The sequence below is a fragment of the Xyrauchen texanus genome, chromosome 2 (assembly GCF_025860055.1).
Source record: "Xyrauchen texanus isolate HMW12.3.18 chromosome 2, RBS_HiC_50CHRs, whole genome shotgun sequence".
NCBI lineage: Eukaryota > Metazoa > Chordata > Actinopteri > Cypriniformes > Catostomidae > Xyrauchen > Xyrauchen texanus.
Genome location: NC_068277.1, coordinates 32,586,820 through 32,651,093, shown reverse-complemented (window position 1 = coordinate 32,651,093; position 64,274 = coordinate 32,586,820). Strand labels below are relative to the sequence as shown.

Sequence of the window (64,274 nt, the reverse complement as noted above, 5' to 3'; positions counted from 1 at the left end):
ATCTTCTCACCACAATTGTTCAGAGTGGTTATCTCAGTTACATAGACATTGTCATTCGAACCAATCTGGCCATTCTCTGCTGACCTCTCTTATCAACAAGGTGTTTCCGTCACTGCCCCTCACTGGATTTTTTTTGTTTTTGGCACCATTCGGTATAAATTCTAGAGACTGTTGTGTGTGAAAACATCAGCAGAAACAGAAATACTCAAACCAACAATCACGCCATGCTCCAAATCATTGTGATAATATTTTTTTCCCCATTCTGATGGTTGATGTGAAAATTTACTGAAGCTCCTGACCCATATCTGCATGATTTTCTGACCTGCTGCCACATGATTGGTTGATAAGATAATCGCGTGGACCATGGTTGGTGCCAGATGGGCTGGTTTGAATATTTCTGATCTCCTGGGATTTTCACTCACAACAGTCTCTAGAGTTAACTCTGAATGGTGCCTAAAACAAAAAACATCCAGTGAGCGACAGTGCTGTGAACGGAAACGCCTCGTTGATGAGAGAGGTCAATAGAGAATGGCCAGACTGGTTCAACAAACAAAATCTACGGTAATTCAGATAACCGCTCTTGCAATTGTGGTGAGAAGAATAGCTGTTCTGGCGGCATGACTGGGAACTACACAATATTAGGCAGTTGGCTGATCGGTGTATAGAGTGTGCTTACATGCGTACTGAGATGAACTCCCTTGAACTCTGTTAATTCATTGTTAGCTTAAAATATGTTGGTGTTTAACCATCATCTGATTAATTTTCTGAGTGGTACATCTTTGCTTCTAACCTTCTAACACTTTCTTTGCTTTCTGCTCTGCGGACATGTCCTTTTCCTTCTCCTCCTTTCTTTTTCTCCTTCCCCCATTTTAATGCCGCAAAGGGCGAGATAAGAGCTCTGTTTGGGACCAACTGGAAGATGCTGCCATGGAAACCTTTTCTCTGAGTATGGTTGAACTCTGACCTTTGACCCTTGGGATGTGTGTTTGTGTGTGTGTGTGTGTTTTGGGGATGTGGAGTGTGTATTAGATACTACATGCCTTCTCACACATACATACTATGCTTCAAGTATTGTATGGGGTGTGTAGGTTGCCCCCCTTACCCAAACTGTCAGAAAAAGGAAACCGATATATTTGTATGTATTGGTATGTATTGGTATGTGCATGATACATTTGCATGAATGTATTGTCCAGTGCAACAACCTGAAGTTTGATTATAAAATTATACAAAATACATAAACAATATATACCAGATATTGTTAGCCAGTTTTTCTTTAGACATGTTTGTGTGAAATTTAGGGGTGATATAAAGCCTGCTTGAGGGAATGTGAATGGTAAATTAATAATCTGGAGTATGGAGGCGTGTGTTATCTCTGTGTAAAAATGCATTTCATAAGGTTCGGTAACAAGCTCTATTTTTTGCTGCATGCTGTGGAATAGGTGTGGGCGCTTGTGTTAGTTCATGTAGGGAGGTGTATTAGTAAAGAAATTTAGTGAGCCTTTAAGTAAAAAGTTTACCTTAAAAATACTGATGTTATGAATCAATCAAGTATTGAGTGGAAATGTGTGTGCCGTTAGGCAAGGAGCGCTCTACTCTGTGGGACCAGGTGCAGTTCTGGGAGGATGCCTTCCTGGATGCAGTAATGTTGGAAAGGGAAGGAATGGGGATGGATCAGGGACCACAAGAAATGATTGACAGGTAAGTGTGTTATTTATGCAAGTGGATGTGGCTGTGTGTGTGTGTGTGCGTGTGTGTGCGTGTGTGTGCGTGTGTGTGTGCGTGTGTGTGTGTGCTGTGTGTGTATGTGTGCTGTGTTCACACCGAATCCAATGCAAAAAAAAAAAGACGTGAAACGCAAACCTAGTTTTCTTACTAAAACTATTAACACCTACAGTAGTCCAATGTGAATCATGTGATAAAGTTTGCTGTGCTGTGGTGTCCCAGGTACCTGTCTTTGGGAGACCATGACCGCAAGAGACTAGAGGACGATGAAGACAGATTACTGGCCACTCTCCTGCACAACATGATTGCCTACATGCTTATGATGAAGGTATATGCTCACATATACACTCAATGAGCACTTTATATTAAACACTATGGTCCCAATAAAGTGGCCAATGTGGTCTACTGATGTTGTAGCCCATCTGCTTCAAAGTTGTGCATTCTGAGATGTTATTCTGCTCACTACAATTGTACAGAGTGATTATCTGAGTTACCGCAGACTTTCTGTCAGTTCGAACCAGTCTGGCCATTCTCCGTTGACCTCTCTTATCAACAAGGCGTTTCCGTCGGCAGTACTGCCACTCACTGGATGTTTTTTTTGTTTTTGGCACCATTAAACTGTAAACTCCCAGAGACTGTTTTATGTGAAAATCCCAGGAAATCAGCAGTCACAGAAATTCTCAAAACAGCCCATCTGGCACCAACAATCATGCCACGTCCCAAATCACTGAGATCCAATTTTTCCCCCTTTTTCTCCCAATTTGGAATGCCCAATTCACAATGCGCTTGTAAGACCTCGTGGTCGCATAGTGATTCGGCTGAATCCCAGTTGACTCCACGTCTGAGACCTTCAAGCTTCACGCCATTCACCGCAGCATCCACACTCAAGCCACCACGCGCCCCACAGAGAACGAACCACATTATAGTGAACACAAGGAGGTTACCCCATGTGACTCTACCCTTTTTATTTCAAATTTGGTTGCTTAGGAGACCTGGCTGGAGTCACTCAGCATGCCCTGGGATTTGAACTAGCATACCCCAGGGGTGGTAGCCAGTGTCTTTTACCACTGAGCTACCCAGGCCCCTCATTTTTCTTATCTGCATGGTTTTATGCATTGCACTGCTGCCACATGATTGGCTGATTAGATAATTACATGAATATGTAGGTGTGCAGCTGTTCCTTATAAAGTGCTCAGTGAGTGTATATTCTATATACAGTAAATGAAAAGGATGTGACAAATGTGATATATTCAGTCAGTTATTGCTGCTGAATGATTCAATTGTTATAACATAAGGAATTCTGCAAGTTACAAAATAAACATTTTGTTCTAACTTCCTTGCTGGTAATTATTTGTCTAGGTCAATAAGAATGACATCAGGAAGAAAGTCCGGCGTCTTATGGGGAAATCTCACATCGGCCTCACACACAGCCAGGAGGTCAATGAAGTCCTGGACCGCCTCACACATTTGGTAAGAACTTGTTAGGTTCCAATCGGCTCCTAGACAAATTGAACAGACAACAGTAGCAGGTTCAAGTAATGAGTGATTTAACAGATTCTGTGTTTTGGTGCAGAGTGGCCGGGAACTTCCCACCAGGCCAAGCGGCAGCCGGCACATTAAGAAGCAGACGTTTGTTGTGCATGCTGGGACTGATACCACTGGAGACATATTTTTTATGGAGGTACAGTTTTTGTTTGTGTGTTCTGTTGAACTAGTCTGCATGAAAATATTTTGTACATATTTTGTGTTCAATCCTATCTTTGTTTGTGTGTAGGTATGTGATGACTGCATCGTCTTGCGCAGTAACATTGGCACAGTATATGAGCGTTGGTGGTATGAGAAGCTCATAAATATGACCTACTGCCCCAAGACCAAAGTATTGTGTCTGTGGAGGAGGAACGGCCAGGAGACACAGCTTAACAAGTTCTACACCAAGAAGGTAAAAATAGCATACCAGCATCAAGACACTGTAACAAACAGAAACCATTTTAATTTGGTTTCGTTATGGTCAATGTTTACACGTTTCATTTTAAATTTTTCTGTGTGTTAGTGTCGGGAACTTTACTATTGTGTCAAAGACAGCATGGAGCGTGCTGCTGCACGACAACAAAGCATCAAACCAGGTACAGTGCATGTCCCAATTTTGGTAAAATGGCCCACTTTATGACAGTCATCGCCATTAAAAAAGAAAAGTGGCTCAATATACTTGAATTTGCCCTTTTAGTTTTCAAAATATCTAGTCTTTGAGTATTAAAATATATTCTTGTTTGGAGGAACAAAATGGTTTTTATGTCTCACGTGGGTTTGCTTTTTCCATATGTAGGTCCAGAGCTGGGAGGGGAGTTTCCAGTTCAGGATATGAAGACAGGAGAGGGTGGTCTCCTTCAGGTCACACTGGAAGGCATCAACCTCAAATTCATGCACAGCCAGGTAGGAGGTCTTGCCTTTAGCGTAACCATAACAACAAGCTTGCCAGAATTCAACACCACCCTTCCTCTCATTCTCAATCCATCCAATCCCCACATTTCTGCTTTCTTCTATTTCTCCTCTTTATTAATCTCATCATCTCTCTCCATGTCTCTTTTCCTTCCTCTACCTCATTCTTTCTATTTGTGCCTTTCTTCCTCTGAGAATTCTCTGGAACAACTGACAAATCAATAAGAACATCCTATATCAAACAAATGAAACTTCATATCTAATATCAACCATTTCTTTTGAATTTAAACTCTTAAATATAAGTGTTGTTCTTGAAGAAATTCTAAAAGGAAAAGCTGTTTTGTCTTTTTGTTGTCGTTGTTATTTGGCTTTATTTGCTGTATGTTTGTTTTTAGGTTGCATAATCACTTGCAGAGATTTATTTTGTCAAATGCCAGAACATTCCACCTGCTGTGTGTGTGTTAGTGCAAAGTGTTAATGGTCATGGCGCCAATCCCGGTCCTTTACGGTTTGTGAGTGTTGCTGTGATGATATCAGTTTGTTGTGGTTTGCCAGAGGTAAGATGTTAAACCTTGTGCAAACCATTTAAGCAGTAGGCTTAATATAAATATAATTGTTGGGTCTGAAGAAGAAATTTCTCATTTAATATTATCATATTGAGCTTAAACTTTATACTACACCAAGTATATATAAAATATGCATTTAATTGGTCCTTATGGGAGGTACTCCTGTAGTAGTTCTTAATAAGACTGTTTAGAAGATACTTTTAGTGTATGAAGACCATAAGGCAGCCTTCTGTGATCTAATTCCACTCTTTTGTTTTTTATAGTCCAGCAATTGGACTCCTTATACTTCACTGTAAATAAAACGCAAATGTAAAGGCCATTCACACAGAACGTGTTCAAGATGCAGCGGAATGAATGGAACAGAATGCAAATTTCTCTTGTGACAAGTTTTTTGACTCTGCATCTTAAAATGCTGGCACTAAATGCTGTAAAAGCAATGAGACGTGTTGTAATGGTTTACGTAGAAGAAGAAAAAAAGCCCTCTGTGAATGGCCTCCTGAAAAAAAGACAATTGTAAAGAGGAGGGAAACTCTGACTCCAAGTCTCGAAAAAAAGTAGCCTATTGATTGGAGCAAATAAAAATGCCAAAATGCATTAGTAAACTCTCTCAAGTAATATTACCTTAAAGGGATAGTTCACCCAAAAACAAAATTATCTCATTATTCACTCATCTTTATGTCATCCCAGATGTGTATGTCTTTCTTCTGCTGAACACAAAGATTTTTAGAAGAATATGTCAGCTCTCTAGGTCCTCCTGGTGGCCAGACCTTTGAAGCTCCAAAAATCACAAAGGCAGCATAAAAGTAATCCATAAGACTCCAGTGGTTAAATAAATATTTTCAGGAGTGATATAATAAGTGTGGGTGAGAAACAGATGAATATGTATGTCCTTTTTTACTATATATCTCCACATTCAAATTTTGAAAGTCTGAGTGAAAGTGGAGATTTATAAAAAAAAAAAAAGGATTTATATATTTATCTGTTTCTCACCCAAATTGACCCCGTTTCCTCCTGGTATTAAGATACACCTCAGGTGATTCAATCACATGTGGTAATGTAAGACACATCACTGTTTACACCTGTCTCCTGTGACCACTTGTGTTCGGATTTGGAGGGGAGGGTCTCTGTTCCATGATGACATCAATCACTATGTCAGTGTGTTACTGCATGATAATAAAGTGCAGCAAAGTCATTTAAGACATTTAATCTAAGCACAAATGCAACAGGTCAAGCAGAATTATCCATTATTTTAGGTGATTACCTGTATTAAAGGAGCTTCAGGTGTTCGTGCTTGTCATCTGTGTTGATATCAGAAACACTAAAGAAGAGCCGTGAAGCTCTCGTGATTATGTATGTATCCGCTTTTTACATTTTCTGATCGGCGTTTTAAAGCCAATCGTAAATGCCATGTTTTGTTTAAACTCTTGTTTTAGCGCAACAGTTGATTGACAGGTGAGGGGTGGCACTTCACTGCTGCCGGGACACATACAGGACAGATTAGCGTTTACACCTTAGATGCCATGTGATCACATGCGTTTTTGACCACATTCGTATGTGGTTTCTGTGATCAGATTACCAGAAACCCATCTTAATACCTGGCGAAATGGGGTCATGGATTGCATTGCTTCAGAAGACATATATTTAACCACAGAAGACATATAGATACATTTTATGCTGCCTTTATGTGATTTTTGGAGATTTTGGACCAAATTTCTGGTCACCATCCACTTCCATTGTATGGACCTACAGATCTGAAATATTCTTCTAATAATCTTTGTTTGTGTTCAGCAAAAAAATTCATACACATCTGAGATGGAATGAGGTGAGTTTATGATGAGAGAATTTTCATTTTTGGGTGAACTGTACCTTTAAGGAGGAATGTTGTCACAGAACACTGATGGGAAAGACTGTAATGACTAGGAAACTATGCTAATTGAATTCCTGAATTCAATCCTTAATGCCGCTCTAAATGACATACACATGTTTGGGACATCTTAGGGCATCAGCTGTTTTTAAAGCTTGAACCTAATCTTCTTGTTATTGTAACGACATCATACATCACTATCATAGGTTGGCTCTTGCCTCACTGTGATTACTAATCAATTACTTGAGCTTTAATAGGGCTAATAAGTAAAAGGTCACCGTTGCGCGTTGTTGTAAATTTTACAAACTCAGAGTGAGTGTACCTATCAGTGTTTGTGTTGGAAAATAGTTTTTTGATTGTCTACGTAGTGTAGTTGTAATGGTTTTGACACTGTTCTGTTTTGGCTGTAGGCATGTGTGAGGGAGCTGGTCTTCATTGCTGGTGGAGGAGGCATGGAGGGTAATGGGGTGGGATCACAACAGGGCTTTAAATATAACGTAATGAAAAAGTAATGGCAGATATTAACAGTTAATGTACTGTACAAAACATTTGTTCTTCCTGGATTTAATCAGTGGTGGTAGTATAAACCCAAAGGGGTGGGCTCGTAGCACCTCAGGGTGTTATATGCTCTTTTTTTTTTTTTTCCAATAATAATCCAAACCGTTTCTCTCCCATGCTCTCTCCCCCTGCAAGGAGCGGAAGGTACACACAACCTCTGCAGTCTTTGCTTTTATCATAACATTTTTATTTACTTTTCTTTCTTTTAATCTGTAGCTTTGTTGGCAGATGTGCTTATTCTTTTGATATCTTTTGTATTCTTTCTCTTTTTATTTTATTGTTTTATTTTTTTGTCATTGTGTCTGTCTTTTTTCCCTGATGATGGAATTTTCCATGGATGTCTTTGCATGGGCCCTTTCAGTGAATAGTGCAAATCAGTAGGGTGACTCATTCCCTTTCTAGGTGCCACAGGTCACAGCTCATGCTCATATTAGCTTTATTCAATATACCACTTGCTTTGCCACTGGTTCCAATGAGATTTCAAGTCATTATCTTCAAAAATACATCTTTTTATGCTTCCTCTTGCCTCTATACAGAATATTCTAGCATCAAATATAATTTCCTCTTAGCTTGATAACTATTGTAACATACAAGGATTTGAGTTTAAAGTGAGACTATTTAAGAAAAGATTTGTGATATGTTGACTGATTAGTACAAGTTCAGTAAGTGCAAACTGTCAAAGCTCAGTCTCTCCATTTGCATCACTTGCCCATGTAATCCTCTCAACATGGAAACTTCTCTCTCTGTGCAGTCATATTTGAGTTCTGATAGCTTTTCAACAGCTTGCTTATCATGTTCTTTCTTTGTTTCTCCCTAGTTTACAGTTACTGATTGTCATCTCTTCAGAAAAAAAATACTTTTTTTGTTTTCCCACAAGTGTGTGATTGTGTTGGTAACAGTGTGTCTTGTTGTTTTTTGTTTGTTTTTGTTTGTTTTTAGGTTTTCATAGAGCTGAGTCACATTAAAAAGTGCAATACAGTGAAAGGAGTCTTTGTCCTGGAGGAGTTTGGTAATTACCCCCGTTTTGATTCTAGGCCTGTACGCAACACAGCAGTAACTTAGTCATAGAAACATGTTAGATTTGGTTGTTGGATGGACTGTAAGAGCTATATCAAGAGCAGCGGTTATAAGATGGGAATATGACCATGGTTTTAGCTGTCACTGGGATGATGCACAGCCTGGGGGTGGGATTTATGGAGATGCGAGTGAACGTGAAGTTAACATGAAATCAAAATTGACCCTATTTACTTTCTTAATTTTTTATTTTGATCTTTTAATCAAAATTGAAGTAACTTGCTGCCTCTGAATCACCTTTTTGGTTGACGTCCCTATAGACCATTTCAAGAATGTAAACAAAAACAAAGGGATTAGAATGGTCCAGACGTATTTCCGGGTCCTTTCAACAAAGTCTCTTTTTCAAGGTATGTCCACTCGGCGGCCATTTTTGAAACGTTCTTGGGCAGTTTTGGCAGCTATTTTTCTATGCAAACAAGTGGCATGAAAGTGCAGCTCTTATTTACTTGAATGGGGCAAGACAAAATCTCCAAAACAGTTAAAGAACAGATAAAAGAAAATATTTCAAATAAACAGTAAAATCTGACAACACTTTGCGGCTTCACTTGAGCGGTCCAGCTTCCCTGGGCGTCGGCACTTGAGGGGAATAGTGGCCCGGCATCCTGGCCTGTCGGCCCAACACGTGCTCCAACTTGCGCTGGGGTCCGGATCTGGTCACGCATCAAACTCACACCAGACCCTCCCCGCTCCATTCCTGGATAGACACCAGCAAGTAAAGACCGGTCTCCCAAGGAGAGGCGCGCTTGGTGTTTTTAGGCAGCGATGATGAGTAATGATGGACAGGTAGATCCTAAAGTATGTATACTTCCGATACTGATGTTGTATCAAAAATATTGATCCTCACACAAAAATATTGATCCTCACACAAAAATATTGATTAAAAAAAATAAAAATAAGTAGGGATGTTATTATTTGGTTATCATGAACAATAATCATAAGCTTCAAAGTGAAATAAAGATTGGGTTGTATTAGCAAATACTTGGTGCAGGATGGGAACTATTTTTTCTTCCACTCATCTTAACATGCATTAATGCTGAAATACAAACAGACAAGCGCTTGCACCGTCACAAGGCTCATACAATCAACAGGGATCAGTGCCTTCAAGAGGTAATGTTAGAAAATCGGAGAAACGGCTTCTGGGGTAAATTCACACTAAATTAACAACATATCTAAAGGTGATATTTCTTATAATGAGTTTCTGGGTGATTGTTGTTAATAAATAATTAAATAAAATAGTTAACCATGGTTTTAGTGGTTTTACTACATAGTAGTAACCATGTTTGTTTGTTTGTTTGTTTTGGGGGCTGAAACCGTGGTTTTACTGCAGTAATATTGTAGTAGTAAATGGTTAATTGTGTGGTAACTATGGTTTAACTATATACCATGGTTAAACTATAGTTACTGTAGTGAATCCTTGGTTCATTTTTGTAAGGGTAAACAAAATAGAAGTCTAATAATTTTCTGTTTAGGCTCACAAATGTAAAAAAAAACAAAATAACTTGAATTATGACTAAAATAAATATTTAAAATTACCCATTTTATCCCAAAACATCGCAAAAAAATCAATTTAATAGAAGTATCGTTAGTATTAGATAGATAGTATTGATATCGGTATCAACGATATTGGACTTGAAATTATTTGTATTAGATTGAAAGGAAAATTAGTGGTATCGCCCATCCCTAGTGATGAGGCTTTTCATTGGGATTACACGAGCTGACGATGATCCACGAAGAGGACGTGTAGTTCCGTCACAACTGGTTTAATAAATTGTGTTTCTTTACCTCAGATTATGCTATAAACGCAATTATACCATCTTGTATAGCTAATGCACATCCTTGTTCTCAAGTTAATTGACAGGCAAATTCTGTATCTAAAAGATGATTGGCTGTTTTACCTGTAAGGCGGGTTGACCATTGGCTGCCATTGGGCATTCCATTTTCTCCCATTTATTTTAATAGAATTGGCCCATTTCTGCTATAAATACTATAAACTATAAATAGTCTATTTTTTGACAAGCAGGAAATGTTCATGGAACAATGTCCCTTGACATCACTGACAAACAGTCCTTGAAATGGTCTATATTGTCCCTCCCCTCCAAGCACCTGCCATGTTGAGACCCCTTTTCCCAATCCATTTTAATTCCCAGTGAATTAAATTAAGTCCCTCCTACATCTCTTTTTCATTGAATCGGTAAATTGTCATATTATGAAAGTAAAACCGGTTGTGAGTTTTAAAATAAATAAAAATCTGTGTTATGGTGAGATGGGGAAAAAGACGTACTGAAAGTCACACTTTTCGTTTGCGAAGGAATTACAAGTTTTGCTTTGATGGAATTGTTTCCTTGTTGGTATCTTTTAGTCACTTTCATTTATCAAGACAAGTGCTCTAAGTGATAGTTCAACATACACCTTTGAATTCTTCAGAATAGAGCGTGCATAATAGCTAAACTCTACAGACATTATTTTACCTCCTCTTTGGGGAAGAAAGATGCTGTAAAGGAAGTTCTATTCTAATATACTCCTAGAGTCAGCTCTAGACTGAGTTACTGCTGTGTCTAAGTGCTTCCTTTTTGTAATCCGCCCCCTCATCTTTGCTGCTATGAAAACCTTCATTCTCCAGCAGGTAAAGTGTTGCCACCTTTATCTTTCCTTCTTCTACTACCTGACCTGTCCTCCTCATCTGTCATCATCTTTCATACACCCTCTTTCACCACTGATGGCCGTCTACACCTCATCTGCACACTGCACTGCCTTGATGTCAGATGTTGCTTCTCCTAATATACTCATGCCTGTTATAAAAGTCATTCCATAAGTGATGGAAAAACCCCGGATTGCTACTTGCAATGATTCTCTCTCTCTCTCTCTCTCTCTCTCTCTCTCTCTCTCTCTCTCTATCTCTCATGTTCTTGTTCTCTCTTAATTTCTATTTCTTGAGCCTCCTTTTATTCTGTAACCCACTACATAAGAGTTTTTCAGCCTTGTGGGAAATGTATACTGATGATGAATCTTGTTGACTGCTCATTATCTGTTGAAGCCTTGTTTTACTGGTCAGTGGTTTGAAATCAGACCACTGAACTGTAGCTCTCTGTTTGAAATGCTGTGCGTATATAATGAATGACAGGGGGCCAGACAGAGAATATTAAAACTCCTTACTTCATTTGCCATGGGCTTTATGTCTCTCCCTCTCTCTTTCTCTTTCTCTCTTGCGCTCTCTCTCTCTCTCTCTCTCTCAGTTTAAGTTTTAAGGTGCTTTATTGGCATGACAAACATTTTTACATTCGTATTGCCAAAGGGTTTACAGCTGAGCTGCATACAAATAAAGCAGTGCAAAAAAAGACTGTGCATAACATTGTACATATTATAAGAAAATTTAAAAATAAACTGAATATACAATGTATTCTTGACAAATAAGGTAACTAAAGGTAATTAAAGTAGCACATAAAGGAAAAATAAAATATTGCAAAAAATCTAGAATGAGACAAAGTATGATGGAGATGCAGACTCCGTTCAGACAGACATATTTTGTGCTGCTATCACACAGCACTCATTGTGTTCTCCTAATAATAAGGGTCGTTTTTTATTGTTTGTTAAATGGTCAGATGTGCTGTGAAAATGTTTAATGTCTTCATTGCTGGTGGAAGAGGCATCGAGGGTAATGGGGTGGGATCACATCAGGGCTGTGTAAAAATTTTCCCGGATGGCGCTCGCTCTCTCTCTCTTTCTTTCTCTCTCTCGCTCTCTCTCTCTCTCTCTCTCTCTCTTTGTTTAAGCCCCCCCTGCCCTTACATTTTTTTTAATTTTATTTGTTATTCCACTGCTGTTTAACTTTTTATTTTTTGTCTTGCACTGGGGTTTGCAGTTCCTGAAACTAAAGAAGTGGTGATCCATAAGTACAAGACTCCTATGGTAAGAGTTCAGTATTTATACAAACAAAATACTACAGAAAACGATAATCGGTTTGGCTAATATTTGTATCAGTTCTATAATATCGGCTTTAATGATAAAGTTACACAAAAAAGGACAAAAATACTTTAAATCTTAAATATATATAACTATATTAACTATCTTAAATGGATAGTTCACCCAAAACTGAAAATGTTCTCATCATTTACTCTCATACCATCCCAGAATGGTGACAAGAAATCTAAAGGTCCAAAAACAATCCATATGACTCCAATGGTTAAATCTATGTTTTGAGAAGTGGTATGATAGGTGTGGGTGAGAAACAGATCAATATTTAAGTAATGTTTTACTATAAACCTCCGCATTCTTTCACACTCTGAAAGTGAAAGTTAAAGTGGAGATTACTAGTAAAAAGGGTTTAAATATTGATCTGTTTCATAATTTCAGAAGACATACATATTAAACCACTGGAGTTAAATGAATTACGTTTAAGGTTTCTTTATGTGATTTTTGGACCTTCCGATATTTGGCATCCACTTGCATTGTGAGGACCTACAGAGCTGAAATATTATGTGATAAATATATGAAATATATCTAAAAATCGTCATTCGTGTTCTGCCGAAGAAAGAATGTCATAAACATCTGGGATGGTGTGAAAGTGAGTAAATGATGAGAGAATTTAAATTTTTGTGTGAATTATCCCTTTAATATTAAATATTAACAAGTGCATACTGCAACTAAAACTAGTTCAATGAATTCTTTGTAGAAACAACATTATCATCGTTGGTTTTTGCAGAAAACTACGGTAATAGTTTCAAAGCAACTGTCTGCAATGAAAAACAACATATCGGTCTAATTTTACCAAATGCTTTACAATACAGTTTTATTGCATATTTGTTTGCTTGAAATTACATGTTGTTTACTGTTCTCTTTCTGTCAGGCACATCAGATCTGTTACTCGGTGCTCTGTCTCTTCTCCTACATGGCGGCAGTCAAAGGGAAAGAGGCAGACGGCAAGCCCAAGATGCTGTCCCCTCGACCACTACCAAGCTAGTAGAGCACACTTCTCTCCTACAAATACTACAGCCTGCTCCTGAAATCTCTGCAATACACCTGTTCTGTGCAACCCGAACCTCCGGCCAAGCTGCTTTTTGAAGACCTCTGCTTCTGTATTGATTCTCAAATGTAGATGTATTTGCGTATTCTAAACATTTGTCCTTAAAGAATCGCCTTGCCGTATAAATATCTGATCCACATACCTGATATAATGCTCCATCTCAGTCTGTGGACCTTGACCCCAAAATGGTGGTGTCCTCATAATATGGACACCAACCAGGACAAGAACACTATTGGTTGATGTCCCCACATTTACACACTTTTCTTTTTTTTCACCTTATTTTGATCAGAGGCATTTGGCTGCATGCAGGTCACAGGCACAGCTCTTGTGAGTTGGCAATCTCACTCACCTCTATCTCCCTCTACATCATCTCGGATATCAGTCCACAGACTGTGTAATTTAATATTTATGTGCTTAGTTGTACTGTAAATTGCAGTCTGTTCTGTCTGTGGTTGCTGAAATGTTACAAAGTCTTGGCGATCTAGCGCTGCCACGTATGAGGGGTTTGCCTTAACCGTCCGCGACGGAGAAGCTGTCCCATTCGTAAATGTTCCATTGGCCCTTCACCTGCTGTAAGTGGTGTATGTATCTCTTTAGCTCTGCCACGTGAGGCTCAAACTACTGTAATACTTCTGCTGTAAAGTTCCCTGTCTGTGAACTGCTGTTAAATTGCATGTCACTATAAGAAACAAAAAAAATATATAATATTAAAAATAAATACTGTACATCTCTAAAGCAATGTTGAAAATTTACAAAAATGTTAAAAACTGTAGTTTGTTTTCTAGATGTGCAATATTTTCTCTGGTGGGTCCTAAGAACAAGTCCAGTAGTCATTTCCATAGTGTTCATCCACTGTTCTCCAGTGTTCATAATGAGGAGACCAGAGTAAGGCAATGGATCAGGCATCAATACCATTATTTCAGTTTGTTTGTTATTGTTTTTGATTTTTTTTTTTTTTTACACTATCAAAAAATGGATCTAGAAAACGGCTGCATTTGGAGATTGTTCATTTATGATGGAAAAGTATACTGAACACTTGATCATGTTGTCTGTTCCAAAATGTCCTATTCCTGCTTGTGTATGTGTTAGAAACAGAAAGATGGCAAAAATGTGTCTGTTTATTGAGGTGCATATTGTCTCAGATCATCTTTCTTAATGACTACTAGATGGGAAATACAGCTGTCATTTACATATTTTAACATCCTTTTATGTTTAGCTCACATTTTTAATAGATTTACTTGTATGAATGTGCACACAACAACAGAGCGGGATGTTTTGCATCTCAATTCAATTCAGTTGTTGTATGCAGACTTTAAATGAACTTTAAAAGCCTACTCTGTTGGTTTAGAGATGTAAATAGCAAAAAACTGATTTCCCATGGTCCAAGTCACCAAGTGCAGATTATTTGTGTCTGACAGCAGATCAGGTCTATAGTTTGAAAGTGTGAGTTGCACACAGTTGCACATGTTTATCTAGGCTTTCCTTTTTGTCTGCGTGTTGTTAAGAACAATAGGAAAAGGACAAATAAAGACAGTGGATGTAAATATTTCAGCATTAAAGAAAATATTTATAGAACCTGTACAGCTTTGGCAATATGAAAATAAAATATGTCCAACCCAAATGTGTGACTCTAGGTCATCTTGGATCAGTTAAACGTGGCACAGTCCATTTATGTTAAATAATTTAATTGAATCACTTAATAGAACTACATTTTCTGTCTAAACAATTATGGCTGTTACCTAAAAATCAAAGCAACATCAAATACAAAAGGAGCTTTAGATACTGCATAATGATATTGATATTGTATAATAAATGCTTTGCTACAATAATAGCCTACCAATGCTATATTATTCCACCTGCTACTTTGTTCGCACAGTATAGATTTTGATTTGATTGTGGTTTCAAGTTTTGAAATTGTGTTTTATTCAGTTTTGTTCAGAGTAAAAGTTCATATTAGCTACACATTCAAGAACACTTGCCTGTAAAATAGAATGCGCTATAATAGCTGTAGAGGTATGCTACTAAACCCAAAACTAGATTGGTTTCAAATAGAATGTAATGTAAGATATCAAATAGACCTTATTCACAGTAGCGCCATCTTTGATTTTTGATGGGAATGTAAACGAGGCTGTGAGGGATGGAGACATACAATTTTTTCAGTGGGTTGTACTGTTGTTCAGGGGCATAACTACAGGGTGGGCAGTCAACCTAGTGCCCATGATGATTGACCAAAAGGAACCATAAAAACAACCTGTGGCCTGAAGGGTGATGAAAAATGACCTTGGGGGGCCTCACAGATTCTTTGCACTTTTGAGGCCTGTAAGACCCAATGCCACTACTGTTTAAAGTGGATCGATTCCATTGAAAAAATATCTTTGTTATATATCTATATATCTTTTTATATATATTCACTGGGGGCCAAAAGTTTGGAATAATGTACAGATTTTGCTGTTTCAGAAGGAAATTTGTACTTTAATTCACCAAAGTGGCATTCAACTGATCACAAAGTACAGTCAGGACATTACTGATGTAAAAAACTGCACCATCACTATTTGAAAAGTCATTTTTGATCAAATCTATACAGGCCCCATTTCCAGCAGCCATCACTCCAACACCTTATCCTTGAGTAATCATGCTAAATTGTTAATTTGGTAATAGAAAATCACTTGCCATTATATCAAACACTGCTGAAAGCTATTTGGTTCGTTAAATGAAGCTTAACATTGTTGTTGTGTTTGTTTTGACTTGCCATAGTATGCAATAGACTGGCATGTCTTAAGGTCAATATTAGGACAAAAATGGCAAAAAAGAAACGTCTTTCTCTAGAAACTCATCAGTCAATCAATGTTTTGATGAATGAAGGCTATACAATGCTTGAAATTGACAAAAAACTGATTTCATACAACGGTGTACACTATAGTCTTCAAAGACAAAGGACAACTGGATCTAACAAGGACAGAACGAGACATGGAAGTTCAGATGTACAACTAAACACGAGGATAAGTACATCAGAGTCTCTAGTTTGAGAAATAGATGTCTCACATGTCCTCAGCTGACAGCTTCATTGAATTCTACCTGCTCAACACCAGTTTCATGTACAACAGTAAAGAGAAGAATCAGGGGTGCAGGCCTTATGGGAAGAATTACAAAGAAAAAGACACTTTTGAAACAGAAAAAGAAAAAGTTTAGAGTGGGCAAAGAAACACAGACACAACAGATTATTGGAAAAGAGTGTTATGGATCTTAACCCCATTGAGCTTTTGTGGGATCAGCTAGACTGTACAGTGTGTGAGAAGTGCCCAACAAGACCGTCACATCTATGGCAAGTGCTACAGGAAGTGTGGGGTGAAATGTCAGCTGAGTATCTAGACAAAATGACATCTAGAATGCCAAGGATCTGTAAAACTGTCATTGCTGCACATGGGGGATTTTTTTGATGAGCTCTCTGAATTAGTTTAATTTTTCATGTCCTGACTATACATTGTGATCAATTGAATGCCATAAGAGCAAAATCTGCACATTATTCCAAACATTTGGCCACCAGTGTGTGTGTGTATATATATATATATATATATATACACTGATCAGCCACAACATTAAAACCACCTGCCTAATATTGTGTAGGTCCCCTTGTGCCACCAAAACAGCGCCAACCCGCATCTCAGACTAGCATTTTCTCACCACAATTGTACCGTGTGGTTATCTGAGTTACCATAGACTTTGCCAGTCTGGCATTTCCATCCACAGAATTGCCACTCACTGAATGTTTTTTTTTTTTTTTTATGGCACCATTCTGAGTAAATTCTAGAGACTGTTGTATGTGAAAATCCCAGGATATTAGGAGAAACAGAAATACTCAAACCGTCTGGCACCAACAATCATCCATGCGATTATCTAACCAGCAAATCATGTGGCAGCAGTGCATAAAATCATGCATATATGGGTCAGGAGCTTCAGTTAAAATTCATATCAACCATCAGAATGGGGAAAAATGTGATCTCAGTGATTTTGACTGTGGCATGATTGTTTGTGCCAGATGGGCTGGTTTGAGTATTTCTGTAACTGCTGATCTTCTGGGATTTTCACTTTCAGAACCACATAAGCACTAGGTAGATGTTTATGTTATAATCAGTATTGTGTTGTGTCATTTTCAAACCACTTCCATTACATCCGTGACAATAATAAAATTGCTTTGATGCCTGAGGTGGGGAAATATGATTTGTTGGAGGTTAATATTTGTAAAGTGTGGTGTATTCAGACAATTAATCAAATGTAGTTGAAATTTTGTTTTCCAAGTTGAAATATTACCAAATTCCAGGAAACACCCAAAAATAAAGTCATCTGAGTATATTATTAATGTATTTTATTGTCATTTTGAAAAAGCAAAATCATGTCAGAATCCTGCCAATACATTAAAACACATACAAGGCATTTTTATAAACAATGACAATATTATAGCATCTTTAAGTGCAAGCCCAGTGAAAGACGACTCATGGTCATAATCCTGTGCTGTTTACATATCAATATTATCAGTTGTCCATACAAAAATATGAAGCTATATTAGGTTTGTATCTTACAGTATATACTTGATATAGGCTAAAGCTACATGGTTAGCTACAACTTTAGCTACATGTGCTATATTTGCATTGTTATTGTATTTGTACAAATTGGCAATTGCTCACTTTCTTCTTTTAAAATAGTGAGTAATGTCTGCACCACTAGCATTACTAAAAGGAATTGCAAAAATAAACAGTTTTTAAACAGTTTTCTGAATATGGGGTTAATCAAACACACAGATAGTCCTGCCCCAACTCACACCATTGGTCGAGTCAGTGTTGTTGTGTAAGACTAGACAGGTTGCAAAAAACTAATAATTCTTAGCACCACAGAGACAGAGTTTACTCTTTTCAAGAAAATTAATCTACGAATAGCTTAAGCTGGGATAGGAGGATGCATTTTAAAGAAGAAGTTGCACACATTTGCTTTAAAGCTGAAGTATGTCTATGACTAGCGTCATCGAACGGAATTGCAGAAATATGTTTTTTTTCTTCAAAAAAGCTTTCTGAATATGCCCCTCACCTGCAGTTGTTCAAACAGTCAGATAGGCCCACCCTCAATTAATGCCATTGGTTGAGTATTGTTGTTGGGGCAAGTCTAAGCGGGTTGCATAAAACAAACAGGAATTTTTATAGAGACACAGAGACACAGTGTTTACAGTCTTTGAGAAAATTAACCTATGAATGGCTAACTTGTAGTTGTCTCTGCATAATAAGCGTGGATAGAAGAAAGTACTTCAACACTTTAGTGGTAGTGGTCTAATGCACATAACTGGTAAACTGGTAATCAGAAAGTCACAGGTTCGATCCCCACAGCCACCACCATTGTGTCCTTGAGCAAGGCACTTAACTCCAGGTTGCTCCGGGGGGATTGTCCCTGTAATAATTGCACTGTAAGTCGCTTTGGATAAAAGCGTCTGCTAAATGTATAAAAAAATAAAATAAAAAAAACACTGAAAAAGTTACATCCAGCTTTAAAGCCTTCAGTTTGAAAGAGCTTGATGTCTACTAGTATCCTAGTAGTATACTATCTCTCTATATCAAAATAGAGATGTTATTAAATGAAAAAATTTATGAGTTTTTGAGCTTAATGTTAGCTCAAAAACATCTACTTTATGTTTAAGACATCAGCTCATAACTTTTGTTTGCCACAATAAGCTCCTGTTTGGAAGACTTAGTTTCCCCTTCTGTCGCTCTCTCCACGTTGTGTCGGAGAAGCGACACTAGGGGTCTCTCTTGAGCGCCGATATTCACCTCTGACCTATTGAAAAGGGCCAATGAGAGTTGGCAGTCAGTATTTGCATACCCGCCCCGCATACGGGTATTTAAGCAGGGCAAATACGGAAGTTTAGTCAGAAAATTTCTTCGGAGCCGATGGTCTGTCTGCAGTTTGCTGCGAGTTACACGCCATTAAAACGTTCCTGTTTCCTCTGACGATCTGCATGCTGTTGGATCTTGACGGCGCACAACAGCGGCTTTCTCCTTTACATTGCACGGCGTGCATTGTTGCCCCTGAGCGCTTCGACAGCGCAGACACACACACACACTGTGTATTAAAAGAGTAAATTCCTATTAAAAGAGTAATTTCTCTAAAAGAGCAAAACACAGCGGCGTTGAACGTTCTTTTAAGAACGCGTCTTTTTCAAGATGCCCTTCTGCCCCTGTGTTGTTCCTGGATGCTCTCCGCTTCAGACGGCCACAGGCGCTGTCTCGTGTGTTTGGGCCGCGATCACACCGAGACTGCGTTTGTGGATGGTTCATGTTCTCACTGCGAGAACATGACCATGACCACGTTGCGGTCGCGGCTTGCCTTCAACAGAAAGCAAGCCACCCCAGCTGCACCCCGCATTGCTCCTTCTTCCCACGGGATTGAGGACGATGCGGTTGGCGCTGGGGGCGATTTGGGGGCGGCAGCGGGTGCAGTTTCGCCGGGTAGCCCCCCGCGAACCTCCCGTTCCCCGCCACGCTCGCTAGTCCCCGTCCACGCTAGCGGCGATAGCGGCTCGCCTCACGGCCCGGCTGTCTATCCTCCCGAGCCCGAAGCAGATGAGCTCGCCGCTGCATCGGAGAGTGTGATGTCTGATGCCGAGGACTCCCCTGGACTGCCGCCTTCGGGCCAGCAGGCCCAGGCTGAGGCCGACGCTCAGATGTCTGACATGCTTTCCCGGGCCGCCGTAAGCGTGGGGTTGGATTGGAACCCTCCATCCTCCCCACAGCCTTCACGGTTGGATGACTGGTTCCTGGGGGCAGCGCGCCGTTCGCGGCCTCGCATCCCCCCGGTCCCATTTTTCCCGGAGGTGCATGAGCTGACGTCTACGTGGAGAGCCCTGCTCTCCACCCGTCTAGGTGCCACCCGCTCCACTCTCACCACCCTCGACGGCGGAGAGCGCCACGGATACGGGGCGATTCCCCAGGTCGATAGGGCAGTTGCGTACCATCTATGCCCCGGTAGCCCTACCTCCTGGCGTGGCCGCCCCGTACTCCCATCCAAGCCCTGTAGGACAACATCCTCGCTCAACGCGAAGGCCTACAGTGCGGCTGGACGCGCTGCCTTCGCCCTGCATGCGATGGCCCTCCTGCAAGTCCACCAGGCCAAAGCACTCAGAAACATGCACGGGGGTGGACCTGATCCTGATGTGCTGCAGGAACTGCACTCAGTGACCGACCTCGCCCTGAGAGCGACGAAGGCCACAGCGCAGGCACTCGGACAGGCGATGGCCACCCTAGTGGTCCAGGAATGCCATCTTTGGCTCAATCTGGTCGAGATGCGTGAGGCCGTCAAGAACCGCCTCCTGGACGCACCTGTCTCTCAGACTGGCCTTTTCGGCGACACCGTCGAGGACTTCGCCCAACAGTTCTCCGCGGTGAAGAAGCAGACGGAGGCCATCTCTCAAGCATCATGCCCCGCCGCAGACCTGCCGCTACGGGCCCTGCGCCGTCTGACCGCCGTGGGCGTCCCCCTGCGAAGAAACCAGCTCCTGCTCCGCCTCAACCCGGGCCCAGCTCTCAGCCCCAGCGTCGAGCACCCCGCAGGCGGCGCACACCCCTGTCTCACGAACCCCCTCTAGGACCCGGAAGGCTCCCAAGCGTTCCTGAGACTGCCGACCCAGAGCCGAAGACGTTAGCTCCGGAGGTGGTAAGACCGCTCCGTCCCGCGGTCGAAGGCCGGGAGGAGAATCCTTTGTTTTTTCATTTGCCACACCCCCTGACGCGTGGCTTTCGCTTCCCAACGCATCACGCTGGCTGCACCGGACCATTCGACTCAGTTACGCAATTCAGTTTGCCCGGCTTCCGCCCCCCTTCAGGGGCGTCCACTTTTCCGCAGTACACGGCAAGCATGCCAGTTCCCTGCGCACAGAAATTGCGACCCCCATAGCCAAGGGCGCGGTAGAGCTTGTCCCTCCAACCGAAATGAGGAAGGGTTTCTACAGCCCTTACTTCATTGTACCCAAGAAAGGCGGCGGCTTACGACCAATCCTGGACCTACGAGTTTTCAATCGGGCCTTGTTAAAACTCCCATTCAAAATGCTCACGCAGAGAAATATTCTGGCTGGCATTCAGCATCTAGATTGGTTCGCAGCGGTAGACCTGAAGGACGCGTACTTCCACGTCTCAATTCTGCCACGACACCGACCCTTCTTACGGTTCGCGTTCGACGGCCAGGCGTTTCAGTACAAAGTCCTCCCCTTCGGCCTGTCTCTATCCCCTCGCGCCTTCACGAAGTTCGCAGAGGCAGCCCTTGCCCCGCTACGAGTAGCCGGCATCCGCATTCTCAACTACCTCGACGACTGGCTCATCCTAGCACACTCTCGAGAGTTACTATGCACACACAGAGACCAGGTGCTCCGGCACCTCAGCCGCTTGGGGCTTCAGGTCAACTGGGAAAAGAGCAAGCTCACTCCGGTTCAGAGCATCTCTTTTCTCGGGTTGGAGTTAGACTCAGTCTCAATGACAGCACGTCTCACGAGCGAGCGTGCTCAGTCGGTGCTGGACTGCCTCGCTTCCTTCAAGCCAGGCACGGTGGTCCCTCTAAGACTTTTCCAGAGGCTCCTGGGGCATATGGCGTCCTCCGCGGCGGTCGCGCCGCTGGGGTTGATGCATATGAGACCACTCCAGCACTGGCTCCAGACTCGAGTCCCGAGACAAGCATGGCACCACGGCACGCATCGGGTAAGGATCACCCCCGCCTGCCTCAAAACACTCCGACCCTGGACAGACCTCTGCTTTTTACGGGCAGGATTGCCCTTGCAGCAGGTGTCCCGACGCGTTCTGGTCACAACCGACGCCTCCCGGTCTGGGTGGGGTGCCGTTTGCAGCGGGCATGCAGCAGCGGGCCGTTGGTAAGAGGCCCCGCTGCGTTGGCACGTCAACTACCTGGAGTTGCTGACCGTCCTTCTTTCTCTCAGGAAGTTCCTCCCGTTAGTTCGGGACAAACACGTCCTCATGAGATCGGACAGCACCACGGTGGTGGCCAAGGCGGCGTACGCTCCCGCCACATGTCACAACTCGCCCGCCGTCTCCTCCTATGGAGCCAGCAAGACTCAAGTCGCTGCGTGCCACTCACATCCCCGGCAAGCTCAACGTCGTAGCGGACGCGCTATCACGACAACACCTGCCCGGTGGGGAGTGGAGGCTTCACCCCCAGTCGGTCCAGCTGATTTGGGAACGGTTTGGCAAGGCCCAGGTAGACCTGTTCGCCTCCCAGGAAACCTCCCACTGCCCGCTCTGGTACGCCCTAACAGAGGCTCCCCTCGGGACATACGCGCTGGCACACAGCTGGCCCTCGGGGCTGCGCAAGTACGATTTTCCCCCAGTGAGCCTTCTTGCACCGGTGCTGTGCAAGGTCAGGGAGGACGAGGAGCAAGTCACGCTAGTGGCCCCCTACTGGCCCACTCGGACTTGGTTCTCGGAACTCAGGCTTCTCGCGACAGCTCCTCCCTGGCGAATTCCCCTGAGAAAGGACCTCCTCTCTCAGGGACGGGCACGCTCTGGCACCCACACCCAGACCTCTGGAACCTCCACGTCTGGTCCCTGGACGGGATGCGGAAGAGCTAGCCGGCTTACCGGCGACCGTTGTGAATACAATCAACCAAGCCAGAGCCCCCTCTACCAGGCACCTTTACGCCCTAAAGTGGCGCTTGTTCGCAGATTGGTGTTCTTCCCAAACTGAAGACCTGCAGAGATGCGCGATCAAGTCAGTGCTCCTGTTCCTACAGGAGAGGCTGGACAGGAGGCTGTCCCCGTCCACCCTCAAGGTGTATGTTGCCGCCATTGCCGCCCACCACGATCCTGTAGATGGCAAGTCTTTGGGTAAGCACGACCTGATCCTCAGGTTCCTGAGAGGCACCCGGAGGTTGAATCCCTCCCGGCCAGGCCTAGTTCCCTCCTGGGATCTCTCGGTAGTCTTGGCAGGACTCCAGAGATCCCCCTTCGAGCCGCTTGAATCAATTGGACTCAGGGCCCTCTCTCTTAAGACGGCCCTGCTGATCGCGCTCGCCTCTATCAAGAGGGTCGGGGACCTGCAAGCGTTCTCTGTCAGCAACACTTGCCTGGAGTTCGGTCCGGCAGATACGTCTGTGATCCTAAGACCGCGACCGGGCTATGTGCCCAAGGTTCCTACCACACCATTCCGAGATCAGGTAGTGAACCTGCAAGAGCTGCCCCGGGAGGAGGCAGACCCAGCCCTTTCGTTGCTATGTCCAGTGCATGCCCTGCGCATTTACCTGGACCGCACACAGAGCACCAGACGCTCTGAGCAGCTCTTTGTCTGCTTTGGGGGACGGCAGAAAGGGAATGCCGTCTCCAAACAGAGGCTCACCCACTGGGTTGTTGACGCCATCACACTGGCTTATCACACCCAGGCCGTGCCCCTACCCTTGCGGGTCCAAGCTCACTCAACAAGGGGTGTTGCGTCCTCGTGGGCACTGGCCAAGGGCACCTCCCTAGCAGACATCTGTAGAGCCGTGGGTTGGGCAACACCCAACACCTTCGCGAGGTTTTACAACCTCCGCGTTGAGTCGGTTGCGTCTCGTGTTTTGTCAGGTCCGAGCCCGTAGAACTCGGTCAGGGAGGACGAGGAGCAAGTCACGCTAGTGGCCCCCTACTGGCCCACTCGGACTTGGTTCTCGGAACTCAGGCTTCTCGCGACAGCTCCTCCCTGGCGAATTCCCCTGAGAAAGGACCTCCTCTCTCAGGGACGGGGCACGCTCTGGCACCCGCGCCCAGACCTCTGGAACCTCCACGTCTGGTCCCTGGACGGGATGCGGAAGAGCTAGCCGGCTTACCGGCGACCGTTGTGAATACAATCAACCAAGCCAGAGCCCCCTCTACCAGGCACCTTTACGCCCTAAAGTGGCGCTTGTTCGCAGATTGGTGTTCTTCCCAAACTGAAGACCTGCAGAGATGCGCGATCAAGTCAGTGCTCCTGTTCCTACAGGAGAGGCTGGACAGGAGGCTGTCCCCGTCCACCCTCAAGGTGTATGTTGCCGCCATTGCCGCCCACCACGATCCTGTAGATGGCAAGTCTTTGGGTAAGCACGACCTGATCCTCAGGTTCCTGAGAGGCGCCCGGAGGTTGAATCCCTCCCGGCCAGGCCTAGTTCCCTCCTGGGATCTCTCGGTAGTCTTGGCAGGACTCCAGAGATCCCCCTTCGAGCCGCTTGAATCAATTGGACTCAGGGCCCTCTCTCTTAAGGCGGCCCTGCTGATCGCGCTCACCTCTATCAAGAGGGTCGGGGACCTGCAAGCGTTCTCTGTCAGCGACACTTGCCTGGAGTTCGGTCCGGCAGATACGTCTGTGATCCTAAGACCGCGACCGGGCTATGTGCCCAAGGTTCCTACCACACCATTCCGAGATCAGGTAGTGAACCTGCAAGCGCTGCCCCGGGAGGAGGCAGACCCAGCCCTTTCGTTGCTATGTACAGTGCGTGCCCTGCGCATTTACCTGGACCGCACACAGAGCACCAGACGCTCTGAGCAGCTCTTTGTCTGCTTTGGGGGACAGCAGAAAGGGAATGCCGTCTCCAAACAGAGGCTCGCCCACTGGGTTGTTGACGCCATCACACTGGCTTATCACACCCAGGCTGTGCCCCTACCCTTGCGGCTCCAAGCTCACTCAACAAGGGGTGTTGCGTCCTCGTGGGCACTGGCCAAGGGCACCTCCCTAGCAGACATCTGTAGAGCCGTGGGTTGGGCAACACCCAACACCTTTGCAAGGTTTTACAACCTCCGCGTTGAGTCGGTTGCGTCTCGTGTTTTGTCAGGTCCGAGCCCGTAGAACTCGGTAACACGTAGACTGACCGGCCGGGTGGATCGCTTGCGCCCAGCGCTCTTTTCCTGATGTCAAGGTTAAGTAGTGCGCCTTTTTTCCCAGGGCGCCCCACTCCGAGTCGGGACCCTGGTCGATTCCTCCCCAGCCCTCCAGGTTCGCGGTTCAGCGGAGGAACTCGCCGACCCAAGCCACTGTGGGTACCCTGATGGCTACCCTGTACTGGTATAGGTGCTCCACAGGTAAGACCTCCTGCTCGGACTCCCCCTGTGTGTATTTCCACGGTTCTGTCTCCTTACGAGTGGACCCCCGTGTCTCCCTTAGGCAGTTACAGCTGCCCCGGTCGCCGTGCTGTAGCAACTCCCCCCTTTCGAGGCTGGATGTACCACCGCACCATACTTTCCACACAAGCCCTAAGACGGCCGTGTGACGTGTCTACCACTTTTCCTCCCCAAAAAAAAGGGCAGGTGTGGTCTCCGCAGGGTCTGGGTAAGACCCCCTTCCCTATATGCGTGTAAGGGCCCCGGCCGTGATTGCTCTATGCGAGAAACATAGAGAGAAAAGAGGCCCAGCCAGGCTAGCCCATTCCCATGTTGGCAAACATCGCCTTGTTCCCCTCTCAGGGTAACTAGAAGGATCCCGATGTTTGTATGGGGCACTGGGGAAGGGTACGTGCAGCCAGGGACAGACGATGTGCGGCACTGGATGAATCCCTGCCCGCCTCTGTATCGGCAGTTCACGTACACGGTTCAGCACATGGCAAGATTGGAATGGGTCCCCTAGTGTCGCTTCTCCGACACAACGTGGAGAGAGCGACAGAAGGGGAACGTTTGGTTACGTATGTAACCTCCGTTCCCCGAGGGAGGGAACGACACGTTGTGTCTTTCCTCCGCCATGTCGCTGAACCGAGCCACTGTTGTGGCCGGACCATTTCGGCTCCTCAGAAAAATCCTGACTAAACTTCCGTATTTGCCCCGCTTAAATACCCGTATGCGGGGCGGGTATGCAAATACTGACTGCCAACTCTCATTGGCCCTTTTCAATAGGTCAGAGGTGAATATCGGCGCTCAAGAGAGACCCCTAGTGTCGCTTCTCCGACACAACGTGTCGTTCCCTCCCTCGGGGAACGGAGGTTACATACGTAACCAAACGGTTTCATCGTTGTCTGAACTAACCTGAACTAAAATTGAGTGCAAAACGAGAATAAACGGGCAAAACTTCACTTTGATAAAAGCCATATTAAAATAACACTTTTCAATTAGTTAACATGAACAAACATTGAACAATACTTTTACAGCATTTGTTAATCTTGGTTAATGTTAATTTCAACATATAGAATAGGCCAATTGTTGTATATGCTAACATTCTATGAACTAACATGAATTAACAATGAACAATTGTATTTTTATGAACTAACATTAACAAATATGCTGTAAAAAATTATAATATTTTTTTCCATTGTTAGTTCATGATACCTAATGCTTTAACTGCTGTTAATGTATGGAACCTTATTGTACATTTTTACCAAATAATTCATACATACAAGGAAGAACGATGGTCCAGACATACACAAACACAGGTTTCCAATGGCACATTTGGTAACCAAATGGCTAAAACTTTTTTGTTCTGTGGATAACGTGTAAAAAACATACACAAAATTATCTTTCCTGGTAAACAACAAATCTAAACCTTGAACTGTGATATCAGAATTGACAATCTGTTTCAATGTGGAATGAATAATGAAAACAGTTCGTTTCAGAATAAACCCCTTGTTCAAACAGGAACCTTACTTTGGGCAGTTATTCAGATCTCACTGTCACCAGTGGTGCTTCATTGATATATTAAGACTACTATATTTAAATCATCCCTGGCAAACTTTCCCTTATACCTAAGACAACAGTGATAGGTTAATGCAAAAGAATAGATCATTATAAATAGACAAGTGCAAGAAAGAGCTGAGGAATCTAAGTGCCCTTATATAAGCCAAAATTAAAACATATATCAACTACCAAAAGAGAAAAAATATTTACTTGGCAAAATGGAAATGCCTCAACAGAAAATGTCCCTTCTACAATCTGAAGATGTCTGAGGTGAAGAGTTGTGAAAAGTTCCCATAAAGCAACAGCAGCCCAAAACTAGAGGACTGATATAATATCAACTTTGCTTCTTATCAATCACTCTCACTGCAGGGGTAGGTCTTATCTCTCTCCACTGACAGTCTTCTGGAGGACCCTGAGGCGGGACATGACCTCGTCCCAGTCCAGATATGCTCCTTCCAGGTGTCTGGTGCTCTGACCTTGAGATAGGTAGCTCTTTCGACCATGCAATAGACGCCAGTTATCAAAGGTCACCAAGTCACCTGCACAGAGGAAAAAATAAATAAATTGAACAACCAGCTTCATGTGGCAGTCGTTTATTTACACATGCAAAAATAGTTTAACCACTGCAACTCTAGGGGAATTTTCGGCTGCCACCAGCAAATTTTACCACTTAAATATAACAGCTCACAATTCACACATACTTCACACATAATTGCCAATAATTGGTCTCATTTTGAGAAACCCCCCAAAATAATATTTTTAATAAAGACTCCGCATCCGAATACAGCAGACTGGAAACACAAGATCATGCGAAGAAATGTCATACTATGCTGCGTACCAATGTTCAAGCTTGGTGAACTCTGATCCGCAAATTCGTACGACGAGAGGACGCATGAGCAATAGAAGATCAAATTGTCACACGCTTGGCTCAATACAAAGAATACATATTTTAAAGCTGCTTGATTTATTGTTGCAGGAAAGTGCGTACACAACATATTTTGAAATGTTTTATATAATAGTATTTGTAATTTGTGATGTAATATTTACTTACACCAGAAGTCCTCAAGAGTGACATCATATCATGGTCAGTTGCGTGTACGGAAAAGAATTGCGTGCACAAAGCCTAGTGTGACTGCCCCTTTATTTCATTCCACTAGATGGCAGCAAGTAATATAAAAACATTTAAAATGTAGGTGGCGCTCTAATGCATTTTAGCCATCACAGATGTGCTTGTCCTTAGACATTCAGACTAGTTTTCAGTTTATGCACAACCCCCATTGTTTCATCAAATATCTCGGCCTCTGAGTGGACTAGAAGCTCAATTGAAGTGTCATTAGAAAGCTGAGATCATCCCTTTGCGATGACATATAGCATTTTATCAGTAGTTGATAACATGATGATTTGTATAGCATGCTTTTCCTGCTGGACTGCATATTTTGTTCTGAACATATAAGATATAATAACATGATTATTTACACAAGCAAGCTCACAGACAAGTACAAAATGGCAATTTATTTTTAGAAAACTGCCAAAGGTAAAAGCAGATATAAAGTTTTTAGCTATTTGGGGCTTACAGCAGCAAAGATCGGTGTATAAATGAGATGTTTGTATTTCATGTTTAAAGAAATCATATTTCATGAAATCTTTCAAACTATGGAATTAGGACAACAAAGAAATCTGCACAGTTTCATTCCTGAGAGTGAGAGATATTATTTGATGTATGATTTGTCTATTTAAGTGCTATATGAAAGACTTTTATATTCATATTTCTATTTCTATTATTTCTATTTACATTTTTATTTTTATATTTAGGTAGCTCTTTGTGACAGGGTGGAGGGTGGGCCGGGACATGATGCTACACACCCAGGCTACTAATCAGGCTAATCAAGCCTCAGAGAGGGATAAAGGCCCACTGGAGACTGCAGTGTGATAGAGAGAGAGATTTACGGGCAGCTGCCTGACACTTTTGTGTGTTTGTCTTTTTGTTTAAGTTCCTTATTAACATATTATTGATATTGTCAAGCCGGTTCTCACCTCCTCCTTTCCATACATACCGTTACATGCTTATTTGCAAAGCGGATGTTCATTATTTTGTTATTTTATGTAACATAAATAGATTATTATATATGTAAAGTTCAGATTCTAAGGTTTTCAAATGATACCACATATCTTATGATCTTATATCTCAGGGGACCTGAACATTTTAAAAGTACAATTTTTTCATAACATAGCACCACCACGTGTAAAATATGGCCCTGGGGATCAAGAAGAAGAATCTTTCATTAAATCTGTCAGTTGTGATTTACATTTAATGCATCAGATTTAAAATGGAGGGTCCCATTCAAATTTAAAAGTATTTAAGCATAGAGATAAGCCTTTCAACTATATTAAAAGGTATATTGATATTAATATGAATAGATAAAGAGATAAACTGTGAACTGAGATGGATATTCCTGACCAGACTGACCTGGTTCCATTCTGTAAGTAAGCACGTTCTCGGGCCTGTTGAGCAGATCCAGAAAGGTCTTTAGAGAGGAATAGAAGGGTTGAACCTGGTGCAAAGGCAGATCCAGCACAGAGTCTCGTGTGGCATTGTTATAGTTGATCCTCACAACTCGACCCTCAGAGTCCACACTGCACAACAAAAACAAGTTTGGTAACACTTTACAATTCCATTCGTTAACATTAGTTAATGCATTAGGTATCATGAACTAACAATGAACAATATATTTTTACATTATTTATTAATCTTTGTTAATGTTAGTTCATAAAAATACATTTGTTCATTGTTAATTCATGTTAGTTCATAGAATATTGACATATACAACTTTGGCCTATTCTATATTAACCAAGATAAATAAATGCTGTAAAAGTATTGTTCATTGCTAGATCATGTTAACTAATGTTGTAAACGAATGCTAACCGGATTTTAAAGTGTAACCCAATTTGTTTTAAAAACTAGAGATGTATGTCTTATAAGTTTCAGTTTCCAAATGACTGACAGATGCATTTAATGCATTATTTAGGTATATTTGGCAGGTTCAGAAATTAACCAGGACTATGGGGTCAAAATGCCCCTGATTTCTTAAATATGGGGCAAAAATATCCTTTTTATCCCATTCTAGAATTCCAAAAACATTCTATCCAGTGTTGAGTAAGTTACTAAAAATTTGTAATCCACTACAAATGATTAAATGTTACACACAAGTCATACACTCAGCACTGCACATTTCTCCTTCACGATGACTCATTATGTATTCTACATAAATAATATATTAGAAATAAGCATAACCCTATATATATATGTTGCACTTAAAAGTAATAAAAATTCAGTAACTGTAATCTGATGACAAGAATTGAAAATGTTATGCATTACACTGCTTTTTTTTATATACTAAAAAAGTAATTAGATTACAGTAACTAATTTTAATAGTTTTTTTAAATTGAAATATTTGACCTTAATGGATAATGCAGTGTTTGCTTCTATGTGGTTAAAAAAAATATGCACTCATAAAACTACAAAATGCCCTGGAAAATCAATCCTGGATTTAAATGTTGCCGACACTGATAGTTGCTGTTGATGATGGTAAGATGTGACAACTTGTCAAACACAGCATTAATGTGTGTCTCTGTCCAGTGCATCTTACTCTATGATGTGGTTTTTGGACTGCACACTGAAGTCACAATAGTCAGTGCCGCTGTCTGTGAAGTCCACCCTGAGAGAAGAGAGGATGTTAAATGCCTCCAGATCCTTCCTCCTGAGCTGCTCTGCCACGTGAAACCCATCAACCGCCTCACTCTCACCACCCTGATCAGCCTGACGGATACAATGTAGGAACTGCACCTACATACAAACACAACAACAGCCAACTATTACAACAGCAATCTTTTATCCATGTGTTGTGTATGTGTGTGCTTTCATTTCCACAATGCAAATCAAACTTTATATATAATGTCTTAATTAATCATTTACAAGTTTACTGGTTCATATTGTCCTGGAGTACATTGAGATAAATGGATTTATAATGATGTCCATAACGGAGGGGCTCGAGCACAGGAATGGATAAAGCAGGAGATGAGAATGACAATTTTGAGATAATAATTGGTATAGGCATTATGAAATATACTGTAAAAATGGAGATGTTGAGGTGGAGGGATGCAAGAAGAATCATCACCGGTGCGAGGGAAGCAGCCGCTTATATATCCTTGGGAAATGTCTGGCAGCCCTAGATGAACAAGCTCCTCCCAAACTTACGTTTGAAACTTCATTTAATAAATTGTGTGTTTGTTTAAACTCACCCCAGGTGGATGGTGCAGAGCAGGGTAGTCTGTGTGCAGGCTCAGTTTGCCAGATGTGTACGCTACATTGTTAGCCATAGGCTTGTCCTGCACTTGCCACGTGTGTCTGTGAAAGCACAGAGGGGTCAATAGATCAGCAGGTGATCACGCGCTTGTAAAGTTTAACTGCATTTGTCTATGTATTTATTGTAGGAAACCACAGTAAAAAAATCATTCTTCTGTTATCCCAATGAAAACAAAGGAAGAAAGAGTTGTGTTTCTATGCACTGCTTTTAAAAAGGAAATAGGGCATATTAGTGGTCTCAGTGAGATAGCTCTGACCATGTTCAAGAGACCAAACCCTTCCATTTCTGACAAACCCCTGCCAGTAAAATTCTTCTTAATAAATCTCGATTTGGCAGATGCAATGTTTTTTGTTCCAGTTTGGGTCAGGTGAAGCAGCTCTCTGGCAAGTTTCAACTGAGCTCCTGGGGCTCTCACTGTGTTAAATCACTTAGCCTGTCACTTAACAGGTGTCAGCTGAGAGGGTTTTCACATGCATGGCTTTGTGATGTGATTACAGCCAGGAGCTCACAGTGTGACTGTCTCTACTTGGTCTGTTCTGTCCACTTATTCTATCTTTATGTTCTGTGTGCAGGGATTTCTTTTTGCTCTATTTCTCCAATCTTAACCATGAAGGTTCTTAACTGTCTTATCATTCTTCCCTTTTCCAAAAAAGTGCTTTCTGCATGTTCTTATCAGGGGCTTTGGTGTCCGATTCCGAATTTTAATTGTTATGGATTTTGTAAAGGATTTTGGGCTCACTAATCATCTTCCAGTGAGCCTAGAGAAATGGGACAAGTGAAGCAAAAGCTCTTTCACGTCATTTCTCATTTATTTTGATGGATGTCTGAGGTGGAATTCTGAGAGGGGAACATTGTTCTGTTTGTTGGGAAACAGTTACAGCATGAAATCCTTTCATCAAATAATGGTGGTGTAAACAAATTACTCATATCGTAACATTTTCAATTATCTTCCATAAAGGGAATAGTCCACTGAACCGGCTATGTGGTTGCATTAAAATGTACACACTGCTTGACTCTCAATAGCCAAGATGTTTTGTCAGAAACAAAAAGATGATGTAACATGTAAAGATAAAGGTAAAATATCAATAATGATTCTTCTCAAATATGTGCTCAGAGATGGACACAATAACATATCAATATCTAAGATAATGACAGGTAAGGTCACTCCTTGCTTTTAAAATAGTTAGTCATTCTTGAAATGCGGTCCAACAAGTCTTGAACTATTTGTAGTGGCAACTGCACTATTTCATAAGAAGAAGCTTCCAGCTCCTCGAGGCACATGGGTTAAAATTAACATTGTTAATATGTGCTCCAAAACCCTCGTAAAAGGTCCAATGACGTTTAGTTCTGGCATTCATGAAAACAGTTTGAAGTATATTTACTCTAGTAGTATGAATGGGTGCATTATCATCTTGGAATATGGAAACATCATGAGAGAACTGTTATTGCAACATAAGATGCACCTGGTCCTTTAAAATTTCATTGTATTCCTTGGACGTTTTACAGTCATGCAGAGCAATCATCAGATGTAATGACTTCCATAAGGTGGGTGCCCATACCACTACGGATGTCCCACCATGTTTTCAACAGACATCGTGGGTTGAGGGAATTTTTGTATTTTATTTTTTTTATATGTAAACTTGGCCAGATGGAAGAATTAGGTTTGAAGATGACTCATTAGAGCATATTACATTTTTCCATGACTGATGGCTCTTTGCAGTAGGTTATAAGTCATCTTTGCTTGTTGATATTGAAATGAGTTGGAATGTCAGCCAAATGACATAAATGCCAGAATTGAACCATTTTTGTTTAGGTTCCAAATTATTTTGCTGACAGTATTTCTGAGGAATATACTTCCTTTTTCAGTTAAAGTGGCAGCAATTAAGGGATTTTTAAACTGAGGAAATTACTAATTTTCTTCTCATTACCAAATGTAATATGATAATGACTCCTGTTATTGCTATGTTTCTGTGTATGCAGTGTGAGAAACACTGTTACTCGTATTTGTTTCAATGTATACAAATTATTCGTCCTACTTTTGTTTGTCTCTTAGTGCACAGAACCCCTGTTTTTTTTTTTTAAATGCAAGTCACTTTAACAATATGTCAAAGTATCAGAAACTACAGTAAGTTACAATACCCGTAAAAGGTGAGCCGGAGATAGCCAATTCTCTGGCTCAGTCTGGCCACTTGGCCCTGCTCCAGTGGCGCCCCCCTCAGGTAGACAATGCCAATGCGTCTCAGAGACTCAAGCCAGGCCAATGCAGCCTTATCGTCATGTAAAACCTCTTCGAAGTTTGCTGTGGGGATCTGCAGACCAGAATCCCAGTATTCACGCTCTGAAACAGACATAAATATGCTTATACAATAATACTCCACACTTAAACACATTACACTTCATGTCATTGCATATATAGAATTATAGAATGACCCTTTAATGTACTTGTTCATCCCAAATGTTTTCATTTATGGAAACAAGCCTCATAGGTTGGGCTAGTTCCAGTGCAGTTCACAGGCAGAACACAACACTTGGACTCAAGAACACTAGAAAACTGAGGTCCTGATTAATCATTGACCAATAATCTATTTAAACAATTGAACAGTTGTGCCTCATAGTGGTCCAATTTGTATAAGTATATTAGGAATGGCATCAAAGTAATGATGTGATTATTACACAAAGTGCAACTTAAATATGCTTCTCTCTCTCTCTCTCTCTCTCTCTCTCTCTCTGCCTTGAAGAAATAATTAAGAGGAACTCAAACATGTCAGATTTGCAGGCTCAAATTGAGCAAACACTGTGAGGCTTATAACAGAGACACATTCATAGTCTCCTTCTACCAACTAGAAGTGAAAGAACCGGTCGACTTCAGAACCAAAAAAACCCAACTTGACTAAATCAGCTAGGCCATATGTTTTAATACCTGTACTATTCACAAATGTATCAACCTTTTCAATATTAATAAGCTTTTTAACTGTATCCTTTAAATGTCTACATTTGTTGTGGTGAAATTTATTTTTTTAGAGAGTATTTTTTAAATGGATGATTTAATATGGGATACAATAAATATGGGATATTGCAAACACATCAAAACACAGACAAAGAATAATTATATTTATTTATAATGTATTTTCAGCATCAGTTCAACCCTTTTATTGCTAAGCAGAAAAATAACCTTTATAAAAATCTTACTCAAATAACACATGACAGAAACTTCCCTGCGAATATCTTAACATAATGGACACATGCACACACATACTGTGAGTGTGTGTGTGTGTGTGTGTGTGTTCATGTTTATGCTACATTGTGGAGGCCAAATGCCCCCATAAGGATAGTAAAACATGAGATCACCTACCTTGTGGGGCCCAGCCAGCAGTCCCCATGAGGGAAATGGCTTATTAAACAATCTAAACTATATTTTTTTGAAAATGTAAAAATGCCAAATGTTTTCTGTGAGGTTAGGGGATATAAATGATAATTAGATCTGTATAAAATACATAAAATGCATGGAAGTCTATAGAGAGTCCCCACAATGATATAAAATCAAGTTTGCGCGTGTGTATGTGTGTGTTTGTGTGTGTGTGTGAGTGTGTATTTATCACTTTGTGGGGACCAAATGTCCCCATAAGGATAGTAAAACCCGAAATGTTTGACGTTGTGAGGGACATTTTGTCGGTCCCCATGAGGAAAACAGCTTATAAATCTTACTAAATTATGTTTTTTGAAAATGTAAAAATTTGGAAAGTTTTCTGTGAGGGTTAGGTTTAGGGGTAGGGGATAGAATATAAAGTTTGTACAGTATAAAAACCATTATGTCTGTGGAAAGTCCCCATAAAACATGGAAACCCAACATGTGGGTGTGTGTGAGAGAGTGTGTTTGTGTGTGAGTGAGTGTGTGTGTGGCCAAGGCCAGAACATTATGTGGAGACGTGCAATGTTTGACTGAACAGAAACACTGCTGGAAAAATGTCTCTTGTTTGCACAGATGGCCTCTAAAAAAAGTGTACATGTGAATGTGCATAACCAAACACTTACACCAATAAATTGCTTCTTGGACCTCTACAAAATGGAAGTATTTTTTTACCCCTTTTTCTCAATTTAGAAAACTATCACACTGGAAAAACTGTCACAGTAGAGACTCTCATTATAGAGACAAATACAACTCAGTACCTGTAACTGAAAGAAAATCATTTCTCAATGACCTTATTCACAGTAGTGCCATCTTTTTTTACGGTAATGACAATGAGGGTGTGAGGGACAGACTTGATGAAAGACAGACTTGAATTACCTTTCCAAGAACTTTTTGTACAAAAAAAAGAGAGAAAACATGATTTGTGGAAAATGAGATGTGATCATGGAGTTTTTATACAGCTTTATACAGTGCATTCCATTGAAGAGACTGTAAGACTATATGGTGCTATTGTGAAAAAGTAAATAAGTTCTATTGATTTAAGTTCTTGTCCCTATCTATTTAGGAAGTCCCATGTTTCCACCTGGCATAGATTTTACCTGTGGTAAAAAATAAATGAATGAATAAATAAAACCTGCAGTAAATTAGTAAAACTCAATCTTAAACAGCATGTAAATTTATGCATTTGGCAGACCCTTTTATCCAAAACGACTTAGTGCATTCAATGTATCCATTTGATCATCTTGTGTTGCCTGGGAATTGAACCCATGTTCTTGGCATTGCTAGTGCCATGCTCTAGTGGAGCTACAGGAGCCCTAGAGCAAATTACCCATTTTCTGTAATTTTCTATAAAACCCCAGACACTGCCTCACCATTATTTGAATTTTTCATGACACTGGTTTATTATTGTGGTATAATTATTTCATATGAACCCGCCCTAAACCGCATGTAAAAATAAAATGAACTGTGGTTGGCTGCTTTACATGTCGGTCAGACAGTCCCTTACTAAGTGGGTTGTACTTGGCCATAATAAGCTGCAATCTGGACCCGACTCTATGTTGTTAAGTCAAAAGTCTGGCTGCGACTGGCATTAAACTATCTCAGCCAATGGTGAAAAAACACATTTTAAGATGCATGTAGCTAATGTGTATGAGCTTGCATAAGCTTCAGATTTCTCAGAGTTACATTATCGACAGTCACACCTCAGCTGAAAGTTTGTTTCCATTCCATAATCCAGACATGGAGGAAGCCACAGTGTCAACTCAGCATACTCATTTTGTTTGGAAAGGAAGAGGAGCTCTACAATTTATTCAAACACAGCTCACAAATACACCTATGATATTCATGGTAATGAGGAGCATGAGCAAAATATGTGGGAGCAGCCTGATAGCATCTTAAAAAAGAATAAAGAATAAAGTATAAGAGCTTTGAGGCTGCAGCCTTGCTCTAAAATATGCTGCAATATAACAGGCGACCCGAGTTTTAGTCCCGGCTCAAGGTCAATTCCCAATTGCATTCTCCCTCTACTGCCTTCTTTCCATCTCCACTTACGCACTGAATAAAGGTGAAAAATGGTAAGAAATACAACTTAAAAAAAAAGAGCTTTAAAGGGTTAGTTCAGCAAAGAAATTACAAATTATTTTACTCACCCTCATGCCATCCCAGGTGTTTATGACATTCTTTCTTCTTCTGAACACAAAAAAAATGTTTTAGCAGAATATTTCTGCTCTGTAGGTTGACATTCTGAATGGTGGCCAGAACTTTGAAGCTCCAAAAAGCACATAAAGGCTGCATAAAATTAATCCATAAGACTCCAGTGATTAAATCGATGTCTTCTGAAGTGATACAATTGGTGTGGTGAGAAACAGATCAATATTTAAGTCCTTTTTTACTATTAATTCTCCTCCCTGCCCAGTAGGTGGTGATATGCATGAAGAATGCAAATAGCAAAAAACAAAAGAAAAAGAATGTGAAAGTGAATGTGAATGTGAAAGAGGAGACTTATAGTAAAAAAAGGACTTAAATATTGATCTGTTTCTCACCCACACCTATCATATCACATCTGAAGATACTGTATGGATTTAACCACTGGAGTCATATAGAGTAATTTTATGCTGCCTTTATGTGATTTTTGGACCTACAAAGCTGAGATATTCTTCTAAAAATCTTTTACTGTGTTCAGCAGAAGAAAGAAAGTAATTCACATCTCTGAAAGCATGAGAGTGAATAAATGATGAGATCATTTCCTTTTTTGGGTGAACTATTCCTTTAAGAATAGGACTCAGGTACTGACAAATAGCAAATTGTTGTTTGATTTCATGTTTACAAATTTTTCATGAAAGGAGTGTAAATTGTTTCTTACTACACTTAAAATTGCAGAAACCTACATTAAGTAATCCAACTGTATAAAATAATCAGATTACATTCAATTGTGATCTAAAACACTAAATAACTGATTACAATTTTAGTTGTGTAATTAGTAATCAGTACCAAATTACATTTCAGAAGTAATCTATCCAACACTGCCCACAAATAAGTATGGAAGTGAAAGGATTATCAAGCTAACAGAAAAGTAAAGCCGAGAGACAGAAGAGCTCGAACAGACTGAAACATGTTAACCATAATAAAAAATGTCTGTGGCTGAATGAGTTAGTTGGAGAAAGAGCTGGGCCCAGAGGCCAGGGTGAAGTGGTTCAATTAGTCCAGGTCAGACTCAGTAATGCAGCGCTCTTATTACCGTGTAATGCTCAATATTCTGTCTCTCGCTGACATACTATGGTTTCTTGGCAGGAATCAGTCTGCCCTCAAAGCCAATCAGATATTAATATCATGTCTTCATTCTATCAAGCTGGGTCTCTGAAGAAATTTCCACAAAAAACATACATTATTTTTCAATTACCTTTTCACTCACTCAAACAGTCACACATAATGTATATATATATTTATGCATACAAAGGCACATAGGAAAAGAAAGGTGTCAGATTGTGTGTGCTTTAACAGTTTCTTTGACAGCTATGGAAATGTGAAGCTGTGGCTCCTGTCGCTGGCAGTCTGCTACATCCAGTCAAACTCTTTCAACAGAGTCTCTACTGAGAGCTCCGAGAACACAGTATAGTTCACTAAGCTCAGGACAGACAGTAGCTCACAAAGAGAGTGCAAAGTATTTATTTACTTTGTAAACTGTGTTAAGTGCACTCTTGTAATTTAGAAACTAAATTAATCAGAGCACCTGGTCATAAAATTCCTAGTTTAAGCAATCTACTCAAGTTAAGTAAAGTTACAGGTTTTTTTAAATAGCCAATAAGCTTTAGTTATGTCACAGCCACGATGCATGATTTGCTACTTTTGTTGAGGGAGCTGTTAGGAGGAGGGATTTTAATTTCAGAGAGCATTTGATTGGTCACATATCTGTGTAGTGCAAATGAGTCAGCAATATTCTTGGTGCTTTTCCCTGAAGAGAAACACTGTAAATGTATTACACTAGCAAATACATGGCCTCAAAGCTAACAGACATTCACTTCAGGCCCCAAAACTTCGATTATTTTTTCAAGCCCCTCAAGTAATATCAATTTGCTAGCTGGTCCTTGGTCAAGAATATGGAGATGTTCCATTTACATTTACATTTACGCATTTGGCCGATGCTTTTATCCAAAACGACTTACAGTGCATTTATTATAGGGACAACCCCCCTGAAGCAACCTGTAGTTAAGTGCCTTGCTTGAGGACACAATGGTGTTGGCTGTGTGGATCGAACCATCGACCTTCTGATTTACAGTTATGTGCTTTAGCCCTCTACGCCACCACCACTCTGAGATGTTGAATCTACAACTCCACAAAATGACTAATGGGACATTACTGTCAGAGATGGACATATTATAGCATAAAAGGTGAGTGCTTTAAAGGCCTCTTGCAGACAGCTTCAAGAGAGTTCATAAGTGAAGTCTTTAAACAAAGGGCAAAACTTTTGGATGATGTGCCAGTTAAGGAGTTTGTTAAACACATGCAAGCTTTGTAGCCGTGGAGATTTACAGCTTTATGGGACATAGGATGCCTTTCACAGAAAAATCTGCATAATTTCACCATTATTTCACAAGAAAATCTAGAGTTTAAAAACAACAAGAAGACTTTAGTTAAACTAAATCTAAGGCCACATCCACACTAATACTAATACTAAAATTAATTTTGGTTTGAAAATGCATATTTGTGGAGATCACGTGACCCTCTGACAGAGATGGCTGCTTGAGTCTTGAGCTCCCCAACTCGGCGTCGATTAATCATCCGTTTAAGTTTTAACTTCGGCTCTATCGCAGCAAATAGGTTTGTTACCAGTAGTGATGGCTAAACGTCACCTTTTACCAGCCTCTCCGGAGAAAAAACGGCTGAAGGATCCTGATAACGACGCAATGCGTGTCATGGTGGCCGAAGAGTTGAAACTACAGCTTGGTGTCGTGCGAGAAATATTTAAGGAGGAATTTCAACCAATCGCAGAAAGAATTGGTTCCCTTGAGAAAGAGATGAAAATAATTAGCAACAGTTTTGACAATATTCAGACGGCAGTTCGGAAAGTTAAGCAAGATTCGGCTGCAGTTAAGTTGGCTGTAGATATGCTTCAAGACAAGATGGCGAGGCTGGAAAACAAGAGTCGTCAATGCAATATTCGCCTTGTTGGTCTTAAAGAAGGGAAAGAGGGGAGCGACGCTGTGGGCTTCATGCAAACTCAATTACCCCTGTGGATTCCCTCTCTTAAAGATAGACCGATAGAAATAGAAAGGGCACATCGCATTTACGCAGGGGACAGCAACAGAAAAGGCCCGCGAACACTGATCTTCAAATTGCTACGCTTTCAGGACAGAAACGCGATCCTTAAAGGAGCTCGATCGGTGGGTCAAATTTTACACAGGAGTAGCTCGCTTCTTTTCTTCCCCGATTACAGCAATCAAACCGCCACGAAAACACGCGAGATGAACCAATCTAAGAAAAAACTCACGCAAATTGGGATCACATCCTTCATGATTTATCCCTCTACAATCAAAGTGATGCATCGCGGATCAACCGCTTTTCTCGAAACGCCGGCTGAAGTGGAATCGTACGCCGCGATTGTGCCGATCTCTTCATTGGTGAACGGTGATGCCGAGTCGACCTTCAGACTCGAGTGATCGACTGTTATGCTGGCCACGTATCTAGACGAGATTTCTGTTTTGGCAGGCAGGAGAGTTCGTTCTAACTCTCTGCTTTCTGCCCTCTTATCCGGTTCTAGTTGTTGTTCCTTTAGAGTTTCAGATGCCATGATTTTTCCATGTAAGTCCATATTTGTTTGTTATATATTCAAAGGGAGGTACCTTATTATTAATTATCTATAATATTTTATAATATTTAATTAGATAAAAAATAATATTAATTATCTAAACGGCGCCATTAAGAGAACTAAATGCTTGGATTATTTACGAACTAAGCAAGCATCGGTTGTATTAATACAGGAGAGTCATTTGAAAGCTTGTGACGTACATCGTTTTCAGAATAGGCACTATAAATTAGTTTCTTTTTCTTCGTCTACTAAGAAAACTAAGGGGGTTTTGATATTGGTTGCTCGGCGCCTTCCCTTTTCCATTCACTGTTCAAAGAGTGATACAGAAGGTCGTATTACTTGTACACTCGGTACATGGTCCAATATTAAATGCGCTTTTTTTCAGTTTATGCTCCTAATGAAAATGATAGTGAGTTCTATCAACAGTTTGTTCATATGATACTAAGTTTTGGTGACTACTATCTTGTGATAGGTGGTGACTTCAATGCTGTGCATAATCCCTTACTTGATAGGTCCCAAATATCTCACTCTGACCTAACCCCTTCAAAGTTGTTTAATGATTTTATAAAACAGGTCAATGTCTGTGACATATGGCGACTAAAGAATGATAGCGCCAAAGATTATACATTCTTTTAAGCTCGCCACAAATCATACTCACGCATTGATTATCTGCTCGTATCTCCTGTCTATATTCCATTTATTGACAACGCGGATATATTACCCCTTCTTCTTTCAGATCATTCCCCGGTAACTTTGTCTTTTCCCATTTTCTGCTCCCTCTGGACGTAAACGTTGGAGATTTAACACATCCTTACTTCATGACCAAGAATTTATATCACAATTACGCACCGCCTTAGTTGAGTTTATTGAGTTGAACAGGGGTTCTTCAAACAACCCGCAATCCTTATGGGAGGTGACGAAATGCTTTATTAGAGGGAAATGTATTTCTTTCTCTTCTTTTCGTCAAAAATCTAGAAATAGCCGCATAAATGAGTTGGAAGAACAGATTCAGATGTTGGAAAACGACCTTAAAAACAAGTATTGTCAACGGAAGGAGAAAGAACTTTGTGCAATTAAATATGAGCTAAAAAGATTACTCATGCACAGAGCTGAATTTATTATGCATCGAACAAGGCAGTCTTATTATTTCAACGGTGAGAGACCTAGTAAATTATTAGCATTACGAATCAACCAGATGGAATCTAGAGCAGTTATACACGCTATAAAGAATGAAGACACTTTATGCACCCAACCCGAAGATATAAACCAGACTTTTAAAACTTACTACGAACAATTATACACTTTGAACTCTTCAAGTTACCAGCAACATACATCCTTTCTTCAACAGCTTCATCTTCCTAAAATTGATAAACATCATCAGGAGATGTTAGACTGTCCCTTGTCACTTGAAGAATTGAAGTTGGCCTTGGACTCTATGCCAAAGAAAAAATCTCCAGGAATTGATGGAATTCCCCCTGAATTAATCTCTGCTATTTGGGATATAGTATCACCACCTATTTTAAACTCATTTAATTTTGCAGTTGAAAATGGAGCCTTACATAGGGACCAAAACACAGCTCTGATAACCCTTTTACTTAAAAAAGGGAAAGATCCTTTAGAATGTGCTAGCTACCGTCCTATTAGCTTAATCACCACTGATGCTAAACTTTTCGCTAAAGTTCTAACTCTTAGACTGAATAAATGCATAGACAGTATTGTTCACTTTGATCAGTCCAGTTTTCTCAAAGGCCGATTGGCGTACGATAATATCAGGCGACTATTACATATCATTCATAGATCCGATTCTTGTCCAGCCTCCTCCGCAGTTATCTCATTGGACGCGGAGAAGGCCTTTGATAGAATTGAATGGAGCTTTCTCTGGTCGGTCCTTGACTTTGTAGGGGTCGGACAAGGATTTATTAAAACAGTTAAAACACTCTACAATAGCTGCTCAGCACATGTTCTTATGGGATCCTTAATGTCTTTACCCTTTGCTCTTGGTCGGGGTACTCGCCAAGGCTGCCCATTATCACCTTTGCTTTTTACTTTATCAGTGGAGCCCTTGGCTCAAGCAGTACGTCAGTCATCAACTATACATCCCATTATCTGTGTAGGCACCTCGCACAAAATCTCTCTTTATGCAGACGATATCTTGCTCTATGTTTCCAATATTTCTGAGTCTGTTCCTGAATGTTTAAATCTTTTTAATTTATTTGGTACTATCTCAGGTTACAAAATTAATTGGAATAAATCAGCACTAATGCCCCTTAATGATGCAGCGAATCAGGAATCCAGTAGCTTACCTCCTTCGATCCTCATAGTTAAACAGTTTAAATATTTGGGCATCATTATATCCCCTTCAATTAATCTTTTCTCTAAATCTAACTAGCAAACTCTCCTGAATAAGATCAAGGAAGATTTAGATAGGTGGTCCCCCTTATGTTTAGCTCTTCATGGAAGAATATCTACTATTAAAATGAATGTACTTCCAAGGGTAAATTTTTTATTCTCTATGTTACCTCTAGCACCACCTGATTTTTTTTTTTCAAAGAACTCAACACGGCTATCTCTAGATTTATCTGGATTATGAAAAAACCCAGAATCCGTCTTAAGACGATGCAGCGCATGAAATTTGATGGGGGTCTCTCATTCCCTGATTTTAAGATTTATAATCTAGCCTTCCAAACAAGAACAATCCAAACCTGGGTTAACCCTGACTCCCGGGTTCCATGGCGAGATTTAGAAGTGAATATCACCCATCCGGTTCGTCTACAAGATATACCCTTTGCAAGTGTTTCCAAATGTTCTAAGAAAATTTATGGACCAATCATTGAGTACTCCCTCGAGGTATGGAAAAAGGTTGACAAAAGTATGGGAGGCCCCTTCTTATACACCAAATTAACGCCATTATGGCACAATATTTGTTTGTGTACTGGTAAAAAACCCTTTGTATTTAAAGCTTGGTCTGATGCTGGTATTTATACCTTGAAAGACATTTTCTGTAAAAAAAGGCATCAAATCGTTTCAGGAATTAAGTTCAGAATTTTCTTTACCTGGATTCTCTTTTTTTTTTATATTTGAGACTAAGGTCAGCCCTGAAAGCATATGGTGCTCCCTGGACCACTGATATTTTACCACATCCATTGTGGAAATGGCTGGACCCTAATGCCTCCTCTAAGGGCTTAGTTTCTAAGATCTATAATTCAATTCTGAATTTGCAATACTCATATATTCCAGCTGTCCACTCCTGGGAAAGGGATGGTTTATCTAAACCTGACTGGGATGTGGTATGGGCCAGATGTTTCACGTCATCTAAGAACCTGGCTCACCAGATGATTCACTATAAATGTATTAATAGGGCTTATATTACTCCTAGTGTATTATATAGGATGAAGGTTAGATCTGATCCATACTGTCATTTATGTAACACATCTACAGTAGGTTCTTATTTGCATATGTTTTGGGAATGCCCAATGGTGGTTCCCTTCTGGACCTTTGTAAGTACTGTTCTTTCCGAAATCCTACATCTGGACATACCTCAAGACCCATTGCTACTTCTACTGTTAGATGACTCCGCTCTTCAGTTGAATGCTCACCATAAAAGGTCCTTACTGTCAGCAAGTACGGCTGCCAAAAAGACTATTTTAAAGCTATGGATAGAGCCATCCATTCCAACGTCCTTAATTTGGTTATCTTATTTCAGAGACATTGTATTGCTGGAAGGCACCACTGCCAAGATCAACGGTGCAAAGGACAATACTATTCAGAGCTGGGCAAAAATTGCGGACATTCTGTTAGATAAACTGAGATCTTGACACCATACATCTTCCTATCTCTGTAATCCCCCCCCCCCCCCCCCTTTTTCTCTTTTTTTATTTTTTTTTTATTTTTTATTTTTTATGGCATTTCTCACTGTTGTCATGGCATCTATCTGTATATAGTTCAGTGAGCTTTGATATGCTTTTTATATGGTAACTTTAAATAAAATATTGATCACAAAAAAAAGAAAATGCATATTTGTCTGTACGTTCTGGCCTTCGGTCCACACTGTGACAGCGTTTTTGACAGCAAAAGCAGAGCTTTTCGACAATGCTCTCCAAAATGGATACGTTTGAAAATGCCATATTAGCGTTGTAGTGTGGAGAGGGAAAACAGAGACATGTTTGTTGTCATGTGATGCAATCATGTGATCCATTCAACCCAAAACAATCAAGATGGCGGCCCATGTTGTAGTGGTGTTGTTGTGCTTGCTATTCACTTATTTCACTTTTCCACTGCACATTACGGTTCGTCTCACCTCAATTCTACTCGCTTTACTTTTCTGAGCTTGCATTACCACTGCAGTTTAGTGCCACCTCAACGTGGGTGGGATTATAGGCTGATCGTCATAGTTGCGCCACCTCTACTACCTTGACATTATCTTAAACACAACACAAACTGACCAAAACAATAACACGACCGCTAGCTGTTAGCTACTAGCTCATTGTGCTGCATAAAGCAGTTGTTGCATTGTGATGTTCTGTCAGCCAACTTCTCATTGGCCTTTTTTCATAGACCAGAGGTATATGAGGCGCACAAGAGAGACCCCTAGTGTCGCTTCTTCGACACAACGTCTCGTTCCCTCCATCAGGGAACGGAGGTTACATCTGTAACCTAGAAGTTTTCGTACGTTTTTATGTGGATTTACTTTTGAAAAAAGCTTGAAAACGGCAGTTTGTATGCAGAGCGCTTTGAAAACAAAATCAGCATTTTCAAATGTCTCTGGATTTATGTGGACATGACCTAAAAGAGCTAAATCTCAAATACCAAACATTTCAAACTTCTCAAACATTTACACATCAGACACATCTGTATGGAAAGAAACCAGCCCAGTCTCATAATAGATGAGTTATTCATAAGAAACTGCACGAGTTGGCTCATACAAAAACTTTTACACCCATAGAGTAAAATAAAGGAACCAACGAAAAATTGTATTATGAATTTAACCCCTTACCCAAACATTTTTAATAGCTAGGAGTCTTAATGACAACTTTGCTTTAGTAAATAAAAACTTCTTTTGTAATCATTTTTTGGCTCTATTGTACATTTTGGGCAAATGTTATCATTAGGGCTAGTTTTCAGGAGTTTCTCCACTGTTTGTTAATTCAGCAGCAGCAGAAGGGGTTTGTCTGTGCTGTGGTTTACATGTGCTCCTCGTGTTCCTGTATTTTCTGGATTTAGTCAGGCCTAACTAAGGTCTACTTCCAAAAAACAAAACAAAAAACAGGCATCATGGAAATCTCCAATCTTGGGGAGTTTTTTGTTAGTTTGTTTTTTGCTTTATCCACAGTAAGTGTTAAAGTGACGTTGTATTACACTTATCTTTCTATTTTTTTTTTAGACCACATTTTAAAGATTATATAACATTTAAATGTACTTATGTAGGTTAATGTTTGTGGATTATTTAAATTTGTCTTTTTCATGTGTGATCTGGACAGCAGTTACCTTTTCAGTGTGCATACACTTCCCCCAGAATCGCCTCTGAGTGGAAAGTCTTTCTCTACTTCCTGCCACATGGAATAGAGATTTAAGGCAATTTGAGAAGAGTGAGCTGTTGTGCTTATACCAACTTGAGAGATTCCGTGGTTATAGCAGATTGAACATTGTGTCTGCCAGGACATGTATTCTGCATATATACTGTATATACAGTATTGGTTTCTCCAAAATAGTCTCAGGAAAACTCCTAATGATTCGTAATAATTTCTTGAGCAAAAAACGTAATACTTTTATCCCCATACAGACCAACGAGATATAAATACAGTATCGAATTTAAGCAATTTCATATAGTAAGGAAATGTTTGTGAAAATATTTAGTTTCTCATTCCATGTTTATTTAAGCAATACAGACAAATGATGTCTGTCGATAACCTGTTTCAGACTCAGATTCTTTTCTTTCTTCCATGGTGCACAACACAGATTATGGCTATTATTAGGGGCTATAGTGTTCTTGTGTTCAAAATCTAGATGCAGCTTAATGAAGAGAACAAGATGCAAGTGTCTGGAGTTGCATTTTTTAAAATTTTAAGTTCTTTTAACTCGTCTTAAAAATGTGGTGTTTCTGGGTAAGACACAGAAAATCTGCGAGATGTGGCACAAGAGTCAAAGATCTCCATCTAATGCATGTTAACATAAAAAAATAAACAGTATAACAGCTGAAACAGATGCAAACTTGGTGGGTGTGAATGGCCCCTTAGGGAGCAGAGGGCCCATTACTGAGGAACACCTAACAAACATTCACACTGAAAATTCTAAATCCTAAAATACTTGCTACAAGTTTCAACAAAGAGAGAGGTGAATACCAGAGTTCTCAAATAGACTGACAATGGTAAATAATCTTTAGGTAACATTCAAACAGTATATTTCTAAGAGTGAGTGAAAAAAGGCTATATAATCTGTATTTCTGAGGTTATCAAAATGCACAGAGATACACATCTACATATCTAAAGTTATTTAGGAGCAATCAAAGCATAAAATAATAAGAGCAGCTCCGAACATCCAGGCAGCATTACAGTTGATCGGCAGTAACTAGCAAAGAGGAAAACTTGGGTGTATGGAGGTACAAAAGAGAAAGAGATAACACAAAGATTTTAGCAATGAAGACAAAAAGAATGAACTCACCATTAATGAAGAGTTCCTCTTGCAAAGACTGTCTTGCCTCAGAAGAAAAGCACCTTTTCTTCAGCCATTCTGGCTCAAATTCACTACTGTGCTGATCTGGCCAAGTTATGGACACCTACAATGAGTTTCAGATAAACAGATTTATTAAAGGAATATTTCAGGTTCAGTAAAAGTTAAGCTCAATCAACAGAATTTGTGGGATAATGCTGATTACCAAAAAATATTATTTCAACTGGACCCTACTTTTCCTTTAGAAAGAAATGCAAAAGTCGAGGTTACAGTGAGGTACTTACAATAGAAGTGAATGGGGCAAATTCTTGAAGGGTCAAAAGGCAGAAATGTAAAGCTTATAATTTTATAAAAAGGACTTGCATGAATTCATGTTTAAATAATATTTGCAGGCATTTTAGGGTTTGCTGACATTACACCTTATAACTTTACACAGAAAAGTTAAAAATCATGTTAACACACATATCGTTTATGTCTTGTGGCTATACTTTTGAAATAGTGAGTATTTTAATGTTTATGGATTGGCCCCATTAACCTCCATTGTAAGTGTCTCACTGTAACCTAGATTTTTGCTGCTTTATTTTTTTTTTAAGTAATGGAGAGGCCAGTCAAAATTAATAATGCTGTTGGTTGAGTTTAACTTGTATTGAACCCAGAAAATTACTTTTACAACAATTGGACAATGGCTTAGGTGTAAACCCTGCTGAAAAGATCAGTATAGGGTCACCACTGTGTACATAAAAGAAAAGAACATTTTAACCTAAAAATATGTTTAATGTGGGAACATCTAAAGTGGTTTTGTTCGAGCCAAACATTTTATTTAACATCACTGAATCAATCTGAATACATTAGGTTACACTAACAAAACCAGGTAGAACTAGCACCTTTTTGAAGTTTTCCACCTTTTACTGTATGTGCTGTGTCCTGGTATCCTCATCAGACATCCTTACTAGCTTAACCAGCAAGGCTACAGACAGAATAACAGTGCTAGTCTCCGGATATTTTCAAAACACAATCAGGCCTAAACTTTTCTTATCAAGACCAACCTTATTGTCCATCAGCTGCACTTGGTCCATCCGGATATGCACGTCCAAATCTGAGAGCAGCAGGCTGCGTGCCTGCGCTGACTGCAGCATGCAGTTAGGGCACTGACAATTATCCCTCAGCCAGGTGAATGGATACAAACTACTGGTCCCATCATCCCAATCAATCTTCAGTAGCCTCTCCTGATACAGCGCTTGGGCCTGCCTCACTCCTTGACTACCCCCAGTTAAGGGCAGAGGGGCTGCTGCCAGTGTCTGATTCCCAATATGAGGAGTTTTGACCAGCTGAGGCCGACTGCTTGCCCCCTTCAGTGCCTGGAGCGTACCTCTGGACACCCAGCGAGTAAGATTTGATAACATCGTGGTCCTGAGTTACTGCAGTAACTAGTTTGCTAGTATGAGGACACATAAAGTTTTAAGTTGTTTAAAAATTTTATATCAGCCATGCCCCTTCACCTAACCTTTCACCCAAAATTAAATCTTGACATGAAAATGACTGTTAAGAGTAACAAGGGTGTACCTTCTGCACAGCAGGTGATTGAATGGCTTCTTTATTTGATGTATTGTCATCAAACTGTCTGTGCATTAGATCTGAAATAAAGGTGTTGTTGCTCCGATTTAGATTACTTAGCTTTTCATTTGTGGCTTGTTAATTACAAAATTACAAAACATGGATTTTGTGTGTGTGTGTTTTGCAAAAATTGAGGACTGGCTGTAGACCGCCCCAACCAATCACAAAATAGCACCAGAAATCTGTAGTATTTTCCATTTTTTTCATTGGCCTAAAGCAGGGGTGACCAACCCTGGTCCTGGAGAGCTACCTTCCTGCTGAGTTTAGCTCCAACACACCTGCCTGTTATTTTCAAGTAATCCTAAAGACCTTGATAAGCTGGTTCAGGTGTGATTAGGGTTGGATCTAAACTCTACAGGAAGGTAGCTCTCCAGGAGCAGGGTTGGTCACCCCTGGCCTAAAGCAACAACACACTCAAGAGGCAGCTGCTGCAAAACAGAGAGTTAGAAACGTCACATGAGCAAGGATGATAATTAGATATATTTTTGTGCAAAGCATAGGTTTTTAGTGTACATAAAAATCCTGGTGGTGATGTGGCTTCTATAACACTGCCCCCCTCTTCCCACTTACCAACATCTCACTCCCCCTCCACCTTAACTTCCCAAAATCATGCAGCAGGTGTTCGTGAAATACTGGACCATAATTGTAAAGCACCATCCCAGCCAATATTAGCTGATGGTACTGTACACGATCATGCCAAATACAGTGTTTTGCGCTACATGTGCTTCTGTTTCCCCTGTTAAAATTTGGGTGTCGCTGACGAGAGAGATACAGTGTCTTCCCCTCATGTCTTTCATCTCTTTTATATACATCTTTTTACAGTGTTGGTTGTTTATATTTTGTCACTGTGCTTTAAACTACTCTGTTTTTTTCCCATGAAAATAACCTTTGGTGCTTACATGGCATTACTTTCTATTGATCCAGCCATCTAAATTCTTGTATATTTCCCTAAATGACTTAACACATGTTTAGTTTCACTGGTAAAAATTCCAACACCCTTTACTTTCCTTCAAATGCCAAACTCAGTAACTAACACTGAAACTGAGAAAAATGGCTTGAATTATTTTGATGGGGATTTTTGTAGTAAATCTTTTTTTAACAGTTTTCTCTCAAAATCAGCATATGAGCCAAACTCATAGTCGGAGACATGGGGGCTGAATGCATAAAACTTGTCAGAAATGCTCCTAAGAATAGTCTTAAGCTTTGACTTAAGTGTCAAAAATTCTTAGCAAAGAGTAGGACTTGTGTAAGGATATACACATATGCTACTGGATGTTTTTCAATGAACACTTGACTTGGAAATTTTACCCAAGTGTGGTGAACTGGATTCATCTGGTGATCGCGTTTTCATATCAATTGTATGAAGTCCCATTTTGATATTGCATGTTTTTATTTGTACTCCTGGCACAAATAACTAAATTGCTGTTTCTGGAGCATTGCTATCGTGAAACAGCGATCGGATATCAATGTTAAATCCTTAGACCTTTGAAAGATGTATAATTTGTTAACATTAATTACATTTATAGATGGTAAATTATATATTAAATGTAAGCAGAGTGACGTCACCACTGAGTGCTGGTCAACAGGTTAAATGAGTACACCCTTCCCCCCACTGAATCCCAACTGGCCCCCTATGATATCCCCCAGCCCACCCTAGCATAACTGGCCGAAGCCGGGCCTGTAAGTAACTGCATTGGAACATAACAATGACAACATCCACACCTTAATAACTGTCAAGGAGCATACCTTTGACAATGATGTAATATAAATATTATTACTTCTAAGGAACTTGATAAAAGCTCTGATTCTTGGTGATTTGAGGACTTTAGCACTGCCAGATTACTCAAACCATGACTAAGACTATACTGAACTCTGCACTCTATCCCTTCTTGCAGTTCTTGGAAGAATATGATATGTGTAGCATATCTTTGAAACAATCAAAGCTACTTTGCGTAATTCTTTCAAAAGCTAAACAATACCATATGAACAAACTCATGCATTTACATACACAGTAGCAACTCAAAATCTACAGATACTTTGGTCAGTATGCACAACTCAAATGTGACTTAATGATGCTGATAACAAAAAATATCAGAAATGTCATCAATATCTTTTACATTTGGAATGACTCGTGTGAAATATGTAAAGCTGTCAATGTTGGTTGTGAAATATGAGCTTGGAAAAATTAGAGACATTTTGTCAAAATATGGCATTCCTCGACCTGAACTAGAGAAGATTTGAACTTAGAAAATTCAACTCATTGTTCACTGATTGGGTGATATCTGCCAGATGTGCAATGAATAATATAAATATGTGTTCTGTTCTATTCTCAATTTTTAAATCATTTGTGTAATTGTGCCAAGAATACCACATCACAGAAAATGTAACGTGGGTTTGGACAAGATTAAAAAGCCATGTTAAGGTTTCACATATCAAAGTCTACACAGCTTGTTGAAGCATTCTCCAGCTCTATCCAGACAGGAAGTCAGGAACATGTTTTCATACTTATGTATGGTAATAACCTTCCTTACATGACTTCAAGGCAACTACTGTATTACAATATGAAAGGAAAAAGACAGGTGTGACCTTTGCAAGGAATTGAAAACCTTTAAGCAGCTAATTTTGTCTAAATATATCTTGCATTGTTCAAACAGTATTCCAAGCAGACGTGTGAATGTTGGCTATGTAATATATGCATGCATCTCAACTCTTGTGGTCTAGTGAGCACGGAAGTGGGTGAAATGTCACTACAACATGCAAACAAACACTTTACCGCCTCAAGCGATAAACACATGAAAATAAACGCTTGCGTCTCTGTGTGCACTGACACGAATATTGTAAGTTTCCCTACAGTTAAATGGTTACCTAAGGGTATTCATTCATAAAACATGAGCCGTAAGGATGTCACGGATATGATGCGGATAACAAGCACAACAGTTAAGCGATCTTTCATTCATCATCCTGATACATGCGCGTTCATCCCGCTTCTCTTCTGCATCCTAGCAAGTGCTGTATTTCATGTTTAAGACTCAGATATACGGTTAATTCTATTTTAAATCACGAGAAATCTTTAAAACACAAAATGTGATAAGACACTTACCGTAAAGATGGGCTGTAACGTAGCCTCAGTTATTACTGCCTTATAGAGCTGCTGTGGAAGCGTGAGAACTCGCGACAGTGAAAATGGGTAAAAGGTCACAGAGCTGCTGCTGCTGCTGCTGCTGTACATACAACACACTGTTATCATAATGATGATGTTTGCACAGCAGTGGACCTGTCACTTGGCCAAAATTACGTGCAACTCTGCTCGACATTTCGATGCTTGTATTTGTGATGTCATTGTGGGCACACTGCACTGTACAATGTGTTCCATTTAATAAAATCTGAATTAATTGGTATATTCCAGTCAAAAATATCACTTAATATCACTGAATCAACCTGACCACAACAAAAGTAATTTTTAGAGTTAGCTCAGGTAACAATAGCCCAAAGGTAACGATATAACGACTGCACATTCTCTATGGACATAGAGAATGCTGTTACTTTATGACTGCATACTGTAAACGGTTACTTTGTGGTAAGTTTTATGTGCTCATTAAAATGGCTTAATCATTTTAATAAAATATTCTAATAATACATTTATAATAAAATGTTGATATTTTTTAAAATTTTATTTACATACTAATGTTTATATACAATATTGCCAAAGCATTAATACACAAAACAGATAATAACAAGAAAATAATAATAATAATAATAATAATAAAACAGTAACAAATAACAATACAAATAAAATTAAAATAATGTGTCAAGAAATGAATAAACAATTAATAAAATAAATAACCATATGCATAAAATCTCTCTCTCTCTCTCTCTCTCTCTCTCTCTCTCTCTCTCTCTCTCTGTCACTCTCTTCCTTTTTTTTGTTTTAAGGTGCTTTATTGGCACGACAAATATTTTGAATAGCATTCGAGCTGCATACAAATAAAAACGAAGATAAAAAAGACAAAATATACAGTGTACACTTGACAAATAAGTTAAATAGGATCATAAGTTCATTCACTGTCACTCATTCTGCGGCAGACAGACACAAAGGCTGCACCTAAAAACTTAGGCAGCTGACTTGCTGCTTTGCTGCCAGAGCTGTAATTGGATTAACCAATTAACAATGAATGGAACTCATAGGGAAACTGGTCTCAGAACAGTTTGAAAAGCACCTTATTATCAACCCGACTCTGTATACAGCCTCTGAAAGCAGCATTTTTTTGTTTTTGGACGCAGCCATACTGTGCTGCTATTTCACTGCAGTCCTAATAAGAAGAGCAGGTTTTCATTGTTTGTAAAATCCTCAAATGTGTTGCGAATATGTTTGATTTTCTGGTACAATTTTCACGGATATCTATGTATTTTGTGCATTCTGTTAAAAAATGCAACTCTTTATCTTATCATGTGGCTTGTTGAGCGCATTACCGCGATGACATAGCGCATGTGGAAGCTTCATGCTATTCTTTGCGGCATCCACGCACAATTCACTGCATGCCCCACCAAGAGCGAAAACCACATTATAGTGACCACAAAGAGGTTACCCCATGTGACTCTACCCTCTCTAGCAACCGGGCCAATTGGTTGCTTAGGAGACCTAGCTGGAGTCACTCAGCACGCCCTGGATTCGAACTTGAGGCTCCATGTGTGGTAGTCAGCGTCTTTACTCGCTGAGCTAATCAGGCCCAGGATTAAGAAAAAAGGAGGATGGAAGGAAAATATTCAAGAAACATTGGTTGATGTAGAACCACTCCTGGACCTGGGCACCACAGTGAAAGCACACTTTGTCCCAAACAACCACAAAGACTGGATGCTCTGCCTGGCCATGATCCTGGAGCTCACGGTCAAACAGGAGATCCAGAAGACCAGTGTTGAGTGTTATAAGGCCCCAAGGTAGCACGGCGGTGGAGAAACCCTCTGTTTCTGATGGCTGCACAAAGGGTCACATTGTCTCCACACTGTTCCTTCCTCGCCTTCTTTTCATCAGGTTGAATCCAGCCTCATCAATATAAATATACTCATGGGGCCTTTCCAATGAATCCAGGTCAAATATTCTCTGTAGGTAAAATATATACAAAAGGTTTTGTAGGTTTACAGTAACAATATGAGTGCTACAGAATGACAGACCTCTTGTATCTGTTTGCAGCCCTGCTTTACGGTACTGCATTATAGTGCAGACATTTGAGAGTTTTACAGTACTGTATGTAGTAAGTTGCTGTAAGAACCAAACTCAGAAACTCAGAATGCGTAGCTCTTACTCTTTCAGAGTTGCGCTCAAAGGATACCTGGTACCCTTGTTTCATGTGTACCCTTTTCCTCTGCTAGATACTGTTGATACCTTCAAAATTGTCATTATCTTAGATTATTTGGTCTTGTATTTCTCTAAGACAGATGGCATTATTTTAAGGACCATATAAAAAATGTGAGCCTCTTGCTGTAGCGTAAACATGGAACGCCTCCTCGAGGCATTCTTGCAGTTCTACAAAAAGCAAAGATGGAATTACATACACATACAGTACTGTGATGATAGTACAGTAATAGACTTGACTTCAATACATAGATGATACAGGTTGTTCTCCAGTCACTTTACTATTGGAAAAGTGATGTACTCTACTGAAATATTTGCATACAGTAAATATTCAAGGACCAAGAACCCAATTACTGAACTGTATCTGTTATGCTGTCTGAAAGTCCTCACTATGGTGGACACTAAGAACCTGCTCAGGTTTGGTTAAACCCGTTGTCCAGCTTCCCTCATCGTCATCCCATGAACAAAGACATGATCAATGACGGTGGCATGAAGTTCATCAGAAATTGGTGCTCTTGGAACTCTTTGTCCTCTTCCTACTCATCCACCACCTCTTACATGTACCCTTCCTACTTGTCTGCCACTTCTGACGCAAACTTTTTCTCCTCTGCCTTGTTGATAGTTGCCATCAATTGTTAGTATCAACATCTACTGGCCCTTGCTGTTTGCACTTGCTTATATGCCATTCACTAATTGGTTTCAAGTGCTAACAATTTTGAGTCAGGCAAGTTGATCGTTTGGTTCAGAGAATGGGGTTTAGTGTTTTAGCAGTTCAGAAAAACTGTAAACTGTGCATGTAAATTAATTCATATAAAATTAGACTGAGGGCAGTTTATATATATATATATATATATATATATATATATATATATATATATATATATATATATATATATATATATATATATATATATATACTTATACTACAGGGCTGTTGAATGCTTGATTCTGATTGGTTGAGAACGTTCTAAGGTGTGCAATTATTTTCAGGGAAACGCACGGCTAAAGTAGTTCCAGGCAGGTCTTGACGGCATTACAGTTCCATATCACTTCGCGTAGTCAACTGTAATAACGGAAAATAGGATACAATTCATAACAAGAAGTGACAGCGACAAATCCACTTCAACTTCAAGAGGAAAAAAAATGACAGACTATTTTGATTTTCCGGAAGTAAATTTTAATATTTATGGTGAACATAAACATTTTAACAACTGGGCGACCGCAGTATTGGATAGCTCAGATGAAAAAACAAATAAACGGAAGAGGACATCAAAGGCAGCCGGCAACAACAAAAGACATAAAACAATCAGCGAAGAACAGCTAGACCGACTCGAGGGCGAAAAACACGAAGAAAACATAAAAAAAACAACAGCTTGGGCTGTCAATGTGTTTAACGTGCAGTTTAATTTTAATAAATAAATTCGTTCGAATTAACGAATGAATTATAACGTATGAATTAATAAATAAATTAAATAATATGACGCACATGATTTTCTGTCTCATTATTGCAACCTCTGTCTCTCTAATAACTACACTAATAACTGCATTAGTCTGCTGTCAGTGGCTCAAACCTCCGTTACTAACTCTAAAATGACGTTTTGGAATTAGCAACGGAGGATTAGATGCGTAAGAAATTAGTCCTTCATACAAGAGCGTTTTAATGACAAAAACTTGACAAACGTCTAGAATCACATCATCTGAACAATGTTTCGAGGTGTGGTAACTGTAGTATAAGCGGAATAATTGACTCCGGGCCGTTGAATTATTGAAAAATAATGCACACCCGAGGTGTAACGGCCACTCCGCTTCGCGTCGTGACCGCATTACCACCCCGGGTGTGCATTATTTTTCTAATAATTCAACGGCCCGTCGTCAATTATTCCTTACTTATATATATATATATATATATATATATATATATATATATATATATATATATATATATATATATATATATATATAACATCCTCCAGGTGCCTCTTTAATTGATTCCTTATCCTGTTCTAATCCTGTTACATGGCTAAACGGTGAAACGGATGTCAATATTTCCAATAAAGAATACGAAAACATACGTTTCAGGTTGTTTCTTACGAAAATGTATTGTATGCCATTAAAGACTTGGAATATGATGCATAAGCCTCTTGTTTAAGCTTTGAGTCCCTATCAACTGCCATTGTATTAATAAGTCAGACTGTGTTCTGCATAAGAAAGAGAGTCATTCGGATTTGGAATAGGTTTGAAATTTTTATATTTGGGTGAACTTTTTCTTTAGATTTTTATTGGTTAGGGATTTGTTTCCCAATAACGATTCATCTTTGTTGTTAAGAGCGTTTTCTAATAGCAATTTAAAGAACGATCATTATTTTTTATGTGCATTTCCCAAATATGCTCGTAACAAGAACACTCGTACACGTCTCTTAAGTAGTACTACCTAACAAGCCGCTGTTCGTTTTCATGGGGTGCTGAAATGTGATGGTACTGTCGAAACTTCAAGACTTTTTTTTATAAACTTTAACCAAAATAATTGATTAATCACGGTACACTAAAATTATTATTTATGTTTGTATAGAAAACTGTTTACATTTATTATAATTATTATCGTTTTCAATTTATATTGTAGGTGGTTAAAAAAAATGTAATATATGATGTATGCATATAGTAGGTGTCATGACCCGTCTATAAAATACTTACGTAATACGCACTCCGTTTGATGAAAGACAGATGGCGAGTGAGAAAAAGCGGAAGGTTGCTTTTAGGTCTGAGAAAGTTCAGATTATGCTGGAAGAATTTGAGAACCACAAGATGGTTTTGTTCAGTAGATTTAGAGGTGCCCACACCAACAAAGAGAAGATTTTTTTGAAGTAATTGCTTAAAAAATTACAGCAACCAAATGATTGAAAAAAAGCAAAAAAGGGAAATGGCAAGATTTAAGTCAAACTTGGGGTGGCACTGGTTCTGCCAGTTCTCTTACCCCAGAGGAGGAGAGGGCCCTGAGTATAATGGGTGCCACCTCCATAGATGGCATTACTGGGGGTGTGGATGTCCACAGGGGTGTTTTGCCCACAGTGGCAATGACTTCTGAGGAGGGAAGATCAGTTTCCCCATGTCTCACCCAGCCTGAGTTTCCTGTCCCCCTGATACTCCACCTGTGCTGCACAATTCCTCATCTAAAAATGTTGAGTCCACCTGTGCCTGTAGCCAGGATCTGGTGGAGCTGGAGAGGGAGAAAGTGGACCTTATAAAATATGTCCAGAAGACATGGAAGGAGGCATCTGAGAGAGATGCAAAATCCCAGGAGGAAGTGCTCAGGATCAAGAGGGCTCACCTTCAAATTGAGGATAAGAAACTCACTTTGGAAGAATTAAAGTTTGCTAGGCCCTCCATTTCTGTACCTATTCATCTGTCTGACCAACAAGGTAGTGTAACATCAAGGTGACCTTGTTGCCTAAGCATACAATGTTTAATTTTTTTAATTTGTAAAGGCTGAATTGTATGTGTATTTTTTCATGTATTCAGTGTGTTCACTAGAATAATTTTTCATATGAAGTTGCCTGTCCAAACCTTACATGTTTCATCTTTCTTATAGATCCATGTGAGGAACAGGGAGGACAAACCAACCAATACATTAATCAAAACTTGTCTGCACCAAAGTTGTGTATAGTTCATATAGTTCCAGCTTAACTGCTGTAAAAAAAAAATAAAAATAAAAAATAAAAAATATATATATATATATATATATATATATATATATATATATATATATATATATATATATATATATATATATATATATATATATATATATATATATATTCTCTTTTCTTTCTTTTTTCATCTAAAATACCCTTATACCCTAATATGTTTATGCATCCATGTAGTTTTTAGGGTTGGCCTGCTGGAGTCTCTACTGAGTCTCTTTGCTTAAAATGCACTTAGCGATCTACGACTACTCCGGAGCGCTCGTTAATCTACGAACATTTACAAGTACTAAAGTTACGATGGCTTTGGAAAACGGACAGCACAACTAAGATCGATCGTAAAATGGATTCTACTTAGGCTTACGATGCTTTTGGGAAACGAGGCCCAGTTCTGTTTGAAGGTACTAATGCTCTAGATTTGTGCACATACACACACAAACTTATCTTAAAAGGTTTTTATTACACAAGCTGCATGAACAAAAAAATCTCTCAGGAATGGAACTACTTATGGTCAAATGCTTTAAGTCCAATATATTTGCCCGCAGTCATTTTGGAGTGTCTGGGAATCCCAGATGGTCATTTTTCCATGACTTTTCAGAGAATTACAAGATAAGTAATCTCATAAATGAATACATTTAAGCTTTTTCATAAATATAAACACTCACCATCTTAATATATTTAAAATCTAAATATAAAACATATCTATTTAATAGGGGACACAACATGTAATAACGTACAAAGAAGAGCAAAAAAAAAAAAAAAAAAAAAATCCCCTTCCAACGTATTATAGAAAGCAATAATAGTGAAATTAATAATATATTGTTCATTCATGCCATTATTTTTTGGAGGATTGTCAGTCTGAATGGTTAAAAATGATTCCAAGAACATGCTCTTGTAATAAACTAATTATTAATATGAAAGTTAAATTTGTACAATCAAAACTATATTCCTTATGTTTACATTAATTGTCTCTCAAATCAAAGTGCAAGTAATGCCTTTCAACAAACACAACCTACAATTTTTTCAGAGAAAATATTTGTAAGCATTGCAACACTGCATCTAACTCAGTTTTTGTGTCCCTCTCAGAGGTAAACCCTCTATATTGATGAGACTGAGATGCAGCATTATGAGCTGCAACAATAAGTTTAACGTATTTAATGACTGTCTTCGTGTATGATTGCAGATATTATGTGAATATTGGCTTCCACTTTTTGCACAAAATAGATGCATCAATTTGGCCAAAATTCCAAACAGTCCTCTACACCTTCATATACTCGTTTTTCAGGCGGCTTAACCGGGTCCCGTGACTCCGGATGATGAGTGACAGTAGCTCGTGCTTGTCTTTCAATCCCAGTGAGATGTCCAGTGTCTCCTTCAGGACGTCCCGTGTGTGCACGATCATGTTTAGAACGTCATCGCTGATCTTGTGCTCCTCTTTCAGCTCGTTCTCTTGACTCTGTTTGAATTTCACTTCCAGCTCCAGCAGAGACTTCTCTGAGTTGGAAAACGCCTCGGTAATCTGGGTCGTCTCCCGTCGCAGGTATCTCCCGTAGCTGTCCTCTCCGTCCAGGTCAAAGGAGATGCTCTTCCCGATTCCCTCCAGCACCCTCGCCGAGTCTTCGATGTGACGCTTAATGATGGTAAAATCGTCCCGGATCACCGAGTCCTGGTCCTCGTCCAGGGTGCATTTGCGTTCGTCGGTCATTTTAAATAGCATTTGACATTTCTCGGGGTCGTCGTTGTCTTCATAGAATCCATCCGGCACGAAATAATGATGAAAAGTGCCGTTCGACATCTCCGGTGGCAGAGGTCCCGAAAATAACGCGCCTCCGAAACGCAACGAGGACAAACAGGCTATCAGAATGATCAGAGAGGAAGCCATCATGTCCACCTCTGCCTTATCAGACTTAAAATAACCTTCAACTGTGTTCTTCAAACGTTACGACAGCATTCCTCGTCCAATCCCACATATGTCCAGAGCTTACAATATCAAGCTGTCCCGACACGAGACAGCTAAATCATCAGAATGAAATGACCGCAGAAGTTTTGCATTTGGTGAGAGAAAGACTCACCAGAATATATATATATATATATATATATATATATTTTTTTAACTCAGTATGTTCGGAGAAATAAACAGATAGGAAAACACAAAAAACCTCGCAGGGTCCTCCTTGGCTTGCTTGTGTCTATTTCAACATCTGGACTGTTCAGACTCTGTGCTTTAGATAATAAAACCCCCGGTCTGACTCTCAAATTACAAGCCCGTCACTCCTTCACTTAAAAGGCTGCACACATAATTGGCAGCACACATAACAGGGTTTGTCATCAAAGTAACATGAGTTTGCGGAGACATTTCACATTTAGTGCTCCTGAAAGCTACAGAAACACAACAGGATTAGGCTGGTCGTGGAGAGGTGTATTATTACGTTGTGTATGTAAACTACTCTTTTTTTTTAAATAAGAGCTGAAGGCTACTCTACATTTGTGTGCTCAAAAATAAATAAATCAAATTACAAAATGTAAAGGAATAGTTCACTAATGACCCTAATGTCGCTACAAACAGGCGACATGATGACAGGCGATGAGAACTAATGAAGTTTAATGTTATCGACATTAGCCTTCTTTGATTTGAGAGTGAAAAAATACTTTAATTCGGTTCATCAAACAAAGTGATCGTATCCCTTCAGAAGACTTTGAATACAGTGCAGGAGTAATATTGATTAATCTTGCCTTTTTTTTGTTTGACCTTTGTTTGACCTTTTTTGAGCTTGACAGGAGTCACAGTTCACTTGCTTTATATGGCAATTACTTTTTAAAAATTCACCTTTTGTGTTCCACCAAAGAAGCAACATTAGATTGAGTAAATGATTGCAGAATTTTCGAGAGAACATTTCCTTTAAACTAGGGCTGAAATCTGATCAAAATCTGTGATCAAATTTATTAAATACATGATGAACCGATTAATCACAAGTAGTTGGAATTAATTGCATTCATCAATATTTGAGAATAATAAATATTATAATTCAGTTCAAATACATTACACCATATACAAATATCTGGCAGCAGCTGATATATATAAATATATATATATATATTCTATGTTGTGCGAGTTAAAAAAAAAGATTTTTAAAAATTACTTAATGCTGAGGTGGATTTCGATTTGCAGGTATGATTCCATCAGTTTTTATTAAAAATGCTATCCAGTATAAAATGTCTCCGTTCTGAGATTTAATTTTTTTTCAAGTATATTATTAATAGAGATTAAAGAGGTTAATATTTTCAAGTGCCCCATGCAGGAATAAAACTTTGTCTTTCATGACACAGTCAGTGGCTGACAACATGTGCGATTTAGGTCTGTAGATCTGTTACCCACACAAAACTTTTGGATGAATTTAGAAAACATGAAATATATCACATGAGCCAAACGTGACACCTGTAAAGATGTCAAAGGCATCCATAGAAATGATCAGTTGTTTTGTCAGGGTGAGGAAAGCAGACAGGAATTTCAGAAGAGCAGGAAGAATTAAAATGTTCTGAAAGTGCTTTATTCTGAATGTTTGATATGATATACATTGTATAAATATTCAAGAGTATGCAATGAATATAATTTTATATTTATCTGTGCATTAATTTAAACTGTTATTAGGCACTTTGTTATGTGCTGTAATGAAACATTAACCTACGGGCATTAATGAGCCACACATTCCAAAAACTTCCAAGAAAAATAACTGGCAAACATTGGGTGGAAAATGTAACAAAAACAGTGATGTCATATTTGATGTATGAAGATTTTCATATCCTCCCCAAGATTTGGATCACAGAGGATCACAACACTGCATTTGTCATAGAAAGCCTAGTTTGGTCAGACTTATTGAATTTACAACCATCTTTTACAGACATTGTAAAGCTAGTGCCAGTGTGCTTTTATTTCAACATATGGTTCTTAAGCAAACACATGTACCCACACACAATAGACACACACACCTTTCAAGACACACGTTTGTTTTTTACAACATTAAATCCTTAGCAAATGGTCTTTCAGTCTGGTATGTGTCTGAGAGTATGAGGTAACAGGGAATGCCTTTGAGCCACAGTGGTGTGTCCTCATTCTAGCATGCATCTCATTGATACTCTAAAGAGAGGCATAGTTCCAGTAAAATAATAGCTCTCCCTCAGACCCCAGTAAAAAAAAAAAAAAATCACCACAGATGAAGAACACTAGCCACAGTTGAGGAAAGACTCCACTGTGTGTGTGTGCATGTGTGTGAGTGAGTGAGAGAGAAAGAGAGTCCTGTTTCCACTACAGTGGAAGTTGTTCTGTTTGAATCAATTCTTTATAGAGTGCTCTAATTTTTATGGTGTTCAAGTACCTTTACTCAGACGCCCTACACCCCTTTGAACCTGGTTCCCCCAATGTTCCTCCCACAGATATCCACTACAAGGGGGCTGGCTCTCTCCCTCTCCTGTCTCCTAAACCCAAGTGTATGGAACATTGCCAGCTCACAACATACTTCCCCCACTCTTGCCCTGCTAATGATCTTAATAACAAGGGTGCATATACTATATTTTAGCTTATTGGCATTTGTCATAGCTTTCGAGTGTTTTAACTTGGCATTAGCTGCATAAGCTCCATATCATATTAAATTAGACTTTCCAAACTGTGTCTGAATATTATGTTTTGAACTGCACACCTCAGCCTGCCTTTGCACTAAGAGTATGCATCATAAATACATTTGAGGTCATCATGTTGAGCTTGGGCGGGCCTGTTAAGTAATGAAGACCGTGTGCAGTTCCTTTGTGGTTAGACTGAATTAATGCCATCAGCTCGGCAAGGAAAAAATGGGCACTGGCTTAAATACCACAAACCTTGGTGCATGAGCTAAAACTCAGGACAGTTTTGATCTTTGAGGTAAGAATTATGGGAGAACAGTTGTTTCGTCATTAATCCAATATATTTTCCACAGAGCAAAAGACTCTGAGGTAAAAAGATTACTAAGGCTTTTGAGAAGGGTGGTCATAAAAGATATAGATGCTGGGGAACACAGCCAAATGGGACATGAAACAGAATTCTCATCATGTTCCTCAAAATTAATTGGAGAAATTGGAACGCCTAATATGGCGAGTGTAGAAAAGGAAGTCCCGCCTTATAGGTAAAAGAGCCAATCACCTTTTAGAAACACATTGCCTGTCAGTCATCTAAAAACGTGCACGTGCATTAGCTGGACTAGCCTGAAAAATAGGGCTTTTTAGTGTGATCTGAGCTAAAGAAGAGCAATTTATGATACCATTGTTGTCAGATTTAACAGTTGATTTTAAATATGTTCTTTTATTGTAATAATGACAATTTTAGAGATTTCTGTCTTTCTCCATTCAAGTAGATAGTAGCTGTACTTTTATGCCTCCTGTCTCCATAGAAAATAGCTGCCCGGGAGGACTGACTTGCCTCCAAAGGGAATTTGCATTTACACACATTTACCCCCCATTCTAATTACTGCAGCACAAAAAAGATGGTCATGATATTCGAAATATGTGAAAAAACTGTATATTATTTTAATTCTATTTATGTTGGGTGTATCTGATTACAAAGTAATTAGTTACTCTAATCTAATTTTTTTTTTTTTTTAGAAAATTGTGTAATACATTACATTTTAAATTCTTTTAAAAAACAGATTACAGTTACTTTCAATTAAAGTAATTACTTTTAAGTACATTATACAAAATATTAATTCATGTGTCTGTTAATGTTTCTGTGACAGCTGAAGGGTGTGTGATAATGAAATATAGATATTTTTACTTTTCTAGGAAATGTGATTTAGTAACGTAAAAATAAAATAATTAGTAATGTGATTACTTTTTAGATTAAGTGAGTGCTACTTCTTTTGCGTAACTTACCCAACAATGACCATGTTTAAACACATTTAAAAAAACATTTTAAAAATGATTTTTTTTTTTTTTTGGCAGAAAGCAGCAGTCTGAAATGTTTTGTAAACAAGAAAGCCAATTTCCTCACAATGATTAAGGGATTAAGAGAAAGCGGTTTAAAACACCTAGGTTTCTCCTCGAGAACACGGTTTATGTGGTCATGTAAACACATAAGCAACATTCTGATGGGTGTTTAAAGAGTGCACACGTGCGTGACCGGATAACAAACGTCATAGTATGCAGATTAACAAGATGTCAACACAGCGGGAAGAATTCAACATTTCTGGGATTATAGTGGGAAAAGAACATACACTTTAAACTGTACCTATTTATACACACCAATGTAAAATATTGACTGCCCCTCACGTTCGCGTATATGCGCTATTTAAACAAGCGCTGTGGGGAAATGATGCATTACATGTAAACGGGAACACTGCTTTCTTGCAAAAAGCCACATTCTGGTGTCCATGTAAACTTAGTGACTGTTTATACATCATAATAGTACTCCCTTGGTATTGCCTTTCATTTGTGCTGATTTTAATTCCAAAACATCCTTGTACAA

General features: G+C 39.8%; 3 protein-coding genes across 36 annotated transcripts in view; 1 reads left to right on the top strand and 2 right to left on the bottom strand.

Annotated features, from left to right (window-relative positions):
- Window positions 1-14,200, top strand: part of LOC127654089 (MAP kinase-activating death domain protein-like) — a 94,557-nt gene extending 80,357 nt beyond the window's left edge. For 13 of the 34 annotated variants that reach the window (XM_052141346.1, XM_052141322.1, XM_052141309.1 and 10 more), the window contains 10 exons: window positions 884-946; window positions 1,578-1,698; window positions 1,945-2,050; window positions 3,082-3,192; window positions 3,296-3,403; window positions 3,497-3,661; window positions 3,773-3,845; window positions 4,046-4,152; window positions 12,080-12,126; window positions 13,064-14,200. In XM_052141346.1, the coding sequence (XP_051997306.1) occupies window positions 884-946; window positions 1,578-1,698; window positions 1,945-2,050; window positions 3,082-3,192; window positions 3,296-3,403; window positions 3,497-3,661; window positions 3,773-3,845; window positions 4,046-4,152; window positions 12,080-12,103 (878 nt within the window). In that variant the 3' untranslated portion in view covers window positions 12,104-12,126; window positions 13,064-14,200. Of the gene's footprint in view, window positions 1-883; window positions 947-1,577; window positions 1,699-1,944; window positions 2,051-3,081; window positions 3,193-3,295; window positions 3,404-3,496; window positions 3,662-3,772; window positions 3,846-4,045; window positions 4,153-8,085; window positions 8,156-12,079; window positions 12,127-13,063 lie in introns of all 34 variants that reach the window. The other 21 variants (XM_052141257.1, XM_052141338.1, XM_052141247.1 and 18 more) reach the window with 3 other exon arrangements.
- A 12,844-nt stretch (window positions 14,201-27,044) lies between these two features.
- LOC127617198 (gamma-butyrobetaine dioxygenase-like) lies at window positions 27,045-48,756 on the bottom strand. Its single transcript, XM_052089128.1, has 8 exons — window positions 48,689-48,756; window positions 48,172-48,560; window positions 47,117-47,231; window positions 33,387-33,585; window positions 31,183-31,288; window positions 30,531-30,727; window positions 29,351-29,517; window positions 27,045-27,422 (listed from the first exon to the last, which is right to left on the bottom strand). Exons 2-8 carry the CDS (start codon window positions 48,526-48,528, stop codon window positions 27,262-27,264), a joined length of 1,302 nt encoding a protein of 433 aa, XP_051945088.1. The 5' UTR covers window positions 48,529-48,560; window positions 48,689-48,756; the 3' UTR covers window positions 27,045-27,261.
- Window positions 48,757-58,234: 9,478 nt separating this feature from the next.
- On the bottom strand, window positions 58,235-59,974 carry LOC127660970 (fin bud initiation factor-like). The gene has a single exon (XM_052151483.1). The coding sequence runs from the start codon at window positions 59,670-59,672 to the stop codon at window positions 59,046-59,048; it is 627 nt and encodes a 208-aa protein (XP_052007443.1). The 5' UTR covers window positions 59,673-59,974; the 3' UTR covers window positions 58,235-59,045.
- Between the last annotated feature and the right edge of the window lie 4,300 nt (window positions 59,975-64,274).

Coding starts and splice junctions, on each gene's coding strand:
- LOC127617198 (XM_052089128.1), bottom strand. CDS start 48,528: ATGTTATCAAATCTTACTCGCTGGGTGTCCAGAGGTACGCTCCAGGCA. Junction 47,232..48,171: donor TGCAGCTGATGGACAATAAG/GTTGGTCTTGAT, acceptor AACTCATTGTAG/GTGTCCATAACTTGGCCAGA. Junction 30,728..31,182: donor CTCTGCACCATCCACCTGGG/GTGAGTTTAAAC, acceptor GTTTGTATGTAG/GTGCAGTTCCTACATTGTAT.
- LOC127660970 (XM_052151483.1), bottom strand. CDS start 59,672: ATGATGGCTTCCTCTCTGATCATTCTGATAGCCTGTTTGTCCTCGTTG.